Source organism: Neoarius graeffei, chromosome 3 (genome assembly GCF_027579695.1).
Source record: "Neoarius graeffei isolate fNeoGra1 chromosome 3, fNeoGra1.pri, whole genome shotgun sequence".
NCBI classification, from domain to species: domain Eukaryota; kingdom Metazoa; phylum Chordata; class Actinopteri; order Siluriformes; family Ariidae; genus Neoarius; species Neoarius graeffei.
In genome coordinates this window covers 71,297,669-71,369,757 of record NC_083571.1, presented here as the reverse complement: position 1 = coordinate 71,369,757, position 72,089 = coordinate 71,297,669, and the positions used below count along the sequence as shown (strand labels likewise).

Below are 72,089 nucleotides of genomic sequence, written 5' to 3'. Positions count from 1 at the left end.
CTGAAATTTTTTTTTTCCATTCTAAAGACACTGTTAAACAACTACTTATCTAAAAACAATTAAAATTGCACAAATGTTACATGACTAATCTTTCATTCTCACTCAGAAAAATCTCCTCCTGAAAATGTTGACTTTCAAACCCTTTATTTCCTCTATTCTCCTGAATTCTATATAAATAACGTTGGAAATGTCTCATCTCATCTCATTATCTCTAGCCGCTTTATCCTGTTCTACAGGGTCGCAGGCAAGCTGGAGCCTATCCCAGCTGACTACGGGCAAAAGGCGGGGTACACCCTGGACAAGTTGCCAGGTCATCACAGGGCTGACACATAGACACAGACAACCATTCACACTCACATTCACACCTACGGTCAATTTAGAGTCACCAGTTAACCTAACCTGCATGTCTTTGGACTGTGGGGGAAACCGGAGCACCCGGAGGAAACCCATGCGGACACGGGGAGAACATGCAAACTCCGCAGGGCTCGACATTAACAGTAGTCCGATTGCCCGGGGCAACCATTCAATAGATTCGGACAACCAGACTCTCACAAATGCTTGCCCAATCGGGCAACTACCCAAATATGTCAACTTACGTGAAAAACGATGTTTATTCATTCATATTATGATGAAATTCCATCATGATTTGCGATTGCCTGACTCGGAAAGACCGCGTCCATGTTATCATTACGGAATGTTCAACAACTAGTGGAATTCACATTTGCACATCGTGGGCTCGCAATGCAGTTTCCCATTGCTAATAATTATCGCATAGTGCATATTCAGTGTTCTATTGGTATGTCCTTCACTATACATGACTAATTACCGCATTACTCGCACGGGGCGCTAGTGTCAATGCTTGTTGATACAGACAGCGTCTGAGAAGGTTGAATAATAAATACAAAAATAAACATTAAAGTCACAAACTTTGGCATTATGTCTGGTTTGGAGAAATTTGGTTTTAAAATAAACAAAGACAAGGAAGAGAAGAAAAAGAAAACTCAAGCAAGCTCATCAGTGGATTCAAAGAAACTGTATGAGGTGAAAAGGCAAAGAACTGTTATTCCCAGCTGGTATTCAGAGTTTCCTGGATTGAAGTTGGTCAAACCTGAGAATGAACCTGGGCCACCCAGCAAACTCTCCAAAGATGATCCCAATTTGGATGTTGAATCAGATGAGCCCAGAGCTAGTACCAGCCATTCAACTGATACTGATCATGCTGATAGGAATAATAATAATGACACTGCTGACCAAGGGAAACTGATTTGCTCCATATGCCTGAAGTACCCTGCCCTGGCTGATAGGCTCATCCCTAGTGAAAGGCTGTTCCACATTTAGGAAGGATTCCTTAAAGAAACACTGGCAATCAGTTACACATACCAGGTACAAAAAATAAATAAATAAATAAATAAATAGAATAAGAAATAAAATAAAATGATGATGATTAGATGGTTTCATGTCAAGTGCCTGAAATCATGTGTGTTATATAGGTGTTACAACAGTTAGTTACAACAGTTACAACAGAACATGTCATTTGATCAGAAGAACTGAATTTCATGATATGTAAGATGACTTTTTTTGTGGTTGAAAACAACAGTTACAACAATTACAACAGAACATGCCATTTGATCAGAAAAAAACTGCATTTCATGATATGTATGATGACTTTTTTGTGGTTGAAACATGATCTGAATAAAGGTATAAAATTTCCAGACATACACTACTGTTCAAAAGTTTGGGGTCACCCAGACAATTTTGTGTTTTCCATGAAAAGTCACACTTTTATTTACCACCATAAGTTGTAAAATGAATAGAAAATATAGTCAAGACATTTTTCTGGCCATTTTGAGCATTTAATCGACCCCACAAATGTGATGCTCCAGAAACTCAATCTGCTCAAAGGAAGGTCAGTTTTATAGCTTCTCTAAAGAGCTCAACTGTTTTCAGCTGTGCTAACATGATTGTACAAGGGTTTTCTAATCATCCATTAGCCTTCTGAGGCAATGAGCAAACACATTGTACCATTAGAACACTGGAGTGAGAGTTGCTGGAAATGGGCCTCTATACACCTATGGAGATATTGCACCAAAAACCAGACATTTGCAGCTAGAATAGTCATTTACCACATTAGCAATGTATAGAGTGTATTTCTGATTAGTTTAAAGTGATCTTCATTGAAAAGAACAATGCTTTTCTTTCAAAAATAAGGACATTTCAAAGTGACCCCAAACTTTTGAACAGTAGTGTAATATAATTCATAAATCAATTCATGAAAATTCCAACAGGTCCAGATGATGTCCGTTTTGATCTTTTGTGCATTGATATCATATATTATCATACCTTCCCTCCCTTTCAGTTGGTACTATTTTCATCAGACTTTTTGTGCCCTCACCTTTAATGACTTGGGACAGGCATGAATGTGCAAATTTGAAACCAATTCTTTTGTTCAAATGGTGTAGAAATGAAAACTTAATGGTACCATCACCAGAGAGCAAATTGTAATTGTGTAATTTTAGAATTATGAGCACACAAAAGAAGAACACAATGCACATTCATGGTGGTTTACACAAAAAGTGGTTAGACACGATATAACTGAACCCAGAAACCAAGGGAACACAAAGAAGGATAAGAAAATCAACAAAAGCTTTTAAGAGGCATTAGTAGAGCATGTGAGTGAACATTGTGTTGTAAGCATATGTGTTTGTGGCATATTCAAAGGAATTATGTAATATTAGGGCAACCATGTTCTGAGTTCAGGCAACCAGATTTCTACAACCATGTCTCAAAGTTAACGTAGAGCCCTGCTCTGCACAGAAAGGCCCTCGCCAGCCATGGGGCTCGAACCCAGACCTTCTTGCTGTGAGGCGACAGCGCTAACCACTACACCACCGTGCTGCCCTGTTGGAAATGTCTTGTTAAAAAAAAAGGCTGTTCCTTCATCTATGAAACTAATACATAGCTGAATTTACTGCATCATGTTCACATTGTTGAAAGATTTAAACTGCGTTATTTACACTTCTCTGGATGTTGTAATTCAGAAACATAGAAGTTTACATTGCCCTGTGATGACCTGGTGACTTGTCCAGGGTGTACCCCGCCTTTCGCCCGTAGTCAGCTGGGATAGGCTCCAGCTTGCCTGCGACTCTGTAGAACAGGATAAAGCAGCTAGAGATAATGAGATGAGATGAGAAGTTTAAATCATCACACTCAATTACAATTACACAACAATAACTAGCCTACAGTTAGAGACTATTTAATCATTTTTCTGTTGCTGATGTCTCTTACCTTTCCTTTTCTGCTTTGAACGGTAGGTCTGTTTGCAGCTGCAATGAGTTTTTAATCTTGTTATTTATCCAATTGTCATATGATTATGCGTTTCCTGAAGAGTGACACGTCTAAAGTCAGATCGAACTTTTTATTCGCATATTCATATGCTCAAGTTTTATTTTAGTGTCTCACTGTAGTCAAGGTTTACTTTGGAAACATCAGTTGAATAATACTTTAACGTGCTGTATCCCCTCAGCCTCGGGGAGCCAAGGAGGGAGAGCTGAAACTGGAGGTTGTGCCCATATATGTACAGTGAAATAAAAATGGGACATTTGATTTTAATCCTGCCACAATTCTTTATGGGTGGCACGGTGGTGTAGTGGTTAGCGCTGTCGCCTCACAGCAAGAAGGTCTGAGTTCGAGCCCCGTGGCTGGCGAGGGCCTTTCTGTGCGGAGTTTGCATGTTCTCCCCGTGTCCGCGTGGGTTTCCTCCGGGTGCTCCGGTTTCCCCCACAGTCCAAAGACATGCAGGTTAGGTTAACTAGTGACTCTAAATTGACCGTAGGTGTGAATGTGAGTGTGAATGGTTGTCTGTGTCTATGTGTCAGCCCTGTGATGACCTGGCGACTTGTCCAGGGTGTACCCCGCCTTTCGCCCGTAGTCAGCTGGGATAGGCTCCAGCTTGCCTGCGACCCTGTAGAACAGGATAAAGCGGCTACAGATAATGAGATGAGACAATTCTTTATAACTCTGTGTTGTCGGTTAAGTAAAGAAGCTGTGTGGATGGCATTAAACTTGCAGCACATGTGTGTTTTACATTTGCACAGATTCAGCTATAATTGTAAGGACCAGCCCAGCCATTCAACAGAAACGGTCAAGCAGGCCACTTAAATGATCGACTTTATTTATACCTACCGTTCAAATAACATTAAGCATTAAGGCCTTGGCAATGTGACCATCTCTACTTAAAATGAGGCAGGATACACCATGAAAAAATTGCCAGCAATACTGGCGCTAGCCACAGGCTGACCGAAGGTTTGGTCGGGTCTAGCTAACGTTACAGATTTGGTGCTAGTAAATTGTTAGCTTATAAGTCATGTAACTTAATTCCTTAGGCTCTTAACACACTACGGTAACTTCAGTTAACACGAAAAGCGTCTGATTAATTATGGTTTTCGACACCAATAAGAAAAAAAAAAACCAAAAAACAAACAAAAAAAACCCCGTTATTCTTACCTTACTGACATTTAACGTTAAGTGTCGAAGGCGCTCAGCTCAGACCTGGTCCAGACTTCTTGCTGCAAAATGTTCCCACAATGCGCTTGGGGTGCATAAACCTCATAGTGTTTGGTGTTGAATGGAAAAGAGTAAAGATAACAAGGTTTGTTGAGATTGTGAATGTAAGAAGATTGGCTTGCATTACTTAATTATTCTTGTTGAGAAAAAAAATCTCTTTTGTTTCTAACAAACACATTGATTCAAAACTAGATATATTTGTGTAAACATACAAACTTGAATTTTTTTTATTATTAAGATCACAAATTCAAATTTTGTTAAATTTACTTCTCTTCAGATTTATTTTTTTCAGTGTAGGATAAAGCTTACCCAGAGGGGTTCTGGTAGCTTGGGCTCTTGGAGGTCCTCATAGAAGTCACACTGAAGGTTGAATCCCATAGGGTGACATTCCGTATAGGGTGCCGGGGGACTCCAGTCAGACTTCAGCCGGAAATATGAGGCGAGGGGCTGAGACAGGGAAACCCGGAAGCAGCATGGAATCGCATGCTGCAAAAATTCTGCTGCATCCATTGTATGGCGAAGTATTCTGTCAGATACGTGAGGGAGGCGGATGTCAGTGCAGATGTAAGAGATGACTTGACTTAAGGAGGATCTGTGATCATTACACTCTGCTGCACGTCCAGCATTACCATTGTGGAGAAAGTTGAGAACTCCAAGCCCTCAGTGTTCACATCACACAGAACCATAACTGGGCCTTTAACTATAATCACTTCATTGCCAGTATTAAACAAACAGAAGTGGAATTTTTAAGAAACACATGGAAACACTGACTTCACATCAGAACTGAATGTTCTTCCCCAGTGCATTTAATTTCATTTTCATTAGTGCAGTGCAATCATGCAACACTAAAATGCAATCACTGTTCAATCACAGAAACATCTCTATTCTTAATCCCACTGCCAATCAAAAAGACGACCAGCACCTCACCTTCGTTTTCTGAAGATGCTTAGCACACTTTCATTCATCCACCATCATTACATTCTAAAGGAGAACCCACTGTGAGAGCACTCTGGTAACAGTTCCACAACATCCTGGAACATAATAACCTACAATATATGAGAACCCCAAATCCATAAAATAGATGAGAACCTTATCAGAGTCTTTCTCCCCTCAAGCAAGGCCACTTACCATCAACTGTGCCTCTCAGAAGGCCAACAGCGATGTGGATGGCTCCACACAGTCCTCTCACCGACCCTTTACTCCTTACCATCTGGCAGGATTTACAAGAGTCTTGTTCAACAAGAAGAACATTCTTCTCACCACTGTACTGTACATCATGGAAAAACAATGACGGCGAAAGGTGAACTTTAAAGGTGTTAAAATTGTTGGCCATCTTACCAACCAAAGGATTAATCTGTTAATATTGTGATCGATTGCTATTTGCTACTGCATTATATAGCAGCTTTAATACTGACCTGATAATGTAGATTTGTCATTGAGTCTATACAATGTTGAACTAATTGGACACAAACCTCCAAAACTGAGTCTTTTACCTATAACAAGTGCACAAGCACCAAACTGCCTCATAAATACTGACAACTCTTCGTTGTTTGCAATGCACACTACTGAAATGACATTACTTGTAGTTATAGAGGTTTGTGGTTGGGTCAAGCTTGCAGCCTGCTGTCTCACAAATATGGTAAAGGGGACGTGTTGAGAGCATCAATTCTTTATTTTTTTTTTTTACACAGGGCCTGCAAGGTCTTGAAAGGACCACAGAAGTGATTACTGTGTTCAATCTAAACTAAAGGTTAATTTTTACAGAATAAAAGTGCATGTAAAATGTTTCATGTAAGGATGAAGCATAATCACATGTCACAGGCACGGAATGTAACATCTCCCTGAGGGTGTACAAACTTATGCTAAAATCTAGACGGGAGTCCAGTCCAGTGTTTTATTTCCTAGAGGATTAATATAATAATGACTGAAAGTACACTAAAATCAGTGGTGTGTGCAAAATAACAACTTTAAAATCTAAAAACTGAGTTGATGTTTACTTCTCACTTGTGATATGTGAACTAAAAAGAAAAATCTTAAAGTTACTTTAATCTTTTAATCTGTGCGGTTTGTTTTATTGGGGTCAGGATGTGTGAGATGTCTTTCTACACGTCGAGGTATTCATGACACAAAAGCGGTTCAGGAAACACATTCGCAAGGTTAAAAAGAAATCTAAGCACAGACATTTAACTTTATTATGCTTTCTGTACGCTATTATTTTTATAATCTGGTCTATCGGTACAATCATGAGGATGTTTTTTAATACAGAGTTTAAAACACTTCTGAGACGAAGAACAGTGTGTGTTCTTCATCTCAGGTTACTACACAAGGTTAACTTGAGGTAATAAGGCAAGTTTTCTGTTCAGTAGCATGTTTCACTGTGTTTGTCCTGTGAGCTTGTTGTTATCATGTGCTGCTCTCCGACTGGTGGCTTTTAGATGAATGTTGTTGTAGCACACACACTGTGACATTTTAATAAAAATAGGTACCTTATGGGTACATGTGGCTACTGCTTAGAAATAAAATTGTTTTCTGATACCATGTCCATACAGTAAATATAGCATGTATATATATTTACTCTATGAGGCAGTAGCCACAAAAATGAAGCATAGTCCAAAAACGAACCATTTAAAAATCACAGAAGTGATTAAACAGTTTATAATGGATGTTACATTAAACTCACAGGAACAGCATTTTACTTTTCACAACTCAAACTTAAAAGCATTTGGTGACATCAGAAAGATTTTACTATGGTGAACTTTTCTGGAAGGAGACATTTATGTCCTTGTGGTTTTTCTGATCTCATCTCATTATCTCTAGCTGCTTTATCCTGTTCTACAGGGTCGCAGGCAAGCCGGAGCCTATCCCAGCTGACTACGGGCGAAAGGCGGGGTACACCCTGGACAAGTCACCAGGTCATCACAGGGCTGACACATAGACACAGACAACCATTCACACTCACGGTCAATTTAGAGTCACCAGTTAACCTAACCTGCATGTCTTTGGGGGAAACCAGAGCACCCAGAGGAAACCCACGCAGACACGGGGAGAACATGAAAACTCCACACGGAAAGGCCCTCGCCGGCCACGGGGCTCGAACCCGGACCTTCTTGCTGTGAGGCGACAGCGCTAACCACTACACCACCATGCCGCCCGGTTTTTCTGGTGATTGGAGGAAAATAATCAACTTGAGGCAGTGACACTAAACAAGTTGTTTCAACATATTTTAACACTCTTTTATCATTCGTGCAATAACTTGTGGTATGGAAGTGTTGTTTTCGACTGGTTATCCTGTCTATCTTCTTTGCAATTAGGTCATGCTCCTGGAGAAGTTGTGCAAACTGAAAGCATGCAATCGATTGCCTTAACTTCAATTCCTTGGTTAGCTAATACCCCTGAAGATATTGTGTGATGGGTTTTGAAAATGTTTTCTTCCCAGTTTGATCACGTGCCAATTCCCAAACACCAGTCAGCTCTCATCATACAACAGCTGCAAACCAGGAGGGTGAAGGCTAACGCTTGCTTCCTCAAGCACATCCTTTAAAACTGCTGCTCCTGCTGCATCATAGTGCTGCATAACACACTCGGAGGAAAGTCAAGTGCCATCTGCTCTCTTCCACAAACATGAGCTCACAGACAGCCATGATTTTCCATTGTCTCTGTGATAGATGGGCGAGAGAGCTTAAGCCCCTCCCACTCAGAGCACAGCCATGTTTGCTGTCATGTCTCAAGGATGTCTGGGACATCATCAGGATTTATACTGGCTCCACTCAGGAGCTCTGTTCTATCCCCTCCCCCACCTAATCAAACAGACTGATGTACATTAGGACAGGAGTCAGTATACCTGGAGTTCTCTGTGTAGGCAGATATAAAGCTGAAGGTTCTGTTTTACATTAATACTCTTGTTAAAGCAATCTTCTGCTTTCAGCTTGTTCCAACTTGTTCTTCCTGAAACTGTGGTTTATGATGTTAAGTCTGAATGCCATCCACCTTACAGCGCAGGAGATGAGATAAACTGATATTCTGGCTCTGAAACAGAACCTTCACAGATCCATTATGGAGTCTGAAGCTTGTCCATGTGATTTTGCAGCATAAATCAATAACAAAGCAACTTTGAATGTAAGAAGAGCTCATCAGAAGAGGCTCAGCATGATGTGTACAGGAAGTTCAGGAGAAAGTTGGGTAACTTCAGATTATATAAAATTCCAGTGTATTTTTTTTATAAACAAGAAACTTTGTCATCTTTTTAGAACTTGTTTTATCGTTTCTGAAAATGTCTGCTGTGGTCCTTCCTCATTTCTGTTACACGGTTATTCCTTGCAGATAAAATGTTGTGTCTGTAAACAGCTCTTCACACCCACATAAGATAAGATAAGACTCATCTCATTATCTCTGGCTGCTTTATCCTGTTCTGCAGGGTCGCAGGCAAGCTGGAGCCTATCCCAGCTGACTGCGGGTGAAAGGCGGGGTACACCCTGGACAAGTCGCCAGGTCATCACAGGGCTGACACATAGACAGACAATCATTCACACTCACACCTACGGTCAATTTAGAGTCGCCAGTTAACCTAACCTGCATGTCTTTGGACTGTGGGGGAAACCGGAGCACCCGGAGAACATGCAAACTCCACACAGAAAGGCCCTCGCCGGCCACAGGGCTTGAACCCGGACCTTCTTGCTGTGAGGCGACAGCGCTAACCACTACACCACCGTGCTGCCAAGATAAGACTATTTAAATAGTCTGCTTTTGAGAATGAGCAGACTATTTAAATATTTCTTGTTTGCACATACAAATGAGGATTAGAATCGTGTTCAACTGTTGGCTATTTGGGGAAGCAGTGACCGACAAGAAAACCACATCACTACCCTCATTCAACTGCAAAAACTGGTCAGATGTGCTTGCTGAATCATTAGAGGGTGGGCCCACTTAGCACGAAAAGATTTTGTGTCGGAGTTTGTTTGAAGTGATTAGTCCCGTTTTATACAAGGCTCATTATATCCATCCATCCATCATCTGTAGCTGCTTATCCTGTACACGGTCGCAGGCAAGCTGGAGCCTATCCCAGCTGACTATGGGTGAGAGGTAGGGTACACCCTGGACAAGTCACCAGGTCATCACAGGGCCGACACATAGACACAGACAACCATTCACACTCACATTCACACCTACGGTCAATTTAGAGCCACCAATTAGCCAAATATGCATGCCTTTGGGCTGTGGGGGAAACCGGAGCACCCGGAGGAAATCCACGCAGACACGGGGAGAACATGCAAACTCCACACAGAAAGGCCCTCATCAGCCACCGGGCTCAAACCCAGGGCCTTCTTGCTGTGAGGTGACAGTGCTAACCACTACACCACCATACTGCCAGGCTCATTATAATCTTTGGGTAAGTTCTTTGGTCATGTAACTCATTTCTTAACTTCTAATATGAAAGCAACATGCCCAGACACAAAAACAGAAAATATGGAACTGATGGTGGGAAACAGTCTCTCAACACATTCCAGCTGGCTGTTTGGGAAAACAGGAAGCAGGTTAAAAGCGTCAGTTATTATTTGTAACTGACTCATTCATCATTATCCACAAACACCTGCTGGGGATTTCTGTTTCTCGATCATTTTCAGACATGATAACCTGACAGAGGTAGAGATAAACCTGTGATTGCTTTTTCGGTGTATTAAATAAATTTTCAGGGTCTCATACTGCTGCATGAAAAGAGAGAATGTTACAGGGTGTGGTCATGCAGGAGTGTGTTATCACTAACAGTTGACTGTTTTCAGTTGAAGTTAAACGCTTGCTGAAACATGTGCGCTCGATCTCTCTCTCTCTCTCTGAGATCTTATCTTCTGTCTAGAACCTAAACCATGTGGTGATGTGGCTGGATTTAAAAAAAAAAATTGGTTCCTTTTTGAAATTCATTAAAAATGAAAGACAAACCACAAAAAACAGAGAAGTGAAATTTGTGCTGGAAAAAGAAACTAGGAAAAAAAAACAATGCAAGTTTTGGTCTTTGAAGGGAAGATGGATAAATGTAGAACAAATATCATTAAAGCACTGAATCATCAGGATACAGATTCAGGGCCTGAGTCACTAAAAGACTTCCTTCAATCCTACACCCTCCATACAATTCTCTCTCCATTACATTACAAGCATTTAGCAGATACTCTTATCCAGAGTAACATACAATGAGCACACACACACGCACTCTGCCTGGGGAGCAGTTGGAGGTTAGGTGCCTTGCTCAAGGGCATTCAGCTATGGATTTTTCTTGCCGATCCAGGGAATTGAACCAGCGATCGTTTGGGCCCACGGCTCCATCTCTAACCTTTATCCCATGACTTCCCCAGCTAAATTTGCCCTCTAGTTTTGCTAACTAGTTTCCTTGGTTGGGCGGCACGGTGGTGTAGTGGTTAGTGCTGTCGCCTCACAGCAAGAAGGTCCTGGGTTCGAGCCCCGGGGCCAGCGAGGGCCTTTCTGTGTAGAGTTTGCATGTTGTCCGCGTGGGTTTTCTCTGGGTGCTCTGGTTTCCCCCAAAGATGTGCAGGTTAGGTTAACTTGTGACTCTAAATTGACCATAGGTGTGAATGGTTGTCTATGTGTCAGCCCTGTGATGACCTGGTGACTTGTCCAGGGTGTACCCTGCCTTTTGCCCATAGTCAGCTGGGATAGGCTCCAGCTTGCCTGCGACCCTGTAGAAGGATAAAGCGGCTAGAGATAATGAGATGAGATGAGTTTTCTTGGTAATATTTACCAACTATAGTTTTGTGTTCCGCGGCACGGTGGTGTAGTGGTTAATGCTGTCACCTCACAGCAAGAAGGTCCAGGTTTGAACCCCGTGGCCGGCGAGGGCCTTTCTGTGCGGAGTTTGCATGTTCTCCGCGTGGGTTTTCTCCGGGTGCTCCGGTTTCCCCCAAAGACATGCAGGTTAGGTTAACTGGTGACTCTAAATTGACCATAGGTGTGAGTGTGAATGGTTGTCTGTGTCTATGTGTCAGCCCTGTGATGACCTGGCGACTTGTCCAGGGTGTACCCTGCCTTTCGCCCATAGTCAGCTGGGATAGGCTCCAGTTTGCCTGCGACCCTGTAGAACAGGATAAAGTGGCTAGAGATAATGAGATGAGATGTGAGTTTTGTGTTCCCCCGGCTATTCTGGTGCATGGTGGGTTTTTATTGCTTCCAGTCACACAGGGTTTTTAGATCCTAAAAGCATCTGATATGGTCATTGTATTGATTTGTGGATAACGGGATGTAAAATCTGAGCAGGTGGGTGGAGCACAGAAGCACGGCAGGCCAGAACTGAATTCTTATAAAACTCTTTATTTTCTCTCTTTTCAGCGTTCCACATTCACTCTCCCAGCCACACACGCACGCACACCAGTGTTCGGGTTGGCGGAGAGCTCCCTTTGTCTGCTCTCCCTCTCCTCTTATAGGGCACGTTCACTGGGGAAGACACACAAACACAGGTTAATTCCCATCAGCTGCAGTGATTCTACCACTTACCTTCCCTGACTCCGCCCTCCATTCACAGACCGACGCTTAACCACACCCCCACTGCCACATACCCCCAATGCCACATACCCCCACCGCCCGACTCAGGCCAGGGAGCCATCCAGCCTGCAGCCAACTCCCCCCCTTGGCGGGAGAGGAAATCCGCCACGACCATCTGCGCCCCCGGCCTGTGGACCACCTCGAACTTAAACGGCTGGAGTGCCAGATACCAATGGGTGATCTGCGCGTTGGCATCCTTCATGTGGTGGAGCCACTGCAGTGGTGCGTGGTCTGAACAGAGGGTGAAAGGGTGCCCCAGCAGGTAGTAGCGGAGGGTGAGGACCGCCCACTTGATGGTGAGGCATTCCTTTTCTATCGTGCTGTACCTGCCCTCGCGCACCGACAGCTTCCGGCTGATGTACAGCACTGGACGTTCCTCCCCCTCCACCTCCTGAGACAGAACTGCCCCCAGCCCTCTGTCCAATGCGTCCGTCTGCAAAATAAAGGGGAGAGAAAAGTCAAGGGAGTGTAACAGTGGTCCCCCACACAGTGCAGCCTTTACCTCCGAGAAAGCCCACTAGCATTGCTCCGTCCACTCCGTCCTTTTTAGTGAGATCAGTCAGTGGGCTGGTGAAGTCCGAATAATTAGGTATAAACCTACGATAGTAGCCAGCCAGCCCCAGGAACTGTCTCACCCCCTTTTTGGTCTTGGGCCTTGGGCAGGCCGCAATCACTGCTGTCTTATTAATTTGGGGACGCACCTGCCCATTGCCCAAGTGGAAACCCAGATACCGTACTTCCAACCACCCAATTGCACACTTCTTTGGGTGCAGCAAATAGCAGCATGGTGAGCTTTAGATGACTCTTGAGGTCGGTCGTATTCTTGCCACGTACTTTATAGCCACAGCATGTACCTCTGTCTCCCACTACAAGGCATTCCATTTTATTTTCTGCTGGATTATACAGTGGGGCAAAAAAGTATTTAGTCAGTCACCAATTGTGCAAGTTCTCCCACTTAAAAAGATGAGAGAGGCCTGTAATTTTCATCATAGGTATACCTCAACTATGAGAGACAAAATGAGAAAAAAAAATCCAGAAAATCACATTGTCTCATTACTAGCTATGTGGTTCACACCATGACACCACATGGTGTACATTCTAGAAATGCTAAAGTGATTGTTTATATGTACATTTTAATTTAAAATGTTTAACTTTTTAAAACATGATATTATGGTAACGCATTTTGACACACTATGACCGTCCCCTTCAGTCAAACTAAACACAACTCAATAAAAACTAATTAAAAGTGAGGAACACTTACTTCTCTGTTTGTCAGCTTCCTGATAAAAGGCAGATGATGTCACATCCTGAAAATTATGTCACTTCTGGGATAGTGCATTGTCCCTGGGGGCGTTTATCCAAAGTAATGCATTTGACGTAACACATAGGGACAGTACTAAAATGTTATTTTCTTCAATATTCCAAAAAGGTCAAGAATAAAAAAGGGTCATATGTTAACTAACAATTGAGGCTTTTCATACATGAAAGTTTTTTTTCAGATAATTTGATTTTATCCTCTCTAAAAGCCTGTTGCAATATAAGAAATGTTACCAAGGGATAGCCATTTTTACCATATTTAACAGATATACAATACAAAATCTTTAAAATAAAAAAAATGTATGAATATTTAATGAGGGTGGCATGGTGGTGTAGTGGTTAGCGCTGTCACAGCAAGAAGGTCTGGGTTTGAGCCCCGTGGCCGGCGAGGGCCTTTCTGTGTGGAGTTTGCATGTTGTCCGCGTGGGTTTCCTCCGGGTGCTCTGGTTTCCCCCACAGTTCAAAGACTTGCAGGTTAGGTTAACTGGCGACTCTAAATTGACCGTAGGTGTGAATGTGAGTGTGAATGGTTGTCTGTGTCTATGTGTCAGCCCTGTGATGACCTGGTGACTTGTCCAGGGTGTACCCTGCCTTTTGCCCGTAGTCAGCTGGGATAGGCTCTGGTTTGCCTGCGACCCTGTAGAACAGGATAAAGCGGCTAGAGATAATGAGATGAGATGAGAGATATTTAATGAATATTTAAAATGAAGATTATTTGTTTACCATATCATACCAACTACGTTTTTAAATATTTTGTTGTTAATACAGCTTATATGGGTAGATTTTGTGTGAGGGACACAAAATGGCACGTTTTCATAGACTGACCCTGAAGATTAAGATGTAAAATGAATTCATTAGTGATGGTCTGTGAGTCTGGTTGGTGAAAGAAATTCACTAGTCCACCTGAGCTGCACACATGAAACAGACACAGAAGACAGAATCAATGTTTAACATAATTAACAATGCACGTTTTACGGAGACGTTTTAATGTTATTCTTTATTTTTTATGCAGTTGAATATTTAGCATACAAATTTATTTTCAGCTCTTAAAAATGACCGAGGTCAGGGCCTCGGGGGCCTCGTAGCTGGCTACGGCCATGATCAAATTATATATTTTTAAAACTAATCATATGTAGTAAGGGCGGGCGGGAGATTTTTATTTTGTCAGCGGGAGGTCAGGAGGATTTTCTAAATGTTCCCTAAAGCGGGAGATCTCCCGCCCATGGCGGGAGAGTTGGAGTCTCTGCGATACCTGAATACATGATGTGATGTTTTTGTCATATTGCCCAGCCATATCGTCTTATGTCTGTATCATATCGAGAAAATAATTTATATAATTGAATATATCATTAGCTTCACAGAACAAACTGATCGTTCCCGTTCACTGCTTCCTGTCCTGATATCTGCTGGACTTCTGGGGTTATTAATCATAATATTAGCATTTGTGTGGATTTGGCTGAAAAATAAAAAGCAAAAAGGTAAGTAACGCATCTTTCTGTTCATGTGTTCAGTTTTTACATTAGCTGTGTTTCATACAATTTAAATCACATTTGTGTCTTTAGTGTCTGAAACTGAGGAACTGACTTACGCTGATGTGAAAATTTCAGCTCACAGTGCAGAGAGTTAAAGAGGTAAATATCTAAATAAAACTTCTGAAATTGATCATGATGTGGAATACTTTAGAGGATTTGGTTTAAAAATAAAAATAGTCACATTAGTTCCACAGGAGTGATGACGTCTCACCCTGATTCCGATACTGAAATATACTGTTGTGTCTCTACAGGAAGAAAACTCGAGAATAACGCCTGTTGAAGCAGAGCCTGACTCAGTGGTGTATTCACATGTGAAGCGTAACATATAATTCATCACATCAATTATTTTCACGAGTTGTGCTGAGAAATCCTGTACGGTTGGGACATGTCTTCAGGCATCAGTGTTTAATAGTCTATTAGTGTAATATTTGCATGCTGTCATTATATAATCATGACCAGCTAAAAGGCAAGCTCATCAGAAAATGTTTCAGGGTATTTATAAGCGGAAGAGACCGAAGCTGCAGAGAGCTTGTATTATCAGTCAGAGAGAATGCAGTGTTTGCAGTTTCTCCTGCAATAAAAATGGAAACATGTAAATTCCTGCTTTTGTGATTTTTTTTCTATTTTTTTAATGGCCTTTTAAAAGGTTTTGCTTCTGCCCAGTTTGGGATTGAATAATTAAATTAAACATCCGGTTAGAAACCTGATGATCATTCTTGAACAGTGGAGTAATTAGTCCATGCTTAAGGTTTGATAGAAATTCTCCTTGTTGTAGTGACGTATTAATAGTTTTAGTAATGGCGACAACTTGCTAATACATTTCTTTAGGAGTGTAGACGGTAGTGGGTCCAAAGAACAAGACTTAGATGGCGATCCCATGATAATATTTGTGACAGCATTAATGGATACAGATACAAACTAGGTTCAGTATTAAACACAAAAAGGTCATACATCAGCACTGTGTACATGAGATCAGTAACACATTGCCGACAAAGCACATGATACGTGAATTCGACAAAAAATAAAAGAAACTAAATGTAGAGTAATTTAAGGACCACTAGATGTCAGTGTTTATTACTGATAGACTGTCAGCTTTTCATTGTGTGAATCATTGGGAGTTTCCACAGCTTTACCTCAGAGCTAAATACATTTGTTTCTGGAATTAATAAGCAGCATTTGACTTTTTCTTCAGTTATACATATTATTTCAAATATCCTCCTGTAGCTCTGGGACTGAGTTCTCTGTTGTGTTCGCGCTCAGCACGATTCTGTAGTTCCCAGCATGCTTTTCACCATCATGCCTTTGGGCAGTTTTGTGATTATTTGTGGTCTGTGTATCGTGAGAATCATCAGTTCTACAGTATGAAGTTTCTCTTCAGTCAGAAGATTTGTTTTTGGTGAAGTTTTTTTTTTTAACACTGTGTGTTGCGAGTCTCTTCAAGTTATCACTTTTTAAGATAGCATGAAGTTTTGACCATTTGAGGATATTAGTGTATAATCTACAGTCATTTATCTGAACCTGTTTTGAAAAGTTGACAAATTATAACTCAACATGTTGTGCTTTATAATTAGGTTCAAATGTAATTGTTAGTGACCAACAGTAATCCTGTGTTGCATGGTGATTATAGTAATTATGCTATTTTAATGACGCACTTCTGACCACTGAAAAAAACAACTCACTGTGTTATTGTTATAGCACAATGTGTAACAAGGAAATGGGACATACAAATGATCATGGAAACAGCTTCATGCTTTTTAACTGAAAAATCTATGCTGAGTTGTAATTTTATGATTCAAGTTCACACTTGTATGATGTCATTGATAATTACTGCTGAGTTCTGATGGAAAGTCTCAAGGTATGTGATGCTTACACATACCTCACCTGGTGGCCTTAGGGTCATGCTGGTCTGCTGTGAACAGTCAAATTGACCAGTGATAAATTAATATAGTGTGATGGCAAGCTCAACGCAGTGTTGGACTCTGACAGCTACCTCCTGCACAGGGTGGATGACCTGGTTGACAGGCTAAGGAGGGCCCACTTCATTTCAACCCTTGACCTCACCAAGGGCTACTGGCAGGTGGCCCAGATACCCCGGGCCCATCCAAAGACTACTTTCACCACCACATTAGGTGACTGGCAGTATCGGGTCCTCCCCTTCGGCTGCCATGGGGCGCCTGCAACATTCCAGCTTCTCATGAACATTGTCCTGTGCCCACAACGTGACTTCACCACTGCCTATCTGGATGATGTCATCATCCATTGTTCCACCTGGACTTACCACCTGCACCATCTCAAATCCATCCTGGGGGAGTGTAACAGTTTCTGATGTGGGTGGAGCACAAAATTACGGCAGGCAAGAGTTGATGTTTACACACCCACACTTTATTGAGCTTTCTTTCGTTCTCTGCTCTCTCTCCTTTTATGCTCCATCCCTGTAACACACACACACACAATAATTGACAGCAGGTGGAATGACTTAGCCACTTAACTTCCCCGATCCCACCCTCCATTCACAGACTGCTGCTTGGCCATGCCCCTGCTGCCACAGGGAGCTACAAGAGGCTGGGCTCACTGCAACCCCCTGAATGTGCCATCTGGGACTGACCAAAGATAGAGGTCATGCAGAAGTACCCCCAGCCCACCTCCAAGGACCAGCTACATTCCTTCTTAGGGTTAGCTGGTTATTTTCAGAGATTCATGCCTCACTTCTCCTCTCTAGCCTCTCCTCAGACCTGACCAAGAAAGGGGAATCGGACAGGATAAGATGGACTAAACAAAGAGAGCAGGCATTGTGTGCCCTGAAGAAGGCCCTCATCACTGCCCCCCTTCTCCAAAACCTAGACTTTGACCTCCTCTTCATCATCCATATGGATGCCTCGGAGACATGCCTGGTTGCCATGCTCTCACACATCATAGAGGGCAAAGAACATGTTGTGCTGTACATCAGCCATAAGCTACTCCCCACTGAGAAGAACTGTGCAGCTGTGGAAAGAGCAGCCTTGGCCCTCAAAAGGGCCGTGCCCAAGCTAAGGAACTATTTGTCTGGTTGTCCTTTCACCCTGGTCACCGTCCATACCCCACTCCAGTGGATGGCAGCTGCTAAAGACACAAATGCTTGTGTTACTCACTAGTTCTTGCCTCCCCAGGACTTCTCTTTTCAGGTCCAACACAGAGCCAGGACCCAACACGGAAACGCTGGTGGCCTTTCGTCATCACCTCTCAGCGATGCACAAAGTGACCGTCTACCTGTTTCTGTAACTGATAATATTTTGCACAAGTTACCTGGTGAGATGGACAGTTGGAAGAAAAGGAAGGGCAAAGCAGAAATTGAGAGAATAAAGAAGAGAGAGGCTCTTGCTACAGACACAGCTAAATGCTAAAAAAATAAGCTAAATTTCCACCAGTAAGGGACCAGGCCACACAACATACCTTGCATGGCAACCTAAGTAGCTAATAACAGTGTGACAGCAGCCCACAGGCTACACAGTTTGCACATCTTGCGTCTCCAAGAATGCATAGCAAAGAGTGTGGCTAGAGATCATATGACATCAAAAGCAATATGTTTCAATGAGTTAAAAAAAAAAAAAGTAAACTTAGATGATGGATTTGCCAGAACTCTGTCATGCCACAAAAGGTCGAGAAAGTTCACACACTGAACAGCAAAACAGACGACAATAGCATAAGTATAATCCATCCATGAATGTAGTGCAGTAACCTGTGTGACAAGCAATGACAAAGCTAATTAGCACCATCTGTCTGTACACTATAAAATAAGTTAAAACAATAATGTATTAAGGTAGCCTACTGTTACACTACCTATTTATAGTATGAAGATGGAGTCATTTCACCTCTTTCCTGATCTTTATATTTGGCTTACATTGCATTTTCTTGTTGTATTGATACTGTGATTTTTACATTTTTTTTTTTATTGTTGTTTTTGTATGGACTTGAAAACTAGTGACCACTTTGTGGAAGCTAAGGAGATCCAAAGAAGAATAAAGACTAAAGAAGGAATGGCTGAAGTTTTAAGAAAACATTTTGCACAATATTAAAATCTGGCAAATTAGCATGATCATAACATGTAAAATGTTGTTTCTCAGAAATAGCTATTGCACACCTTGAAAACCTTGATATTTTCTCTCTGCAGAGTTCTGCATCTGCTGGCCATGACTTGACAGAAATATATACCATTTATTTATGTATTTAATCATGTTTTAGTTTTAAAGCCCTACACAGTCCCAGTAACCTGTGAAATTGGGTGCATTTGTATTCAGGTTACGTTCACGATAACAAGAGAGGCAGACATTGCAATAGGCCAGTGACGGGTAGGATCATGTAAAGTCCCATCTGTATCCCAGCACTTTTTAAACCAAAACGATGCCCATGGTTAGCCTACAAAATTAGAGGTTTGTGTGAGCAGTGTGGCCTGGGATGGAGTCAAATTCCCAGTCAGAATCATTGTTCCAGTTCGCCTCGGTGACCCTACCAAAGTTTACTCCTATTAATGAACTTTCCATCACCTTTTATTCTATCATTAATCTTTGCAGCTAAGATATTTTTACTTCTTGAGCTTGCGGTTTATCTGGTTTTCCAGTGTGGAAGCGGCTTTCAGGTAAATCACACCAGATCACAAACCTCTTTTCAAGTAGTATTTCTGTCACAGCTCTAAAGGAAGTGGTGAGCAGCAAGTGGCCAAATGTGTGAAAGAAATAAAAAGGTGTAAAAAGATGCTGACAAGGTTCACATTCACGTGTTTTCATTTGTTGGAGATTGTGATGTAGAATGCTGTGTGTGAGGTGTAGATGGAGCTTCACCTCCGTGTGATGTAGTGCTACAGAGACTAAAGTCAAACAGGAAATGTTTTGGAATCATTTGTAATAAATAAGGTTTGACACAAATGAACGTGCCATTACTTTTGCATGCATGTTCTCAAAAGAAAACCTCTGTGTGCACAGGGTCTCATGCATCTCTGTCTCACTGCAACTCATAATAGAACCTGTGGCTAGCTGTATGTAGGGCAGTCTACTGGTGTGTGAATGCGGTTTGTGCTGTTTGGCTGAACACACGAACAAGGTTTGTGTGTGAAAGTGTGTATGGTGTGTGGACTGCTTCTTCCCACACGCATCAAACTATCACTTTACAAGTAGAACACACCACTGAGGTGAAGACACACAGAAATAAAACTGTCTGCTGCATGTTAGCATAAAAAAGCATAACCACCACACAGAGCATTTCTAACCTCCAGAAAACAATTCAAATTATGTTTCCTATCGTGTTGCTGAGTAACGTGTTGCCATAACAGCCGTCCCCATGCATCAGTTAAAATGCTTTAGATTAAATATTTAATGCATTCTGATCTCCAGATGAACATACAGGCACAACTAACAAAGGAAGGCCTGAGAACAAACACACCGAGTCGTTCACGAACAAAAGGCAGTTATGTGATCAGTAATTACAGACCAGCTGCTGTTCAGTTCAGACATCTGGTTTGTGGGGCATCTGGGCTTCATCCTGCATTAAACATGTTCTAGAAGCTCAAAGGAGTCTGAGTTTAAAAAGGTTAGATAGAGCAGTGATCTGGAAAGGATGTGTGACGTACAGGCAGATAAATTACAATCATTTATTTATTTATTTATTTAAGGTCACAGATCAGCAGACCACAATAAAAAATAAACTGCAACATGATCCTTTATTTAACTGGACAGCTCTTATAACAAATTTTTGAAGTTGTCAAATTGAGAAGTCGAAAAAATTAATTCCAGTGTAATAATAATACATCATAAAGCAAAACACACTGCACACATTCAGGGTCTTACTCACGTGATTGTTCAACAGGAAACGAGACGAAGAGTTTACAAAGAGGGTCTTACAGTCAGAGAGACAGGAAATGGAAAAAACCACAACCCAAAATATCAAACAAGTCATGCACGAAGTCACATTTTTACGTGAGATTCTGATTATAAAAGATGAAAACATTCTTCAAGAAAAAATGGAAATATGAAACACTCAGAGATATAAATATGAATCTTAATTCTGAAACAGAATCATAATTCTGTATAAAATATGTACAAGGCTTGAGGAAATAAGAGACATTAGCCCTTGTGCATAGTTGTTGAAATAAAAGTATATATATCTGTGAATTTTCAGTTATATCACTGCAATCGGTCACTTCCTTTAGACTTCTCTCACACACACACACACACATATATATATATATATATATATATATATATATATATATATATATATATATATATATATAGCGTGTATACACGAGCTGACCATCGAAACTTCCTGTTTACTCTGAAGTTCTGCACATGTGCCACTGAAACATCCCCAAAGGCTGCGTTAAACCATGGCTAAGTCGTGTTTGTCAGCTGCAGCTTCATGTGAAAGATGAGGTGCAAAACTGTTTTAAAAACGTACATGTAATTTTTAGGAACTGAATTTTATCTCGAGCTGATCGTATATAATGGACGTTACATTAAACTCACAGGAACAGCATTTTACTTTTTTACAACTCAGACTTTAAAGCATTTGGTGACATCAGAAAGATTTTAATATGGTGAACTTTTCTGGAAGGAGACATTTATGTCCTTGTGGTTTTTCAGTAGCTTGGAGGAAAAGAATCAACTTGAGGCAGTGACACTTTAAAAAAGTTGTTTCAACATATTTGAACTGTTTTTTTTTCCATTCATGCAATAACTTATGGTATGGAAGTGTTGTTTTCGACTGGTTATCCGGTATATCTTCTCTGTAATTAGGTCATGTTCCTGGAGAAGTTGTGCAAACTGAAAGCATGCAATCGATTGCCTTAACTTCAATTCCTTGGTTAGCTAATACCCCTGAAGATATTGTGTGTTGGGTTTTGAAAATGTTTTCTTCCCAGTTTGATCACATGCCAATTCCCACCCACCAGTCAGCTCTCTTGAATACAACAGCTACAAACCAGGAGGGTGAAGGCTAACGCATGCTTCAAGACACATGAAGCTAACCAAGCACATCCTTTCAAATTGCTACTTCTGCTGCATCACGGTGCTGCATAACATATTTAGAGGAAAGTGCCATCTGCTCTCTTCCACAAACATGAGCTCACAGACAGCCATGATTTTCCACTGTCTCTGTAATAGACGGGTGAGAGAGCTTAAGCCCCTCCCACTCAGAGCACAGCCATGTTTGCTGTCGTTTCTCAAGGATGTCTGTGACATCATCAGGATTTATACTGGCTCCAGGGAACTCTGTTCCCTCCCGTCCCCCACCTAATCAAACAGACTGATGTACATTAGGACAGGAGTCAGTATACCTGGAGTTCTCTGTGTAGGCAGATATAAAGCTGAAGGTTCTGTTTTACATTAATACTCTTGTTAAAGCAATCTTCTGCTTTCAGCTTGTTCTGACTTGTTCTTCCTGACACTCTGTGGTTTATAATGTTAAGTCTGAATGCCATCCACATTACAGTGCAGGAGATGAGATAAACTGATATTCTGGCTCTGAAACAGAACCTTCACAGATCCATTATGGAGTCTGAAGCTTGTCCATGTGATTTTGCACCATAAATCAATAACAAAGCAACTTTGTATGTAAGAAGCTCTCATCACAAGAGGCTCAGCATGATGTGTACAGGAAGTTCAGGAGGGAATTGGGTAACTTCAGATTATATAAAATTTCAGTGTATTTTTTCTAAACAAGAAACTTTGTCATCTTTTTAGAACTTGTTTTATTGTTTCTGAAGACGTCTGCTGTGGTCCTTTCTCATTTCTGTTACACGGTTATTCCCTGCAGCTAAAATGTTGTGTCTGTAAACAGCTCTTCACACCCACATGGAAAACTAGTTTAGCGAGTGTTCTCTTTCTCTCGCCTTTTTTTTTTTTAATAACGACATGAAAATTCTGTAAAATCCAGTCTTTATCATGAAGAGGGTTTTCAGCTCCTGATCATGCTTCCTGTTACTGTATAATTATATGAGAGAATGTGAAACAGACCATTGTTATAGTTTTTAATGGTGCTTTTGAGAATGAGCAGACTATTTAAATATTTCTTGTTTGCAAATACAAATGAGGATTAGAATCGTGTTCAACTGTTGGCCATTTGGGGAAGCAGTGACAGACAAGAAAACCACATCACTACCCTCATTCAACTGCAAAAACTGGTCAGATGTGTTTGCTGAATCATTAGAGGGTGGTATCACTCGGCACGAAAAGATTTTGCGTCGGAGTTTGTTTGAAGCGATTATTCCCGTTTTAAACAAGGCTCATTATGTCCATCCATCCGTTATCTGTAGCCGCTTATCCCGTAGAGGGTCGCAGGCAAGCTGGAGCCTATCCCAGCTGACTATGGGTGAGAGGTGGGGTACACCCTGGACAAGTCACCAGGTCATCACAGGGCTGACACACATACTACGTTTACATGCACATCCAAATCGAGCTACTGTCAGTAATTGAGCAAAGGGTCCCAGCGGGGATGCCAGAGAAATCCAATTCTACATGCACGTTTAAATCGAGCTATTGTTATGAGGTGCATTGTGCACCCGAGCCACAGGTGGCGCTAAGTGGCACTAATAAAGTGGGCGGCTAAGGTGAAGTGTCATGCCGACCGAAGCTGTTTTTTTTTTTTTCGATCGAGGCTGTTGTGTTTCCCGCTTGTGGTCTCGTCACTTGTCACTTCCCGAAGGGGCAGTGCTGAAGTAAGTAGATCGAATACGTAGCCCGATAGGGTTTACATGCACTAAGTAGCTCGGCAAAAATCGCATAATCTAGGTCGCGTAGCTCGATTGCGAGAACTCAAGTTCGGTTCAATTTCAGCTTAGCTAAGGTGTTTACATGCCATTTAGAACTTCGATTTCAGACAAGCTACGGCAGAAATTCGATTTTCTCTATGTGCATGTAAACGCAGTGACGGAGACAAACAACCATTCACACTCACATTCACACCTACGGTCAATTTAGAGCCATCAATTAGCCTAACCTGCATGCCTTTGGGCTGTGGGGGAAACCGGAGCACCCAGAGGAAACTCTTGCAGACACGGGGAGAACATGCAAACTCCACACAGAAAGGCCCTCATTGGCCACCGGGCTCAAACCCAGGATCTTCTTGCTGTGAGGTGACAGTGCTAACCACTACACCACCGTGCCGCCAGGCTCATTATAATCTTTGGGTAAGTTGTTTGGTCATGTAACTCATTAACTTCTAATATGAAAGCAACAAGGGGCGGCACGGCGGTGTAGTGGTTAGCGCTGTTGCCTCACAGCAAGAAGGTCCGGGTTCGAGCCCCGGGGCCGGCGAGGGCCTTTCTGTGCGGAGTTTGCATGTTCTCCCCGTGTCCGCGTGGGTTTCCTCCAGGTGCTCCGGTTTCCCCCACAGTCCAAAGACATGCAGGTTAGGTTAACTGGTGACTCTAAATTGACCGTAGGTGTGAATGTGAGTGTGAATGGTTGTCTGTGTCTATGTGTCAGCCCTGTGATGACCTGGCGACTTGTCCAGGGTGTACCCCGCCTTTCGCCCGTAGTCAGCTGGGATAGGCTCCCGCTTGCCTGCGACCCTGTAGAAGGATAAAGCGGCTAGAGATAATGAGATGAGATGAAAGCAACAAGCCCAGACACAAAAACCGAAAGTATGGAACTGATGGTGGGAAACAATCTCTCAACATGTTCCAGCTGGCTGTTTGGGAAAACAGGAAGCAGGTGAAAAGCATCAGTTATTATTTGTAACTGACTCATTCATCATTATCCCCAAACATCTGCTGGGGATTTCTGTTTCTGGATCATTTTCAGACATGATAACCTGACAGAGGTAGAGATAAACCTGTGATTGCTTTCTCGGTGGTATTAAATAAATTTTCAGGGTCTCGCACTCCTGCATGAAGAGAGAGCATGTTACAGGGCATGGTCATGCAGGAGTGTGTTATCACAAACGGTGTAGTGTTTTTAACTGAAGTTAAATGCTTGCTCAGACATGCTCTCTCTCTCTCTCTGAGATCTTCTGTCTAGAACCTAAACCATGTGGTGATGTTGCTGGATTTAAAAAAAAAAAAAAAAAGGTTCTTTTTTGAAATTCATTAAAAACGAAAGATAAGCCGGCGGCACGGTGGTGTAGTGGTTAACACTGTCGCCTCACAGCAAGAAGGTCCGGGTTCGAGCCCCGTGACTGGCAAGGGCCTTTCTGTGTGGAGTTTGCATGTTCTCCCCGTGTCCCCGTGGGTTTCCTCCAGGTGCTCCGGTTTCCTCCACAGTCCAAAGACATGCAGGTTAAGTTAACCGGTAACTCTAAATTGACCATAGGTGTGAATGTGAGTGTGAATGGTTGTCTGTGTCTATGTGTCAGCCCTGTGATGACCTGGCGACTTGTCCAGGGTGTACCCCGCCTTTCACCCGTAGTCAGCTGGGATAGGCTCCAGCTTGCCTGCGACCCTGTAGAACAGGATAAAGTGGCTGGAGATAATGAGATGAGATGAAAGATAAACCACAAAAAACAGAGAAGTGAAATTTGTGCTGGAAAAAGAAACTCGGGGAAAAAAACAATGCAAGTTTTGGTCTTTGAAGGGAAGACGGATAAATGTAGAACAAATATCATTAAAGCACTGAATCATCAGGATACAGATTCAGGGCCTGAGTCACTAAAAGACTCCCTTTAGTCCTTCACCGTCCATACAATTCTCTCTCCATTACATTAGAGGCATTTAGCAGACACTCTTATCCAGAGTAACATACAATGAGCGTATGCGCGCGCACAACCTGGGGAGCAGTTGGGGGTTAAGTGCCTTGCTCAAGGGCATTCAGCCATGGATTTTTCTTGCCGATCCAGGGAATTGAACCAGCGACCCTTTGGGCTCATGTTGCCATCTCTAACCTTTATGCCATGGCTTCCCCAGCTAAATCTGCCCTCTAGTTTTGCTAACTAGTTTTCTCTGTAATATTCACCAACTATAGTATTGTGTTCCCCCGGCTATTCTGGTGCATGGTGGGTTTTTATTGCTTCCAGTCACACAGGCTTTTTAGATCTTAAAAGCATTTGATATGGTCATTATATTGATTTGTGGATAATGGGAAATGGAGGGATGGTGCATTAGGTTCTCCAGCACAATACAGGACTCACAGAGGAAATTAAAACTGCCTGCGAAGTCTCAAATACTCTCTGCATCTGATGTTGTTTTCACTGTTTCTCTGTTCTTACTGACCAAAGCATCAAAGTATTTATAATCTTCTCATCTGTACAACATCCAAATACCAATAATTATCCATTTCTATAAAAATTCTATCAAATACCAGCTTTAATACTGATGTCATAATGTACGCATCATTTGACTTGGACACTGTTGAATTAATTCACCTGATTCTTAGCTGATGAGAGACAAATCTACAGAACTGAGGTGTGATTTTACCTTTAACAAGCATCAGGTACTACAACGTTTAACATAAATACTGACAACTCTTCAGTGGCCCCATCTTTATAACACACAACCTCCAAAATCATTCAACTAAAAGAAAGGAAATAACAGAACAGTGACATTTGTCATGGTTGTTGCAGAAGTTTGTGGTTGGTTCTCAGTGTTCTTCTCTCTGTCTCACGCACACAGTAAAAGGGAAGTGGTGATGGACGACCAGACAGCAAAAATCATCAACTTTACATTTGTTTTTCCCTGTGAAGTTCTGGAAGTACCTCTGAAGTGATTGTGCTCATTCTACACCAAGTGTTAATGTGTTTATTGAGAACCAGTCGAATCATTGAGTATTTTTTTTGTCTAGAATCTCAGTACACTCGTTTTAAAACATCACATATAAAAATGACACATCATTCAGTCCATAAAGTTTTTTATTCAATATTTACAAGCATGATATTTCTGGTTATAAATACAGAGTGAAGTGAAATTGGCGTGTTACCCACATGTGATGTAACGTTTAGCTGAGGATGGACAAACGTCAGGATCGAGACAGGAGTCCAGTCCAGTGTTGAACTTCCTACAACAGGATTGATACAATAATTACTGACAATAATTAATGACAGTCAAATCAGAAAAAATACCATATGTTTATTAAAAATACAAATTTAAAAGTATATAATACACATCGTCACATGCTGTTTCACATAAAAACAGCAGCATGGTGGGTGGTGTCGTCATTACCACTTTTGCTTCACAGCAGGAAGGTTCTGGGTTTGAACCTCATGGCCGACAGGGGCCTTTCTGTGTGGAGTTTGCATGTTCTCCATGTATCTGTGTGGGTGTGCGCCGGTTTCCCCATGGTTTAAAGACATGCAGATTAGGTAAAAATACCCAGCCACTGGGCTTGCACAAGCTAGTGCATACTTAGTGCCGGTCCCAAGCCCAGAAAGACTGGGGGGGAGTTGCATCTGGAAGGGCATCCAGTGTAAAAAAAAATCTACGCCAAAGCAAAGGGGTTGAAAATCAACTGGGGCCTTGCCCTGTCACAAACTATGTGATCTATGTGACAAATTAAATTAAAAACAAAAATAAAACCAAAAAACCTTCTGTTTGCTCAGTGCTTTATGAACAAGTTCAAACGATCTCAGTTATTAATGATCTGTTATTGCTGATTGATTTGATAAAGGATTCTCACATTGTTTAAATGAACTATACAGGAAAACCTCAAACATGCTTATTTTAATCTTTTCATCTCTGTGGTATGTTTTATCTGGGTCAGAGCTCTTGTGGATTCTTTTTATTTAGAGGTCTTCATGACAACAGTTTAGTCCAGGAAATACAGTCGGCAGGATAAAAACAGACATTTAGGTGACACTTCACTGGTGGTCTTATTTTTCTCATCAGTGTTTGATCTAACACACACACACACACACACCTGGAATAATCAGAATTCTTCCCAGTTTTCCATTCAAACACAGGAAACTCATAACTGCCCATTCATAATGGAGATGTGTATATCCATTATCTGTAGCCACTTATCCTGTACAGGGTCACAGGCAAGCTGGAGCCTATCCCAGCTGACTACGGGCGAGAGGCGGGGTACACCCTGGACAAGTCACCAGGTCATTGCAGGGCTGACACAGAGACAAACAACCATTCACACTCACATTCACACCTACGGTCAATTTAGAGCCACCAATTAGCCTAACCTGCATGCCTTTGGACTGTGGGGGAAACCAGAGCAGACACAGGGAGAACATGCAAACCACACAAAAAGGCCCTCGTCGGCTGCTGGGCTCGAACCCAGGACCTTCTTGCTGTGAAGCAACAGTGCTAACCACTACACCACCATGCCTAACTCATAACCAGTGTATTTTAAATGCAAATGATTTCTCACAAGATTTTGTTTAAAGATGCAAGTTGGAGTTTGATGCACAGCCTGATGTCTAGCTATCAGTCACAGAAAGCCCTGAACACTTACCTTCTTAAATCCACATTTACAGAATCCCTTCATTCCAGTATAAGTTTATCTGGACTTATCCTCAGCATCTGAAAATATCCATTAATTACACCTCAAAGTGACAACCAAAAACATCTCATCTCATTTCATTATCTCTAGCCGCTTTATCCTGTTCTACAGGGTCGCAGGCAAGCTGGAGCCTATCCCAGCTGACTACGGGCGAAAGGCGGGGTACACCCTGGACAAGTCGCCAGGTCATCACAGGGCTGACACATAGACACAGACAACCATTCACACTCACATTCACACCTATGGTCAATTTAGAGTCACCAGTTAACCTAACCTGCATGTCTTTGGACTGTGGGGGAAACCGGAGCACCCGGAGGAAACCCACGCGGACACGGGGAGAACATGCAAACTCCACACAGAAAGGCCCTTGCCAGCCCCGGGGCTCGAACCCAGGACCTTCTTGCTGTGAGGCGACAGCGCTAACCACTACACCACCGTGCCGCCCTAGACCAGTCATATAAATAAAAATTTATGGTGAAAGTAAGTGTAGGACTTTGAGCGGGTGGGCGGAGCACAGAAGTACGGCAGGCCAGAACTGAGTTTCAAAAAAACTCTTTATTTTCAGCTTTTTCACTCTTCCCAGTCACACAGACACGCACACACACATCAGTCGTCTGGATGGGGAGAGAGCTCCCTTCCTCTGCTCTCTCTCTCGTTATATAGGGCACAGTCACTGGGGAAGACACACAAACACAGGTTAACTGACATCATGTGCAGTGATTCTGCCACTTACCTTCCCTGACTCCGCCCTCTGGTCACAGACCAACACTTGACCACGCCCCTGCTGCCACATACCCCCACTGCCCGACTCAGGCTGTGGAGCCGTCCGGCCTGCAGCCGACTCCCCCCCCCTTGACGGGAGAGGAAGTCCGCCACGACCATCTGCACCCCCGGCCTGTGGCTCACCTTGAAGTTAAAGGGCTGGAGTGCCAGATACCAACGGGTGAGCCGCACATTAATAATAATAATAATAAATAATAATAACTTAGTTTTGTATAGCGCCTTTCAAGGTACCCAAGGTCGCTTTACAGGAGGAAATGGGGAGGGGGGGGGTCAGTTAGAGACCAAAGGCCTCAGTAAACATGTGTTTTTGAAAGACATCAGTGTGGGGGCATGGCGTATGTGGAGTGGTAGACTGTTCCAGAGAGTGGGGGCAGCTACACAAAAGGCTGTCCCCTATGGTCCGCAGCCTGGTACGGGGGATGGAGAGCTGGTCCTTGGTAGAGGACCGCAGGGACCTAGACTGGGAGTGGGGTTGGAGAAGGTCAGAGAGGTACTGTGGGGCAAGTGCATGGAGGGATTTGTAGGTGAGGAGCAGAATTTTGTATGAGATACATGATTTGACTGGGAGCCATGGTTCTGCATATATGCTTTAAATTGATGAATTATTTCTTCAGTTACAATGTTTAAGACCATTTTGACCTTTTTGGCCTTCCATAACACACCCATCAGCTCCCCCTCCCCCAACACATGCCGACTCTCTTCCAGCACTGAATTCTTCACAAACTGAAGTGAAGGACAGACAGCAGGAAAAATGGTGGACTGAAAAACCCAAATTATGGCTGAAAATGAAATTGTGGTGAATATTTTCCCAGGAAAAACTATTCTCTGGACTCTTCTTTTCCTGTTTTGCTGTAAGTCTCAGTCTTTTCTTCACAACAGTAGGAACTCTCTGTAAATAAACAGTCTGAGGAAGTAAGTTAGTCATGAAGAAGGTGAAAATGGATATTTAATAACCCTAGCACCCCTTAGCTCTGTAACAGAAGCTTGATTCTAAGATTCATATCCTTGGTGTGTTGAATATATTTTCTTGAACTTGAGCAAGGCACCAAACTCCTCACTGCTCCTCAGGGTAAGCTGTAAGTCTCTCTGGATAGGAACATCTGCTAAAGGTCTAATGTACTGGAACTGCATGTGAACTGTGATACTCCAGTGATGGTGTGGAATCATTCCACTGAAAAACAGCTTTCATGCTATTTTACAGGACTGCAGTGTGCTTTTTTTTCTGTTAGGAAAGAGGACAAAATGATTTTTTCTCCCTTGTCACTGGGCTGATTCTCTCCAAAACTCTCCACAGCTTAATATACCCTAAATTAATCTCTTACAATCTATTGCACATTTAGCTTGTATTTATTTCCATGGTAACCTGAATGCAGTTTACCTTTAAAAATGATTTTAGGAACACAATTACCTTCAGGAATACTGCTGTACCTTAACTAATCATTTAAAGTTACATAATAAAGGTACAATAGCCTCACCCTACATTAGATTCTCAGAATATTTACAATAAAATTTGAATGAAGAAAAATTATGACTGAATAAACTCCTTTTTAAAATTTCTGAATCATAAACAATGCAAAGCAATTTACATTTTCGTGTGTCTAAAACAAAAGTCAAAATTTGCTACAGAGGATTAATGTGGTAAATAGAATGTATTGCAGTTTCACAATATCTTTAAATTAATTTAGAAACTCTAAGAGAATTGGCTGAATAAGCCATTGATATATAATATAACCCCATGCTATCCAGTCCTTGGAAAAAAAAAAAAATCTCCCAGCCTTACTTGCCCAGTTGGCAAGCAGCACCCAAAACATACTTGCCCAGAGCTTTATTTTATTTTGGAGAGGACCGAATGCAGTTGATTTGTAAATTTTTTGTAATATTTATTTATTTTTTATACAGGCGAGATATTTTTTATCTCGCCTCACAGCAAGAAGGTCCGGGTTCGAGCCCCGTGGCCAGCGAGGGCCTTTCTGTGCGGAGTTTGCATGTTCTCCCCATGTCCGCGTGGGTTTCCTCCGGGTGCTCCGGTTTCCCCCACAGTCCAAAGACATGCAGGTTAGGTTAACTGGTGACTCTAAATTGACCGTAGGTGTGAATGTGAGTGTGAATGGTTGTCTGTGTCTATGTGTCAGCCCTGTGATGACCTGGTGACTTGTCCAGGGTGTACCCCGCCTTTCGCCCGTAGTCAGCTGGGATAGGCTCCAGCTTGCCTGCGACCCTGTAGAACAGGATAAAGCGGCTACAGATAATGAGATGAGATTTTTTTATACAGTACCAGTCAAAAGTTTGGAAACACCTTCAAATTTGATGTTTTTTCTTTATTTTAATTAACTAAAATCAAATCAAGTTTATTTGTATAGCACTTTTAACAATAAACATTGTCGCAAAGCAGCTTTACAGAATTTGAGCGACTTAAAACATGAGCTAATTTTATCCCTAATCTATTCTCAATGAGCAAGCCTGTGGTGATGGTGGCAAGGAAAAACTCCCTCAGATGACATGAGGAAGAAACCTCGAGAGGAACCAGACTCAGAAGGGAACCCATCCTCATTTGGGCCCTCATTTGGGCAACAACAGACAGCCTGACTATAATATTAACAGTTTTAACAGGTATATCCCTCAACTGTCCTCATGGGGCCGTCCTTCACAGGAGCTGTGCGATAAAACTCCAACCAGACACAGGGCACCAGGATGGATCAAGCAGGTCCGAGGGGCAGAAGAGGCCAAAAAGACACTTCGTGTCTTAAAGTAATGACTGACTTATTTCTCTTTACTTTTTTGAGTGGTTCTTGACATAATATGGATTACTACAGTTGTCGAACAGGGCTATTTACTGTATTTTTATTATTTACTCTTTACTGGTTGATGGTGTCAAATGCATTAAGAAGGCAAGAAATTCCATTTTTGACAGACACACCTGTTAATTGAGAAGCATTCCAGGTGACGACCTCATGAAGCTGGTTCAGATAATGCCAAGAGTGTGCAAAGCTGTTCTCAAGGTAAATAGTGACGACTTTGAAGAATCTAAAAGATGAAACATGTTTTTTTAACACTTTTTTTGTTTACCATAAAATTCCATATGTTATTTCATAGTTTTGATGAGTTCATTATTGTTCTACAATGTAGGAAAAAAAATTAAAAACATCGAATTTGAAGGTGTTTCCAAACTTTTGACTGGTACTGTAGGTGAAGCAGCACAATTATGAATCCACAAAACCATAACACCAATATATGCAGACACATTCAGAAAGAAAGAAGTTCTCGTAGCAGAGGAATTAATAATTTAGGGTATATTAAGCTGTGGAGAGTTTTGAATGAGTATTATTATAATAATAATAATAATAATAATAATAATAATAGTAGTAGTACTGGAGCTTTGTTTCTGTTATCAAAGGAACTCAGTCCTGTGCAAAATGTCACCATGGAACCAGAGTGTAGAAATGAACCTACAGTTCGAGAGAGTTCTACACAAACACACTGAACTTTACAACAGCTGCACACACGTGAAATGGAAATAAATCGACTCGGGCAGGAAAAACTATTTTGGAAAAAATTGTTATTGTCTGTTACACACTGATCAACCTGTGTGACTCAGCTGTGCCTTTGAATCGAGAATTAATGAAAAGGGAACTGAACATTAACTGTTTATTGAAATTATTATTACAAGGGTGATTATAGTTACTATATGACTACAGCTACAACTGGAATGTGCTGACCCTGTTAGTGTTTGTAATTATTGTACCATCCACTATTAGATAAAATTAAAATAAAATCCTACAATATTGTTTGAAACTCTAGAGCAAGACATTTTGTTATTTTACAAATAACACTTCAGATATTGTTTTAACAATAATAAGCATCACTGTATAAATTACAGAGTGCAGATAGCTGTGTAACTACATGCCATTGGGGTTGATGAGACATGGAGGGGTGGGGATACCATCGAGCCCACAGTTTAGGTCCGAGCCCTTTGAGAGTAAATGCTTTGGCTTTTGCAACAATCTGTTCCCAAAAGCTGATGTTGGGAAAAAGTCTTTACACAAAGAAGGTTTTCTTGCTTCTGTAGTTTTTTTTTTTTTTTTAAACTGTTCTTCTGTGTCGGGACTTTTCGGGAAAAAGAAGGTATATTCCAACATGTAGCTAATGCTCATGCTAGGCCACAAATCTGCACCGTCACTCCAGTTGTTTTGAGGAATTTTGTACGGCTCATAACCGCTAATAAACTCTAATTTCCGTGTATATCTATCCTGCGCTTCTTTCTGACTAAGATTGTCCAAGTAATCCGGCAGTAGAGCCTTTTTAGCTGTAGTTTTCTTCGGACAACAGCAACAGACGCCGGACATCGCCGCTTGGCTTCAGTATGTGAACTGCCAATCAGCACGTCCCGTATGTGTTTACGATTTTTATGCCACGATTTACAACCAATGGGAGACACCCTTTGTCAGCTGTTCATCAATCACAGACTCCCGTGCCACAATGGCTGTATGTTGATCAATATTTAGAAAATAAAAATATCATTATGAAGTATATGAAACCATCAAAAGCAATAAAAAAAGCGTTATATATACACAGTACCAGTCAAAGTTTGGAAACACCTTCAAATTCGATGTTTTTTAAATTTTTTTTCCTACATTGTAGAACAATACTGAACTCATCAATACTATGAAATAACATATGGAATTTTATGGTAAACAAAAGTGTAAAACATGTTTCATCTTTTAGATTCTTCAAAGTCGTCACTATTTACCTTGAGAACAGCTTTGCACACTCTTGGCATTATCTGAACCAGCTTCATGAGGTCGTCGCCTGGAATGCTTCTCAATTAACAGGTGTGTCTGTCAAAAATGGAATTTCTTGCCTTCTTAATGCATTTGACACCATCAACCAGTAAAGAGTAAATAATAAAAATACAGTAAATAGCCCTGTTCGACAACTGTAGTAATCCATATTATGTCAAGAATCACTCAACTAAGTAAAGAGAAATAACAGTCAGTCATTACTTTAAGACATGAAGTGTCTTTTAGTTAATTAAAATAAAGATAAAACATCGAATTTGAAGGTGTTTCCAAACTTTTGACTGGTACTGTATAACACACACACACACACACACACACACACACACACACACACACAAGGGTACTGTAAGTCAAAAAGTTAAGACAAATTGAAAAAAAAAATCTTTATTTCTAAAAATAACAAACCTATTTCTCTACATATCCTCCATTTAAGTCTAAACACTTCTGCAAGCGGTGTTTCCATCAGAGAATTCCTTCTTTGTAGAATTCTGGGGGATGTCTTTCACACCTTTTTTGAAATTATAACATCTGTCTTCGAACTTTTTGACTTAGCCTCGTATATACTGGTTAGAGGTAAGGAACGTTATTCAGTGATATCGTTTATTAACGTGATACAAAACTTCCAAATTTGAGACCTGCCTGTTTCAACCGCGCTGCTGGCACACGATGTCCTTGACCCTCGTCACCCTTGGCCAATAATTATGTCATTATGTGGACCCCTCTGAGCCTCTTTTCCAGTACACTCGAACGTGCATACTTCAACAAATTACAATCAAAACCAAGGAAATTTGAATGGTTTCCTCAAAATATTTTTTGTACTTTTATATATTGTCGTGTTGATGAATAAAACTTTTTATTGCATTTCCTGTGAAACGAGACGAGCTACTTTAGACTGGTTCCCTGCTCGCTTAGCGCAGAGTGAACATACAGTCAGTCAATGTCTCTGACGCTCGGTAGGATTAATTTTATACGGGAACCAGTCCAGGAAAACAAAATTTTCGATAGACACAAGTGAACTTTGTTTTGAGGAACAGTCAGCTGTCACGATGCGTGATTCAGTTTGCTGAATATTATTTATTATTATTATTATTATTATTATTAAGTTAATAATAAATAACAAATAATAATTCAACATGTTCTTCCTCTCAGTATTTTTATTGCAAACTCCAGTGCTCGTTTGCTTCCAGTGAATTTTCAGTCAAAATTAATTCAGTTCAGTCTGAAGGAAAGGAGTGAAAATGCAGACTAAGTAGCGTTCTGAGGAAGCTAAAGATCAGGCAAGAGAATTTCATAACTTAGGAATAAAGGTGTAAAATTATATCTAAAAGGTTGGGCATCCCAGTCAGATCAGTGTTGAGGAAGTGGAAGCTGCATCACACCACACAAGCACGAACTAGACAAGGCTTTCCCTCAAAACAGAGAGGAGTGAGAGAAGCCACAGTCAGTGCGTTTACATGCACATAGAGAGAATCGAATTTCTGCCGTTGCTCGACTGAAATCGAAGTTCAAAATGCCATGTATACACCTTAATTCAGCTGAAATTGAACCGAACTTGATTTCTTGGAATCGAGCTACACGACCTAGATTATGCGATTTCTGACGAGCTACTTAGTGCATGTAAACCCTATCGAGCTAGTAGTCGAGCTACTTACTACCCCTTCCAGAAGTGACGAGTGACGAGACCACAAGCGGGAAACACAACAGCCTCGGTCGGCATGACAACGGCATGAATCTTTTCTTTTTGTGGCATTGTTTGCACTGTTAAAATTTAGCTCACTTACTGTATCACCAAATACATCTGTACAGCTGTTGCATAGCTGTGAATTGTGTACATAAACAAGTCATTGTATTTGTGTGTGTGTATATATGTGTGTATGTCCAACATCTGAAGAATGTCAATAAAAACAATTGAACTTTGTGTGTTTATTAAGACATAAGTTAAATTGTAAGCAAAAAATGGACTTTAGAAAAATATACAATTGTGCAAAATAAGTTGTCTTACAAAACAGTGGTCTGCGCCGGACAGTTTGTAGCCATACAGTCTGTTAGAGCAAGCCTAACAGCTTGAACACGGAACTGCCAGTGTTGCCAGATTTTAAGTGCATTTTGGCAGATTTGAACATGTTTTGGGCTGGAAAATGTCAGCAGTATCTGGCAACACTATAGCTCTTCTTCATGACGACAACCGGAAGTGTACCAACACGATGGGGCATGTAGCGCCACCTGTGGCTCGGGTGCACAAGGCACCTCACACAATAGCTCGATTTCACAGTTGCATGTAGGATTGGATTTCTCTGGCACCCCTGCTGGGACCCTTTGCTCAATTACCGACAGTAGCTCGATTTGGATGCGCATGTAAACGTACTGAGTGAGGCCAACAGTCACCCTGAAGGAGTTACAGAGTCCAGTGGCTAAGAGTGGAGTGAAGGTGCACCACACAACCATTTCAGGAGCTCTGTGTAACTGAGGACTTTATGGGACGCGTGGCTACAAAGAAATCATTGCACAAGATCAACCCAGTGAAAGTGTGGTTCTTTTTTTTTTTTGGTGTGATGAGACCAAGATCTAGATACTGTATTTCATAGCGCGACACAATCCCTACAGCGAAGTCTGGTGGTGGCAGCATCATGCTCAAGGGACACTTTTGATCTACTGAACCTGAGCTTCTTTTCAAAATTGAAGAAAGAATGGCTATTTAAAGAGAACAGTCTGCTTAAAAACAAACAAAATAAAACAACAAAAAAAAACCCACCTAAAAGCTTAGATTAAACTTTTTCCAGCAGGACAACAGTCCCAAACACAAGACCAAAGCAATGCAGGAGTGGTTCAAAACAAAAAGATGAATTTTCTCCAGTGGCAAAGTCAACGTCCAGATCTGAATCAGTGAGAATCTCTGGGGTGGGTTTCCCGAAAGCCTCTTAAGGCCAAGAGTGTCTTTAATTACCTCCTGAGATCCATCTCAAAGCTAACGTGGTTTTCCCGAACAACATTGTATCCCAAGTAGTCCTTTAGGTGGGGTTTACATTAGACCATATCAGCGGATCATCAGATTAACGTTTTTAAAACGATTCGCGTGCACACAGCAACGCCAATACATGGATACGCTCGGCTCCGCAGGCATCCTGCGCTCCAAATCACTCCGCCCTGAACAGCGAGTGCCCTCTGGAGGGTGCGCACTCCGACCCTGCGCAGCTCACAGAGCGCGCGAGTGAAGCGCACGAGCAGTAATTCGGGACTGAGCCGCTGTGTGTGTGATCTCAGCGCATATCGGGTATGCGCGTCACTTACCACTTGCAAGTGGAAGGATGGCAAGCCTAAAGACAATCATAACTACACAATGGGCAGTATTTGTATCAGTATTTGCAGTATTTTCATACTTTTATACTCTTTTTAATGAAAGGTGATACAAGGCGGAAGTCCGCGCCGTTTTTCAGCAGTCGCGTCACATGACCAACGCCAGCGAATCAGGAAGGTGGATGTCACAGTGACGTTGTCCAATGACGACGCTCAGCACAGCGTATCCGCGTATTCTCAATGTTTACACAGCACCGGACCAGACACGATCTAGATTGAATACGTGGACCCTGGCGGATTCCCTTTTCCCGGCGTTTCCAGGCGTTTTAATGTAAACGGACAGTGCATCTGCAAAGAAAACGAGACAGATACGGTCTAATGTAAACTTGGCCTTAGTTTGCTCTGAATTTACGAGAGACCCGGACCACTCTTTCAAAACAAAGAGCGACACAATCACAGCCAAATACACAGAATTCGCAGGCACTTCCGAGGGAATCTCCGTCAACAGGGGAGACTGGTGTTGAATCTGCTGCCAGTGTTAAATTACTCTTCTTGTACATTTAATATTTAACTCAGTGTACTTGTAAATAAATATCTGCAAAACATGATGAATATATTTTGATATGTTATGGAATTACGTATGGATATCGTAATGTCACACTGATATCACCACATTTTCATCAAATTTAACTCCATTAGGTGAGTGATTCTCTCATTTAGTGTCATAAATGAGAAATTTCTGAACCTCTAAAATTCTGTGTGTGCACGAGAGTGAGTGTGTTAGGCTTTGATTATGCCTCACGAATATCTGGGAAATTCTGCCTCCAATAGTTACTGAAGCATGCGAAACATATACTTATATATGGAGGTCAATTGAACCTCCTTAGGGACTCATAGATCAAAACCTCTCTCTCTCTCTCTCTCTCTGCGCCTGCACACATAAGGGAGAACATTACCGACTTGACATTGTGGATAACAGTTGAAATAATCATGACTGCCTGATTGGGGTGGTGGTTAACAGTGAAATGAGCAAGCACGGGGAACATTTACTTAATTATTTACCTTATTATTTGCTCATTCTTTCTTGCAAATTTTTGTTCATTTAATTAAGAATGAACTTGGAATAAAAAAAATTGCCCAAACATAAAATAGTTTCAATTATTAATTACCACATTATATATGTAATGCTTAAAATATGTTAAGATGTTGTATCAGCATTAAACACTAATTGTTTTTTGGTTAAAAATGAACGCCATGTGACCTCATCAACTGGATTTAGCAACTACTAACGTCTATATCAAGTACTCGCACTGTAAAGACGCTCTCGGTAATGTTGCTCTCAAGACTCCTTCTTACGAGTGAGTTCGGGAAAACCATGTACAGAGACAACGTTTGTTGCTTAAGAGAGTCTCTCAGCTCTCTCTTTAGCCCTAAAGGGCAACGTTATCGGGAAACACAGCCCTGACCTGCAGTGGTAGGAAATTCACTGACCCCAGCACACTTACAGCTGTTACTGCAGCAAAGGGGTGTTCGACCACATACTAATCTGAAGGGGGTGAATACTTGTGCAAGCAGCATTTTTCACTTTTTAATTTTGTTAAAGATCTATTGACAAATAATTTTTACTTTGAAATGTACTTAAAGAACGTACGGGTTTGCAATAAACATACTGGCTGGAGCAGTGTGTGTGTGTGTGTGTGTGTGTGTTTATAATCCAGACAAATCCCATGACATTTAAGGGGGTTGAATACTTTTGCAAAGTACTGTATGTAGTTTAGCTGTATTGTAACATATCGAGTAATAGATCTACTGCTGCAATATATTATAATATATTTGCAGAATAGATCAGATTTCCAGCAGTGTAATATTGTCACATTTCTGAGTTAAAAACAGCATCATCTGAAATTACAAATCTGAACCACAGTAAAGTTTTAATGGACTGTATGTGATCATATCTGGGAGTGTAATGCTGACTCTGAATCTGTGATGCAGGTTTACTGTGTGCAGCTGGAGACGAGACGGTCACACTGCAGGAAGTGGAAGGAACCACTATAACTCTCCATACTGGGATAACTGGAATTCAGAGTGATGCTCAGATTCAGTGGTTTTATGGACCTGAGAAAGCAGAGGAAAAGATACTGATCAGTCAAGTGTTTAAAGGAGAAACCGTTACAGAAATCAGTGAGAGATTTAAAGAGCGACTGCAGCTGGACAGAATCAGTGGAGCTTTAACCATCAGGAACATCAGCAGAAACCTTTCTGGAGTTTATTTATTACACGTCATCACTGATCGTCTCTCATCCAGGACTTTCAGTGTCAGTGTTTATGGTGAGTAAAAGAGTTTCATGTCTCCTTCCTGTCCATGTTCAGACTCCTCACTTCATCAACATGAAATCACAACTAAGGGTGTATTCAGACCAGGATAGTTCGATAGTTCACTTGCTTTGGTCCGAACCAAATGTTTTTATTTTTTCATTTTGGTGTGGTTCGCTTTCACACTGTACATTTTAGTAAGCGGACCAAAATCTGTCAACAAAGCCACGCGCCCTGAGGTCGTTCAGCTATTGGTCAGAGACGACACGCGCACAAAGCGTTAAGTTCAAAAGTAGTCATGGAGGCTTTCCGTGCTGTTATTCTTTTTAATGTCAAAGCTATATGTTTTTTCCAGTTTTTACTGTTTTCACAATTGTGCGATTACTATGCTGTTGTACAAATAATTTATCAACGACGACTTCAAAGGGCAAGGTGGCTACGGAGGATAGCGCTGATGAGTGCACATCATGTTGTGACAGTTCTGGCTCTTCACGCAAGACGGAGGAGGTATGTGTCAGGATATTCGCCTTATCCATCGTAATAGATGAATTTCTTTTTTGCGTCGCTAGTACCGCCACTTTTTGAAAGAATGTCCCTGATTTTAATGTAGGTCTGACGGAGTTTCTTCACTTTTAACCGACATTGTTCTGGGGAGCGCGTGAACCCCTTCTTCTTCATTTTCTCACTGAATACAGCAAACACGTCGGCATTTTTGTGTGTTCTCTCCAAAAGCTCAGATATGTGGACATCTGCCCATATATCCACAAGGGTGCGCGTTTCTTCCTCGGCCCACGTTTGCCCCCTACTCATTTTTTGTACTCTGTAGTCTAGCCTACCACTGGTCTGAATGACTGAACGACTGTTGTAAGGTTCCCTTGACAACCGAAACAGTGTTTGCACTTTGCGGTGGAGTGTCAAGACTCTGTTTCCCATAATGCTCGACAAACGATGGAAGCTCCCGAGGTACAAAAAAGCAAAACTGTCGGATTAGGTCCGGTCTGCTTTCACACCTCCAAAAGGTCCGCACCAGGGTTCCTTTGGTCCGGACCGAGTCTGACCTTGCAGCTCGGTCTCGGTCCGCTTGTTTGGTCCGGACCAGAGTTCGGTGGTTTGTATTCAGACCAACCCAAAAGGTCCGGACCAAGGGAAATTTGGTTTGTTTGGTCCGGACCAAACAACGTAGGTGTGAATGCGCCCTTAGTCTCGTCACACTGCATCAGGAACATTATTTACACATGGATCTGCCACGAATTTTTTATTTATTTTTTTAAATACACTGACAGATGCAGTTTGTGAGGACAAACATTCATCATGGGCAAACGTTGAATCATCATTTGTGCCAAATCTGGAAAACCTGGAAACTTATTGACTAGTGGTCAAATAATGAAAAACACCTGGGAAAAGAGAGCAGAGATAAAACAGTCTGAAACTATCCACTGAGTCTATCGAAATTATCTTCAGTCATTGTTTTAAACATAACCACTCACTGCTCACAGTGACAAACTGCATGGTTTTGTTTTAATTTCAAGAGAGAAAAAGAGGTTGTTGAGGGAACGTGTAATGTATCGTCAGAGCCAGAATGCAAGCGCTTAAACTCCGTTACCCCATTTCCACTCACACAGAAAACCGTAACTTTCCCGTTATTATGCTGGAATGGTGTCGTGTGAGAATGGGAACAAAACGGCAAAGTCGAAAGTAGGGATGGCGAAAACTAAAAAAAATCTTGACCGACCACCGAGCCTCATTAGCTAGTTAAAGTCGGTTAACCTATGAGTTTAAAATTCTAGAATTGGAATTATTAATAATGCAAACGGCGCGCCTTTTGGCAGATGCCGCCCTCTCCACGGCTGAATCGCGCAGATCCGACCTTCCTTTCCCAAGGGGTGGCATTGGAGCGTCCGACCACAACTTCATCAAAGCAAATTCTGCATATAAGCAAATGCCGCCACAGTCCACGAAACACAGGAAGTACAAGCACGAGAAGAAAACAGCAAATCGGAAAGCCGCACACGCCCGCGCCGAAGCCGCGCAAAATTTAATGTACAGTTTAATAAACTGATTGCTCAGCTTCCGCGCAAACGCGCGCAGCCCCCCGATCCACTGCCCTCCTCCCACACCCCCCACGCCTCATGGACTGCAACGGCACCCGCCTATTTAGTAATTTTAATACAGAATCCACCTTGAAATTACAATCAGACACTCCAACGCCCCCCCCCAAAAAAAAACGGAACTGTGCGATTAAAAAAAAAAAAGTCGGCATCTGTGCCTTTAGTTTGTGTGGAGAGATATGATCTGCAGTAACATGCAATGTTGGCTACAGACCGAAACATACTTTCAGAATGCACTGGCCAAGGCAGGACTAAACTCCATGTGCCTTCTAATAATAATTTTAAAAAAAAACAGAATAGTAATTTGTAAGCTAAAAAGCCTGTGTCTACACTTTTCTTTCACCGAGCGGCAGCTGGGCGGGACATGACTGAATGGGTGTTTCTGATTTGTCAGCTGTCTTTATCTGGGGCGGGACATGACTGAATGGGTGTTTCTGATTTGTCAGCTGTCTTTATCTGGGGCGGGACATGACTGAATGGGTGTTTCTGATTTGTCAGCTGTCTTTAACTGGGGCGGGAGGGCGGGACATTGACTGAATGGGTGTTTCTGATTTGTCAGCTGTCTTTATCTGGGGCGGGACATGACTGAATGGGTGTTTCTGATTTGTCAGCTGTCTTTAACTGGGGCGGGACATGACCGAATGGGTGTTTCTGATTTGTCAGCTGTCTTTAACTGGGGCGGGAGGGCGGGACATGACTGAATGGGTGTTTCTGATTTGCCGGCTGTCTTTAACTGGGGCGGGAGGGCGGGACATGACTGAATGGGTGTTTCTGATTTGTCAGCTGTCGTCCTTACACCGTATGGCATGGCCCAAGTGTTTACAACATGGAATTCCAGGTTCTCCGCTCCAAAATCGGCAGCTTCAAAACGATTGATTTTTTTTTTTTAACCGACAACCAAAAAAAATTAACCAGTTGACGTTGATTCGGTCAACCACCGGTCAAACGGTCATCGGTTAACATCCCTAGTCGAAAGGTTAATCTCCCCTCTGGGTAGAGCCCTGCACTCCCGCGGGAGTCCCGCGGGACCCGCCGCAAAGCAGTGCGGCGCGGGACAAATTTTGAAAGCTCATTGCAGGCGCGGGCGGGACCGGAAGTGCGCATATGCGCGCGCGGGCGGGAGTGCACATATGCGGCGCGGGCGGGAGCGGTGATAAGCTGCAGTCCCGCTAACTAAAAACGTGTTTGAAATAAAATTTATAAATTATTAATTTATGTCTATCATATATAATTTGTGCTGGATATTTTATATGGCATTAATAAAAACATTTTAAGATGCCTAAATTTGCAGAGAGAGTCAGATTGCCAGATTGAGTGAGGAATGGCATCTTAAATTTGCCATTGATCACCCTAACGGGAAATCCTTTGATCACTCTAATGACTCGCCGTTCACACCCAGCCTCCAGTGACCCACACTAACATGATGCCTCAATGACACCTTAGATGAGCTGGTCATCAGAATTCTGATTCTGATCCAGGAGAGGATAAATAACTCGTTCGTTTCTCAATTCTTTTCCTCTTCCGTGTTTGAGATCTCCGATCATGGCAGAAGAGCAGAGCTCCTTTACTGAATCTCACAGTGCTTCAAAAGTAAGTGCTGGTTTAAAAAGAGGTACATTTACCGTTAAAAAGTCAAGAGTCCTGAAATCGGACATTTGGAAGTCGTTCTCACTCGTGTACGACGCGGATGGAAATCAGCTGCCCTTTGCTTGCTGTGATAAGTGCCAAAAGGTTCTGACATACAACGGCCATAAATCAGGTACATCAGACCTGTCATCGCATCTGCGTGTGCGCAACGCCTAGACGCACTGCTGTCACCAAGTCACCTTGTCCCAAATGGAATTGACATGCTGTATAAAGTAGCAACTTTCCTTACTCCAAAGCTGCGTCATCATAGGATGATCAATGCAAATGAAAGACAATACGTGACGGAAGCTGTGAAAGAGATGACCGAGGAGTTGGGGTTTGATGTCCAAACTGATGAAAGCGCGGAGCCACCTCCACCTAAAAAGGTCACTTTTCATGAGTTTGAGGAATGGGAGGATGTCAGTGCTACGGGTGCTGAATCGAAGTCTGTAAACTCCGAGATTGATGATTATCTGAAAGTGAAACTCATTGGATCCGAATCACACCAATCTAAAGAGATCCTGCTGTGGTGGAAAAATCACTGCTATGACTTTCCCACACTTGCCAAACTGGCACGGCATGTACTGGCCATTCCAGGTTCCAGCGCACCATCCGAGCGCGCGTTCAGCATATGTGGTCGCATACTGGAGGAAAGGCGCAGTATGTTGAAGCCCTCAACAGTGAACAATTTGCTGTTTCTCCATAGCTGTTCAAAGAACCCGATATCCTAAGCAATAGGCTTAGTTGTTTCGTTTACCTGCGTTTGATTTTCTCGTTTTTCTTATTCAAACAAGGTCAGCTATGTTATATTGAGTTTAACACTTGCACGGAGGCTCAAGCCCAAATAGTTTTAGAAATGTGCAACCATAGCCCTATAATGTCTACAGTAGCCTATACTGTCGATTTTTTGTTGTTGTAGGCTAGGACTGTGTTTTTGTTATAACATTTATGTATGCTATGCTTATAGGGTATTCTATAGGATATTCTAGTTAGAAATGCTTAACAAATGTAAACTGGGTTAGCCTAATGTTTTGTATGGCTGAACAATAAATAAACCAAATTTCCACTTGGAATTACGTGCTCGCCTGTCTTTTATTATTATTATTATTATTATTATTATTATTATTATTATTATTAGTGCTATAAAAAATGTCGCGTTATTATCGCGTTAACTTGACTCAATTTTAACGGCGATAATTTTTTTTTATCGCGAGATTAACGCTCTGTGACATGATGTAGGTTTTTCATAAGCTTTTGAAACTAATAGAGATGGGATTTATGGCTCTTTGATGGGATCCGCATCTTTGTGATCCGTTCTTTGAGCTGTTCAAAAGACTGGCTCATTTGGCTCTTTTTAAATATTTATTCAGTTTTAAGAAGACAGCGTCTGTAAACTCAATGCTATCCCAGAAATCCTTCCTGTAATATGCAAATCTGGCCGCCTCTGATTGGACAGCGCGACGCATCAACAGGCAGAAAAAGTGTAAAAGTACGAAATGTGTTAAGTGAGCTGAAACAGTAAAGATCAGATTCAATGCAATATTTATCAACGAACAGCTTAAAGTTAATATAATAGTGTATCGTACTTTATATTATAATCAAGCATGTCAAGCCTACCGTCACTGTGTAACCTGTCTCTCTGATTAAAGTTGTAGACTAACTCAAGCAGTAAATCACTTCACTGAGTGAAGTGGAAGAAGAGTGAAGTTCACTCCTCTTGCTAGCTCTGCTTTGCAATAAAAAAAAAAAAAAACACCATTGGTACAAAGCAAGCCCATTCACTTTTTTATGCTGATCAGAGAATTACAATGGTTTCTCATGTGATAAAAATGTGCGATTCGCGATTAAATATTTTAATCGCTTGACAGCACTAATTATTATTATTATTATTAGAGACACTACATGCTGAATTCAGAAACAAGGTAAATAATAACAAATGTGAACGTGAGCTGTAGATATTTATGCTCAAATCTACTCAAAGTAGGGGGCGGGGCATCATCACGCTGTGTCAAGACAAGAACTTTCCTGAGAAATGACTCGAACGTCTGCATCATGCGGGATTTGCGGGCGGGAGCGGGACAAAATATGGCAGGCGCGGGCGGGAGCGGGACTGAAAATCATAATTCTTTGCAGGCGCGGGCGGGAGCGTGACTGAAAAATCCGACCCGCGCAGACCTCTACCTCTGGGGACCTCGTAAAATTTAGAGAAATCTTTTGTTACAGCTCTAGCGGGAATCGGAACCATCAGATTTACATGTGACGGTGGTGACGTTGCTGTTGGAGATGTAAATGATGTCGTGATATTGTGACGGCACTCAGACTGCCTCACTGTAAACCAACCGGCAGCGACTCAAAACAACCAGCAAACATCGGCAGATACAACAGGAGTGGCGTATCCACGGGGGATACGTTCCAAGATCTAAAACAGGAAACGGAAACTGTGGATAGGAGAGAATCATTGTTGTGTGTACATACCTATAATAAAGTTTTTTATGAACTGCACTCAATATCACATCAACTATAGTAACTAATATAACAAAAATTATGAAAATCTATTGTAATAAAGGTTATGTGAATTTTTCTCTCTTTCTTGATTCTGACATTTCTGCTTAATTTTCCCCAAAGCGTTTTAGCGTATCGGGCCCGATACGCTTGCTCTGCCTGCCGATACGCTTAGTTCCTTTAGTTAAAATCCGATACGCTTAGATTTATACCGATACGTTAAAATTTCCTACCCACAAGTGACTAGATACATAGGAGAGCAAATAACAGATCCATTTACATACTGATTGATATTTGTGTTAAACAAGCGCTCTTTTTCCCAATGTTTGTGTTGATTCTGTCAAAGTAATATGTCTGCGTAGTATGATGTAAACAAAGTAATCTGTTGGCTACGTCAAGATCACGCGTTCAAACCGTCCAATAAAAATATCGAAAGAAAACGTCAAACATCCCGGAAGTTTCTGATTCATTATAAGCGATCTCATTGGCTGCCGATCATTATTATTATTATTATTATCATTATTATTCCAAATTATGCTACATTTGACACTTAACACAATCTTTTCATGAATGTTTTTATAAATACATAATCTTTCTGCAAACTTAAATGTATGAATTAAGTTTTCTTTTCCTTTAAATATGTTTTAATCCTAATCTAGTCCATTTAATGAAATGCCAAAATTTAAACTTTATAATATGCAGTTGCCTTACTTTTCTTTTCAGTGTATTAGTTATACATATATTACGGTAATTGCATCAGAAACATTCTAAATCATTAGTTATAGTAATACAGCAACTTATTTTAAGGTGGCAGTTCTTAGGTTCAGATCCCTTTGTGATCAACAGGAGGTCATGATGATCGATTCTCTTCATTGGATTGCATAAGATGGAGCAAAATCACTGTTCATATTTTCATGCACATTTTTGTTACAACACTACTTGATCATAGATAATTAGTGCAAGGGATCCCCGTAGATTTTCAAATCGATCGTATGCCTCAGTAATCTATAACAAAACAGTTTAACTTGCATGTTGAACTTTAAGGTGAAATTTCAAATGTGTATACATTAATACTATTTAAGTCAGAAATAATTGAAGCACTGTTAAAATCTATCCTATAATCATGTATCTAAAACCTCTCAGAGACCCTGAAAATGTACCTCAGAGCATCTATTTTCACAAAATTTTCCGGGGGGGCATGCCCCCGGACCCCCCTAGTTTCGCTTCATGCCGTTGGCGCTCAATTGTCTGTTTTATCATGCCAGAATTTAGGGCTTTAATTTTTTTCTGGGTAAAACACTGATTATATATATTTTATCAGGGTTGGATGGATGCAAGGGCAAAAAACTTTTTATTTACACAGGATAGTCAAAGTAACAACAAACACCGGGCATAAAACACAACAGTATAAGTGAGGAACACGATGAGCAGCGGGATAGAAAATAAAAACAAACAAGACAGACTAACAGAAGGCGGCGTTTAAATAAAGGGAGTAATGAGTGAAAGTGAAAGCAGGTGTTCCTGGTTATGTGGGAACTGGAGTTCGAGGGCTCAGGCTTGTATGATTGAGTGAGTCAGCAGATACGGCAGCCCCAGTGTATCAGCAAAAATATTATAAATCGACTTTGCTTGAACAAAACAAATGTTCAGAAACAGGAAGAGACTCAGAGACATGATGCAACTCGACTTGTGCCGTGTTTTTAATTAGCCAGTGTTTCAGTTTTGGCTTTTCACAACAATGAACTGGCCGCTTTGTCAGTGATTCATCATATCTGGTCTCTAATGGTTTGTGCCAAAGTCCTTCCATAGCATTCTGTTAAATACAGTCAGGTGGGAATCCCTGATATCCATTACGGAAGACTGAGTGGGAATGAAAATTTATCATCTATTCCGTGTTGTTTTCACCCATACAGTAATGGATTTTGTATGTGAAAGGAGATAGCGTGCCCTTATGAAGGGCATTCCAGTATTTTCAGTCAGAAGTGAAAGAACGGGTTCATAAACACGCAGGCAAACTAATCACAGGGAAATCCATATTCCAAAACAATAACACATGCCAGGGTCAGAAAACTGGAATAAGGGGAAGTGGGATAAAGCTAGAACAAGGCTCAGAATTGCATGAGGAGGAAGAGAAACAACAGGGTATAAATAACTTATAACTAATTAAAGTAAGACACAGAACAGGTGAACACATTAGAGGAACAAACCAATGAGATGTCAGAGCCGGAGACCAAAACAAACGACATGGAAAATGTAAGAAGATAAAGCAGCACATGCAGCGCTGTGTGACGGACTGAAGGAGGAGTTTATGACCGAATGACTGTCTACAGCTGTTTCATGGATGTTCGACATTAACAGTAACTCACACCACCCTGTCACTCAGTGTTTTACTGTAAATCTGTTTCTGTTTCTCAGCTCCAGTATCAGCTCCAGTAATAAATCAAAGAGGAAACCGAAGCTTGTCTTCTACAGAGCCGTGTTTCCTCCTGTGCTCTGTGGAGAATGGAGAAGATGTGAAGTTATCCTGGTACAGAGAGAATGAGAGAATCAACATCACCAATAACACAGATCTCAGTGTTCCCCTCAATCTCACACTTCAGATACAACACCCAGAGAATAACAGGAACTCTTATATCTGTGTGTCTGCAAACCCTGTCAGCAATAAAACAACTTCTCTCAACATCGCACAGCTCTGTTATAACTCAGGTACGTCAGAGTCTCGAAACCATCATCACTCTGAACAGAACAGAATCATGAATATTCATGTAGGACTGAGACAGAGGTGACTGAAGATTAAGATGTAAAATAAATTCATTAGTGATGGCCTGTGAGTCTGGTTGGTGAAAAATTCACTAGTTTAAACGTTTCAGTGTGAAAGTCTCAGTGAGCTTTGCTCTGTGAACACATTCAGTGGAGTTAATAACATCGTAAAAAACACACGCGATGGAATATTAATCAAGTGCAGCATCATGTTACAGGTTGCTCATGGAGCTGAGGCAAGAATCAAAATATCATGGGATGAGTTCGAGTCTTATGTAGGGCTGAGTGATCTGATCTAATCCCATTATTGTGATCAGTTATACCACAGTACATTTTTCTGAGACACTGTGAGTTTTATGATCCTCAAACTAAAGATATTATGGCACTGAAATGGTGTGATACATATCACGATACCAGAGGCTCCAACTTGGGAAATTGCAAAGAGGGAGATTCTCTGGGCTCACGCTAGCCGCTCGCACGTCCGCAAATTGCGAAGTTTTATTCCAATTTGCGAAAAGAAAATCATCTGTATTCGCATTTTATGCGAAAGTCATTTAAAGTTTAAGCAAAATCCATCAAACAGTTGCGATTTCTCAAGATGAACAGTACCTTTCGTGTCTATCTTCGATGTTTTGATTTATAACCAATGCCCCTGAGTTTCGAAGATTCTTATTGGTTGACCGCAAATTACGTCTTCCAATAGCGGTGCACAGACTTATAAACATAGACGCCACCTTCTGCGTAGAATCATACGTCATCCTCGCCGCCATATTGGATGGGGCAAAGTGGAGATTCTTCAACCGTCTCTGGTATAGCGTCTAGACAGTAGCCGAGAATAAAGATGCCTCATTCATGTGCTGCGTTTAACTGTACCAACAGGTTTACCGTCCAAACGAGATCACATGGGATTACCTTTCACAGGTGAGACTGGAAAAATACTTTTCAATACTGTTCCTTCTGTCTTCAGTTTCCCAGCTCATCTCCACCGGGTAGGTGTATAGTTATAAGCAGTGAGAATTAGATAATACAGTGCCACACTATGATGAACGTTTTTGAACGCATGATGAATGTTTTTAACCTTTCTGAATGTGAAGCAATCAGTGATTTATTTTGTTTTGGTATGACGTTAGGACCTGGCCGAACTCAGTTTGGCGGTCATTCAGAATATTGACGGGTATTTCGCACACTATTTATAACCATCACATTAAAAGTTATATATGTTGTTTTGATGCCTGTTTGTTTCCCGAATATATACGTGTGTGTCTTAATGGGTGAATAAAAGGCATCGAGTTAAATATTGTAGAAAGGGGCTTTATGAAGTTCAGTCAATTTACTTGCATTGGTTTACGGGGAAGATTTGCCACATCCTATACGGCGGACACTCTGACGTATCCCAGCAACAAGGCCACCAGCTCAATGCGGCGTCTATGTAGCAGCGGACCTTACATATAAAATGATCAATTTCCGAGTTGCGCTGATAATGTCGGCAATTGTCGCTCATTAGTGAACAAGATTATAGCGAGGTTTGTTTAAAATAAATTATCCGACTTTACGTATGACAAACTTATCTAAAAAGTGAGATAACATATTAGAATGTTCTGTTAGCTTTCTCAGTTAGGGATAAAAACACGATATAACCATTCTAAAGACGTATTTTCTACATAATATCAACCCTGACAGAACTTTGGAAGAACTCACAGATGAACCAGGATATATCGACCAAGTGTACCTTGTTTTCAGAGCCTATCCCAGCTGACTACGGGCGAAAGGCGGGGTACACCCTGGACAAGTCGCCAGGTCGTCACAGGGCTGACACATAGACACAGACAACCATTCACACTCACATTCACACCTACGGCCAATTTAGAGCCACCAGTTAACCTAACCTGCATGTCTTTGGACTGTGGGGGAAACCGGAGCACCCGGAGGAAACCCATGCGGACACGGGGAGAACATGCAAACTCCGCACAGAAAGGTCCTAGCCGGCCACGGGGCTCGAACCCGGACCTTCTTGCTGTGAGGCGACAGCGCTAACCACTACACCACCGTGCCACCATGTTAGATATAATTATAATGAAAAATATGGACTCCGTAAACCAGATTAAGCAGGTTAAATTAAACACACAATTTCATTACATATATACAGTTGATGAAATGATCAAAATAAGAGGATTCAAGAATAAATAAGCATGCTATGAACATAAATCAAGAACATGGAAAGACAAAGGCAGGAAACAAGCTTGCAAACACTATTGAAACACCAACAAACTACAATAACAATTCATTTTTCAATATTACAGTCCCCTCCAAAAGTATTGGAACGGCAAGGTCAATTCCTTTGTGTTTTTTTTTTGTACACTGAAGACATTTGGGTTTCAGATCAAAATATGAATATGAGACAAAAGTTCAGAATTCCAGCTTTTATTTCATGGTATTTACATCTAAATGTGTTAAACAACTCAGGACAAAGCACCTTTTCTTTGAACCCACCCACTTTTCAAGTGAGCAAAAGTATTGGAACAGACATTATTAAATTAACTTAAAGTGAATAACATTTAATATTTGGTGGCATAACCCTTACTTGCAATAACTGCATTGAGCCTGCGACCCATTGACTTCACCAGGCTGTTGCATTCTTCATTTGAAATGCTGTTCCAGGCCTTTACTGCAGCCTCTTTCAGTTGTTTGTTTCTGGGGGTTTCTCCCTTCAGTCTCCTCTTCAGGAGGTAAAATGCATGCTCTATTGGGTTAAGGTCCGGTGATTGACTTGGCCAGTCCAAGACCTTCCACTTTTTCCCCCTGATGAAGTCCTTTGTTGTGTTGGCAGTGTGTTTTGGGTCATTGTCTTGTTGCATGATGAAGCTTCTCCCAATTAGTTTGGATGCATTTTTCTGTAAATTGCCAGACAAAATGATTTTGTAGACTTCAGAATTCATTCTGCTGCTACCATCATGAGTTACATCATCAATAAAGACTAGTGAGCCCGTTCCAGAAGCAGCCATGCAAGCCCAAGCCATGACATTACCTCCACCATGCTTCACAGATGAGCTTGTATGTTTTGGATCATAAGCAGATCCTTTCTTTCTCCATACTTTGGCCTTTCCATCACTTTGGTAGAGGTTAATCTTGGTCTTATCAGTCCATAAAACTTTGTCCCAAAACTTTTGTGGCTGATCTCTGTACTTCTTTGCAAAATCCAATCTAGCCTTCTGATTCTTTTTGCTGATGAGTGGTTTGCATCTTGTGGTATGCCTCTATATTTCTTCTCTCGAAGTCTTCTTCGAACAGTGGATTGAGATACCTTCACCCCTGCCCTGTGGAGTTTGGCAGTGATGTCACTGACTGTTGTCTTTGGGTGTTTCTTCACAGCTCTCACAATGTTTCTGTCATCAACTGCTGTTGTTACCCTTGGCCGACCTGTTCGATGTTTGTTGTTCAGTACACCAGTAGTTTCTTTCTTTTTCAGTACATTCCAAATTGTTGTACTAGCTATGCCCAATGTTTGTGCAATAGCTCTGATCGATTTTCCCTCTTCTCTCAGCTTCAAAATGGTTTGCTTTTCTCCCATTGACAGCTCTCTGGTCTTCATGTTCTTAGCAGCAAATACAGTTTTCACAGGTGAAACCCAAAAACAAGAACTATTTAAAGTTTCAGCAATCAATCTAAAAGGCAACACCTGAGCAACTAGAAACACCTATCAGTCACATGTTCCAATACTTCTGCTCACTTGAAAAGTGGGTGGGTTCAAAGAAAAGGTGCTCTGTCCTGAGTTGTTTAACACATCTAGATGTAAATACCATGAAATAAAAGCTGGAATTCTGAACTTTTGTCTCATATTCATCTTTTGATCTGAAACCCAAATGTCTTCAGTGTACAAAAAAAACAAAACAAAGGAATTGACCTTGCCGTTCCAATACTTTTGGAGGGGACTGTATGTCAGTGCAAGAAATATTTAGGAGTATAACATATCTTGCTAAAAAAATTACTTTGCTAAAAAGAAAATTGTTCTTTTAGCATTTCTTGCTAAGCGAAATTGCAAATTGCTAAAGAAAAATTTGAGTCTTTAGCACTTTTCGCTAAAACAATTTGGGTCCTAGAGTGAGCACAGATTCTCCCTCTCTGCGAGTAGCTCGGAGGGAGACAAGTTTGAGCGCTGTCGGTGCGAAGGCGAGTTTCATATATATTTGATTGATTGATTCAATAATGACTATTATTTTAATGTTCTTCTAATAATATTCTTTTTCTAAGTCTAAGTTGGTAAAAGTCAGACAAAAAAAGTCAAACAAGTTGGTTAGAATCTAACATCTGGTCTGGTGATCTAACCCTGTCAGATGTAGGGTCGTCTTGCTGCCGGCCAAAATAGTCCGCCATTCGTCCCTGGCGACCGTCACGACGGGCGATCCCAACTTTATCTTGGTGATTTTCTGATATTTTTTCTTCGTAGTTTGGCTTTCGCCATTTCCACCAACGGAACTTCATTTCATTATCTCATTCAAGAGAACAAAGAGTTAAAGACGAGCAGGCGATAAATGCAGACGCAAAAAAAAAAAAACAAAATGGTTGAGTGTCGTGGATTTTCTCGTTCTCTTGCACGCATCATTAATAGCGCCATCTGTATGCTTTATCGGTAACTGCTAAGACATTGGATGGGCTCAAGTGTGTACCCCGCGGCGTCCCGAATTCCGCTCCATTCATATGCACGCTTGATCTGCGCACGCATGCCTCTGGCATTCACTCCAATCCCCCCCGTTACTCCAATTGGTGTACCGACCGGGGAATCGGCTTATACCGTGGGGTACACACTTGAGTCCATCCATACAATATCAGACACATGAAAAGCGGAGAGTCAGCTATTAATTTTCATAAACATAAACGTATCAAGTTCAGGGCCATAGCCAGCATTTTAAAATCACAGAGGTCCGTGATGCGCAAAGTGCGCTCCGAAAAATGTTTGACACATTTAAATGAGAGGGGTGAATTACACGTCACACAAGAGATCTATTCCTGAAATTACTTTTAATGGTGTTTGAACTGAATATCATCAGTTTTGAAAAAAAAAATCATGTATGTGGCAAGAGGAAGCATAATTTAAGCTTGTTTAATGGTTTGATCTGGCCCAAGCAATGAGGACAAAAGATACCCTAACCATGTAGCCTATGGAACTAAGATACATTAACAATCTGGCATCCGTTACACCTACACAAAAAAAAAAATTCTGGGAAAAAAAATCAGTATACACCACCATGTTTGAATAAAGAGTAGGGGTAACAGCTTCATGAAAGTGCGCTGATGGTTACCATGAAAAAACATGTCTACTGCACTGCGTTCCTCTCCCGAGTTGCGCGCTCATTCGTTTTTGTGTTCTTGGTCTCAGAGCCGCACGCACGAAACAGACACAGAAGACAGAATCAACGTTTAACATAATTAACAATGCACTTTTTACGGAGACGTTTTAATGTTGTTCTTTATTTTTTCATCCAGTTGAATATTTAGCGTACAAATTTATTTTCAGCTCTTAAAAATGACCGAGGTCCGGACCTCGGGGGCCTCATAGCTGGCTATGGCCATAATAAAATTATATATATTTTTTTAACTAATCATGTGTAGTAAGGGCGGGCGGGAGATTTTTATGTTGTCAGCGGGAGGTCGGGAGGATTTTCTAAATGTTCCCTAAAGTGGGAGATCTGCGATACCTGAATACATGATGTGACGTTTTTGTCATATCGCCCAGCCATATCGTCTTATGTCTGTGTCATATTGAGAAAATAATTTATATAATTGCATCTCTCATTCTCTTCACAGAACAAACTGATCGTTCCCGTTCACTGCTTCCTGCCCTGATATCTGTTGGACTTCTGGGGTTATTAATCATAATATTAGCATTTGTGTGGATTTTGCTGAAAAATAAAAAGCAAAAAGGTAAGTAACGCATCTTTCTGTTCATGTGTTTAGTTTTTACATTTGATGTGTTTCATACAATTTAAATCACATTTGTGTCTTTAGTGTCTGAAACTGAGGAACTGACTTACGCTGATGTGAAAATTTCAGCTCACAGTGCAGGGAGAGTTAAAAAGGTAAATATCTAAATAAAACTTCTGAAATTGATCATGATGTGGAATACTTTAGAGGATTTGGTTTAAAAATAAAAATAGTCATATTAGTTCCACAGGAGTGATGACGTCTCACCCTGATTCCGATACTGAAATATACTTTTGTGTCTCTACAGGAAGAAAACTCGAGAATAACGCCTGTTGAAGCAGAGCCTGACTCAGTGGTGTATTCACATGTGAAGCGATCCATATAATTCATCACATCACAATATCCTTTTAATTATTTTAACGAGTTGTGCTGAGAAATCCTGTAGGGTTGGGGCATGTCTTCAGGCATCAGTGTTTAATATTAGTGTAATATTTGCATGCTGTCATTATATAATCATGACCAGCTAAAAACCAAGTGTCAGAAAGGCAAGCTCATCAGAAAATGTTTCAGGGTATTTACTGGAACACATCAGGGTTTTTAAATGAATCATCAGCTTCAGTTTCCCAGCTGCCTTTCAGTGTTTAAGCTTCTCGGGTTACAGCCGTATTGTCCAGATCAGATCAGATACAGAGCTCTGTGTTAGAGGAACCCAGAATTCTCATCAGCTCCATCTCCTCACACTGATATGTTTGTCTCTGTCCACACGTGATATTTTATAGTGATTTTAGTTTGTGGTTTCATTCATTGATCACAGACAGAAACCTGAGCTCAGGATTGAACCAGGCGTCAAAGCTACCTGCTGTACCACTGTCCTGCTCTCTCTACTGGATCTTACCTGTACATTTACAGAGTGAATGCACACTGGTGTCTGTTTTAATGCAATAAAAATATGAGACAGTTTAATGCTCTGACCAGCAAAACCAGTAGAACAGGAATACTGAACACACTGCACAGCATAACACCAGACTGTTAAAGCTCCTGACAGAGAGACGGATCCAGAAGATAGTGTTACAGATATTAGTGGTGTTTATTTGCTCATCAGTTTAACACATGTACTGTTAGTTCCTGAAAAACCTGATGGTCTGATCGTCTTCCTGGATCACTGATTGTTCTGGCTTTATGTTTGTAGCTCAAACAAACAACTTTTATAACCGGAAGAGACTGAAGCTGCAGAGAGCTTGTATTATCAGTCAGAGAGAATGCAGTGTTTGCAGTTTCTACTGCAATATAAATAGAAACATGTAAATTCCTGCTTTTGTGATTTTTTTTTCCCCCTTTATGGCCTTTTAAAAGGTTTTGCTTCTGCCCAGTTTGGGATTGAATCATTAAATTAAACATCCAGTTAGAAACCTGATGATGCTAAAGCAGTCAGGCTGTAAAGTTCTTCTCAGTAAATGACAATAAGTCCATTATTGCTTCTTTCACACACAGCAGGCGTGATCAGGCCCGAGGCTTGCTCATTTTAGCCCACAGAGATCTTTCCTTCTCTGTTTTTAATGGGCGTTGATCTTGAGTTAAATTACAAGTGACGTCATTACGCAACATGTCAACAATCTCAGTAAATAAGAACATAACACTGCCCCCTGCTGTTCATTTGCAGTACTGTGCAAAAGATGTAAACATTTCCTTATTTATAGACACCAATATTCTTAGCTGTTTGTTTGATGTTTTTGGTATTAATTGTGAGTAAAAAGAGAACCACCACATTTCCAAAGTTTCATTTGTCAAAAAACAAATGTTAGAGAAAACAATGAAATGTGTAAGTGGCCAGTAATGGAGCACATTGCAGATAAACCCATAATGGAGGCTGTTCTGGTTTTGGAAACAGCAGCAGAGTGAGAACCACCGTGTCCAGAAGAACTGTGTGAGGTTCTCCAAGATGCAGGAAAAAAATAAAATAAAAACTTCACAGCTGATTTTTGTATAAAACTACAACAGTGAACCTGAGGCTTAAATAGTGATTTAGTTCAGTTGTGTTTAGTGTAAATGAGTTAATTTATTGGTCCATATGTCAAACCTTTTCATTAATTTTGAGGATTTTTGCACAGAACTGTACAAACTATTATTGTAGTATTTCAGTGAAAACTGCCAAAATTAGAAACCACAAGACTGATCATTTCAAACATGGAGTCCATGTTAGTGTCATCTGGAGAAGTGTTTCTTTCATATAAATTATTTTTTTAAAAACAAACTATAAGCCAATAATCATCCAGAGCTTTTAATATTATTTAGTTTACTTTTGACTATTAACTAAAAAGGAGAAGCACAAATAATCATTTAAAAAAAGATATTGTAATATTTACTAGTTTGATGTTCCCATCACAGTCATGTGTTTCCCCCAGTGTATAATTATCTGTAAATTGACATTGTTTGAAACACAAAATAATCTCAGTAAATAATAAACAATTCAGCCAGTAAAAGCAGACTTTGGCTCCATAAAACTCAGGCTCTCTGTCCTGTCTCTCTGTCTCACACTAACTATCATCATCCACAGTGTCTTTACAAATCATGGAGGAATTTTACACTAAACACAGTGTTTACATTATTACTGAAGCCAAAATTATTTTCCCTTGTTATCTATATTGATAAAACTGTAATGTAACATCATGTTAAAACTCAACCTCCACTTTAGCTTTATAATATTGATTATAATCAGGTATTACACATTTATATTAATATCAGTATTTTCCATTTCATCCCTGTGCACTTAAATAAAGCATTAAACATTTTACAGAAGGTGAATAATGTGATTTGCTCTGAGAAGAGAAAGTTGATAAACAGTTTCTCCTACCGTAAAGATCTCAGTAACTCCTCCAGGTCAGACGACGGTCCTTTTAAAAATCTCCATGTGAGGACACTGATGTGAAAATGGTCAACAATTAACATTGTTCTGTAGCAGAAAATCAGGTTCCAGGAATGTTTAAAGTGGTTTATCAGCATGACTTTAATTCTTTTGCTATACTGAGAGAACGCTGTAACCTTCACGAGCCACCGCCTGCGTTCTTTAAAATGGCGGACACGAAAGAAGCGAAGGGCTTTCAGTTCCCACCTCTACACAGGGCGGTGTGAATACCGTGACGAAGACGTGACGCTGACGCTTTCTAGCTCATTTACATGTTGGAGTCCAGATCCTTTCGACATTAACAATGGAGAATCAGAGTCTGACCTGTCTAGAAACTTCCAGCAGGAGAATTAGTTCTCTTTCTGAGGCCTGAGTTTAAAACCAGGAAAATGTTTCATCACGTCAGACAGGAAAAAATCTGGACAAAAACAAATCAATTTAATGGACTTGTTTCAGTTCCTAATATTCTGACTCTAAAGATGGAATTTCACATTAAAAAGTTCCACAGCTGTTTATTTTATTAAAAACAAACAAACTACATGCAGTGTGATGGAGAGCCGTGATCTCAGAACACATGAGGAAAAGGTCGCTGGCCTGCTGATTTTCTTGAAATTTGCTTACTGGATCACGTGATTCAGGATAAAACAATGGACTATTCACTTCTCCTTCCTCACGTTTAACATCTTCATAATGGAGGGAGTTTTGTATGATTTACACAGTCCCCTCAGAAAGTACTGAACAGCGAGGCCAATTCTTTTGTTTTTGCTTTCACTGAAGTGATTTGGATTTGATGTCAAAATATGAAGATGAGCCGAAAGATCAGAATTTCAGTTTTCATTTCCTGATTTTTACATCTAGATGTGTTCAACAACTTAGGAACTTGTTTAATACCAAAAGGTGCCATGTTTGGTGGTTGTTTATTTTGAGGGGTTTCTCCCTTCAGTCTCTTTTTCATGAGCTGAAGTGCTGTTCGATTGGGTGAAAGCCTGGTGATGGACTTGTCCAGTCTAAAACCTTCCACTTATTTCCCCTGATGAAGCCCTGTGTTGTCTTGCAGTGTGTTTTGGGTCATTGATGAGTTCCATCATCAATAATGATTCGTGAGTTCATTCTAGAAGCTGCCATGCAAACCCAAGCCATGACTCTACCTCCACCATGCTTCACCCATGAGCTCCATGTTTTGGATCATGAGCAGATCCTTTCTTTCTCCACAGTTTAGGCTTTACATCACTTTGGTAGAGGTTCATCTTGAACCCAGCCACTGTGGTTGCACAAGTCAGTGCGTTCTTAGTGCTGGTCCCAAGCCCAGATAGATTGGGGAGGGTTGCATCAGGAAGGGCATCCGGTGTAAAAACCTATGCCAAATCAAATATGCAAATCATGATGATCCACTGTGGCGACCCCGAATAGGAGCATCCAAAATAAGAAGTAGAAGAAGAAGATTGAGAATGTTTGTCATTCATTGCTGGTGTTTTCTTTGGCCTGACCTGTTCGATATCTGGTTGTTATTACACCAGTGGTTGGTTTCTTTTTCAGGACATCCCAGATTTGTTGTATTGACTATCTCCAATGCTTGTGTAATGGCTCTGATCGAGTTTCACACTTTTCTCAGCCTCAGTATGGCTTGCTTTCCTCCCATAGACAGCTCTCTGGTCTTCATGTTGGTTTATCCTTTTAAACAACAAACACAGTCATCACAGGTGAAACCCAGGGCTTAAACCAAAAGTATAAATTCAGAGCTTCAGTATTGATTGCATAAACAATCAGTCGAACAGGACACACCTGGTGTCAGGCATATGTTCCAATATTTTTGATCACCTTGAAAATGGGTAGGTTCAAACCAAACATGCTGTTTTCTAAGTTGTTTAATGCATTGTGTTAATCTTATTTAAGTTGTTTAAATCTTTAAACATCTTTCAAATATATTCCTCTTTTATTGCCTGATATCCCAAAAGATATTTTTATCAGTTTATTGACTTCCAAAAATGCAGCAAAGACATTGTTTTTGGAAAAAAAGAAGCAGTGAATACTTCTTTCTTCTGTTTTGAGAATTATTTAAGCTCATTAATTACACAGTGATATTTTATGCTAGATTATGAACTCCACAGAAAAGAGTAAAGAGAGACTGGTGGGGGAACGACTGTTTATAGCTGCAATAACATCAGTGACAACTCGCTTCTAAAAGATTAAATGTGACTGTAAATGGATAAAACGTATGATGTTCTTTAATAAATAAAGATTTGTAATCATTGTTTTGCTGTGGTATAAGAGGAATAAAACACTTGGGGATGTGCTGTTAGACAACTAATGAACTCCTGGGCAGTTACAGGAACTCCACTTCATCACACCATCACGCCACTCAGTATTTTACAATTATGAACTTTTACACTTAGGGTTTATTTTATTACTTAATTAAATTGCTGTTGGTTGGCTGTTGATTTTTAATTTAGTTTGTTTTCATTCAGGAATTTGATATTCATATTCTTGTCCTATGGCTGCGTTACATTTTGGGTTATATTCACTTTTAAAAGGCGTTGTATATATTTCTGCATAGTCCAGAATTGAATTTAACTTTATGCTGAAATCTCCACATCATATGAAAGAGCGCGTTAATATTGTGTGATCTGTAGTGTTCACTTCAGTGTGAGATTCGAGTTCCAGAAACAGTTTGTGTATAAAAGAAAAAAGGTGTGTACACTATCAATGGAATTATCCTTGCTAAAATTATACTTGTTCGTGAATTACATTTTCAAAAATCCAATAAATGCTATGTTATCAATAAAACTCTATGGTGAGCCAGTAAACAGCTACTGCATATATACATTAAGAATTAAATAAATTTAAATACAGAATTAGACAATTTAAAAACACTGAACTGAGAATTAGTGTTAAAGTAGAAATTTAACTTTAAAAGTTGAACCTACTGTATATCCACTGAGGTCCAGACGGCTATGAAATGAAACAAAGACATGCATCATCCAGCCAGAACCAATAAATGACGTCTGCACTGATTGTTCTGAAGCAGAAAATCAGGTCTCAGATTTCTAAAACTGACCTCTGAGCGTTTTTTTCCATTCTTTTCTATACTGAGGTGGAGATTTACAACAATGCTCACATACACAAGTCAAACCAGTGTGGTGTTGATTGTGAGTTAATATGGCTTACTGTACAAACAAAAATAGAAACAGCTGAATTCCATTTGTTTTTATTTTTATATCACAGAAATGTACAAGTTTTGATCAGGCATGGTCACAATGTAGCCTTTATTTTTATCCTTATGAGAAGTACACTTAACATTAACAGCTGAACAATTTTTTTAACTTTTTTTTTGGAAATATATTTTATTGGTTTTCAAAACAATTCACACAGGAGAAGTGTATCAAGACAAGCATACATATATTCACTTTACCCAGCCATCCCCCAAATACAAAAATGCACCATCATCAAAAAACAAATGTCACCCACCTGCCGACCCATAGGGTCACAAGTGAATGTACACATAGATGAAAAAAAGACAATGGTCACAGGCAAACAACCATTAATTTAATCAAATTATGTCAGGAAAAAAATATATATATATAATTAAAAGTAAAAAAAGAAAACACAAATGGGGAGGTGAGGGTTGCTCACTGCTGTAGCCAAATGTTTCACCCTAGTCCTTATCAAGGGGTTCCTGAAGAGAATTATAAAATTATAAAAAGGGCCTCCATATTTTGACAATTGTTTGAGATGACCCTTTGAGTGTATGTCTTATTTTTTCCAGCTTTAAGAAATGCATCACATCCTTGATCCAGTGAGTAAAGGACGGCGGGGTTGTTTTCATTTAGTTAGAATTAATCGTCTTGCAAGGAGTGTGGTAAAAGCTATGAGCACATAGGCTTTGTTTGGTACAAGAGCCCTAGATTCTTCTGATGTCAAACCAAAGAGGGCACAAACTGGGTCAGGGTCAAGTTGGGTTCCAAATGTTTCACTGAAAGCTTTAAAGATACTTAACCAGAAAGTGGTGAGGTTCGGACACAACCATAGCATATGCATCAAGTCTGCTGGCTGGCCTTTGCATCGAGGGCATGACGGGTCAGCAGTCGGATAAATCTTTGCCAGCTTAGCGTTAGCGAGATGGACACTGTGAACCAATTTCAGTTGTACAACGCTATGTTTAGTGGATATATACGAAGTGTTTATCAAGTCTAGGATGGATTTCCATTGATCATCAGTTAAAACTGTTCCCAAATCAGAGTCCCATGCTCTTTTTAAGTTTTCGGTGGGACGAGGACCAAAGTTGTTAATGAGTTCATAAATCTGGGGCATTAATCCTTTACGTTCTGACTGTGGTTCGAGAATGTGATCGATGTGTGATTTAATGGGCGTAACTGGGAATGATTTGAAAGTCTTTTGTACAAAGCTCCTGATTTGCAAATAGCAAAAAAAAAAGTGGTTCTTCAGTAAGTCATAGATTTGAGATAGTTAGGAAAAAGATGCAAATGTACTTTCTATGTATAAATTGTAGATCGTTTTAACTCCTTTGTTAGACCACAAGGTAAATGCAGGGTCTGTACAGGAGGGAGTGAACATATGATTTGATTTGATGGGGGAAAGGATAGATGTTCCTTGTAGCCCAAAATGCCTTCTGAACTGAGCCCAAATTCTGATTGAATGATTGACTACTGTATCTGAACACAGATTACTGTTAAGAAGAGGCAAAGCTGCACAGATTACTGAGCCCAGGTTGTGATGACATGATGAAAACTCTAATTGCACCCAGTCTGCCTTTTGGTGATTGGTTTGTTTTCAAACCAGTGTGTTAATTTCTGAATGTTGCATGCCCTATAATAAAAAAGGAAATTGAGCAGGGCCACACCTCCTGAGCGTTTTGGTCGTTGGAGATAAGTCCTGCCAATTTGACTAGGTTTGTTCCCCCAAATGAAAGAAGTGATATTTTTATCAAGTGTTTAAAAAAAAAGACTTTTTAATTAGAATGGGGATGTTCTGGAAAATATATAAGAACTTTGGTAGTACAATCATTTTAATTAAGTTAACGCATCCTGCCAGTGACAAAGGTAAGGAGGCCCAACAATTCATGTCCTGTTTACATGTATTGAAAAGCGCTGTAAAATTCTTTGTGAAAGTGGTTGCGAAGGAGTGAGTGATCTCAATCTCCAAATATCTAAAACCATCTCTGACCCTTTTGAAGGGGAAAAGGGTTGAGGGAAGTGATTCTGCTTTAGGGTTTAAAGGAAAAAGCTCGCTCTTCTGTAAAGTTAACTTATACCCTGAGATTTTCCCAAACTTATTCAGAATATCTAAAATATCAGAGACATACAGAAGCAGGTAATCTGCGTAGAGTGACACCTTAAACACCTGCCTGCCACGACATATGCCTTGAAATTCCTTACAGCATCGCAACGCCACCACCAAGGGTTCAATGGCCAGTGCAAATAAGAGGGGGAAAGTGGGCACCCTTGTCTTGTCCCCCTGCCTCAGAGGAAATAATCAGATCGAGTATTATTAGAGATTACAGAGGCAAGGGGGGACAAATAGAGTAATTTGATCCAGGCAATAAATTCATCTTTAAAACCAAATTTTTTGAGCGTAAGGAATAAGTATTTCCACTCGACCCGGTCAAATGCCTTCTCAGCATCAAGAGATACGACTGCTTCCAGGCATTTAGACTGGGTCGAGTGGACAACGTTAAATAATTTTCTCAGATTTGAGTAGGAGTGCCGGCCCTGAATAAAACCTGTCTGGTCAGATGAGATAATGATCACATTCTCCAGGCGCTTGGCCAAGACTTTCGACAACACTTTAAAATCAACATTTAGCTAGGAGATAGGGCCGTATGATGAGCATAAAAGTGGGTCTTTATCCTTCTTTGCTAGCAGAGAGATAGAGGCCTGTCTTAAAGTCATACGCAAGGTGATGGAGGAGAGTGCCTCTTTAAACATTACTTGGAGGATTGGTGCTAATTGTGAAGAAAACTTTTTGTAAAATTTAGTCATGAATCCATCAGGACCAGGCGATTTATTATTTTGCATGGATTTAATAGCCATAACAAATTCGGAAATAGAAATGTCTGCTTTCAAATTAGAATTTTATTCTTCTGAGACGGGCGGCACGGTGGTGTAGTGGTTAGTGCTGTCGTCTCACAGCAAGAAGGTCCGGATTCAAGCCCCGTGGCCGGCAAGGGCCTTTCTGTGTGGAGTTTGCATGTTCTCCCCGTGTCCGTGTGGGTTTCTTCCGGGTGCTCCGGTTTCCCCCACAGTCCAAAGACATGCAGGTTAGGTTAACTGGTGACTCTAAATTGACCGTAGGTGTGAATGTGAGTGTGAATGGTTGTCTGTGTCTATGTGTCAGACCTGTGATGACCTGGCGACTTGTCCAGGGTGTACCCCGCCTTTCGCCTGTAGTCAGCTGGGATAGGCTCCAGCTTGCCTGCGACCCTGTAGAACAGGAGAAAGTGGCTTTTAGTAGGAGATTTCCACTGTCAGTTTTGCGATAATTCGCTCTTCCATGCCGGTGAGCAGCTTCTCTGTGTCAGCCAGGGAAACCACCGGTTTGCTGCCCTCGTTGTGTGCGAGGTTGCCGCTAGACATTAGCTTAGATGCTAATTCGTCATCTTGTCCGTCCTCGCTCCCATTTTCGGCTTTTTTTTTTTTAACCTCTATTTCTGCCCATGCTGAACTGGATATGGTGGGTGTCAGTTTTAAGTCAGTTTTGAAAGCGAGCTCACCAGGTTTTAGCGAGTGAATGATGTAGTAAGTCTTAAATAAATGTCAAATGGCTATAGATCCCTCCCGGCTTGCTGCTTACTCCTCCATCCGCCACACCGGAAGTCCCTGAATATTAATATTTGCTGTCAAATTAAATTGTATAGGGGAGAAAATGAAATGATTTTAATTGATGAAAGTTTGCTGTAAAAAGATGGTCATTTGGGCCATAATCAGTGTTCCGTCATTACGACGTGGACGTGAGTAGTCGCAGATCCCATGTGCTCCGGTAAAATATTTATTTTATATATGTAAACCCGTTCGTTTGCTTTTATGAAAAGTCTTAGTCGAGTGATATTAGTGCAAGATAGATGTACGTAGGATCCAAAATGAAGTCGAGTAAACCGAGTTTAAGAGCTAAAGATAAGAAGAGAGTAATGAGCGACGCGCTGGACACAGCCGAGCCAAGGGACAGCGCCCCGAGCCCGGCTGAGCCATGCGACGAGAATGCGCCGAAGCGCTGTGTTTATGACGGCTGCTCCGAGATCAGCACTCTGGGAGCCAAGCAGAGGAAACCATGGATGTGTAAAAAGCACTGCAACAAAATGTACAAGTACAAGAAGAAGAGGGGAAAAACTTCCTGTTTCTACACTGAACACAAAAAATGCCGAAAACCAGTTTCCTAGCTTCGCTTTGTCTTGCATTGTGTGCGTTAACAGTTTTAGCCAGATGTAAAACACCTCTGCAAAATCCTCTAGAAAGACACCATCTACGTCCTGTTTTATTTGGCAGCCCGTCACATGCTGCCTATTTGCCATATGGATCAGAAGCCTACTTCGCTTTGGCTCTCCACCGTCAGTCGGCCATTTTGGATTCACTGTCACTCAATTTAAGATCTCGTGCTCTCAAGTTATTCGCTAGTGGCGTGCTTTTGCTCAGAGGAGACGTGAGCCCCAACCCTGGCCCTTCTAATGCTCCATCTGAGCGTGATTTAAACGCGCTATTTTTAAATGCTAGAAGTGTCAAGGCTCTCATTCCACTCGAAGAGAACCCTTCACGTAAAATATGCAAACTAGCCATTCTGCAAGAATTGGTCTACCAAAATTCATACGACGTGGTTTGCATTAGTGAAACATGGCTGGTTGAATCAGTCTTATCTTCGGAGATTTTTACAGGATACACTATCTTTCGCAAGGATAGAGTAAACAAAACTGGCGGGGGCGTACTTATTGCAGTTAAGCCCGAAATCAAGACTCGATGCCGGCAAGAACTAGAGAGAGACAATGCTGAGTTCATAGTCGTCGAGCTCTACCGGTTATTCTTTATACATTTTATCATCCTGAACCAGGGCCTGAGGATCTACATGAGTTCAACCTCTCTTTGTAAGAGTCACCCGAGACAGCTTGTTTTATTCTTGTCGGAGACTTCAATCTTCGTTCTGTCATCTGGTCTCCGGACGAATCTACCCCAGCAAACACGGGCGTATCTTCAGTAGATGAGGCGTTTCATACTCTTATGGAGGATAATTTCTTTCGTCAATTCATTCAGGGACCAACTCACATAGCGGGAAACAAATTAGATCTGTTGCTGTGTAACTTTCCGGAGGTTATTGAAGATGTAACAACATACACTCCAGCTGAAAGCGGATTTCCCTCGGATCACTATCTGATAGAGTTCTTCATAAGACTAAAATTTACACGATCCAAAACTGTGCGCCGTAAGACGTACGACTACAGTAAAGCTGATTTTGATGATCTCAGAAGACGTCTGGAACTGGTCTCACTTGACTTATCTCTATTGGACGATGTCGATAATTCCTGGACTCAATGGAAAGATTTGTTTCTAACTGCGGTAGAAGAGTGTGTGCCAGTTAAAATCATACGCGATACAAACACTTTGCCTTGGATTGACGGTGAGGTCAGGTATCTTATGCAGAAGAAATATCAAGTGCTAAAAAACTTTAGGAAAAACAAAACGTCCGAACGTAAACAAAAACTTCGAAATATTAGCAATGATCTCAAGACCCTAGTTAAATGTAAACATCGTGACTATTTGGCTAGGATTGAAGGATCTTTTCGGGACAACCCAAAACTGTTTTGGAGCTATCACAAAGCAATTCTGCACCATCGCTCAAATACAGACGCTGTGATTACTCACAACGGTCAAAGCGCTAGTAAGCCCACAGATAAAGCGGAAATGTTTAACAACTATTTCTGTTCCGTTTTCACATCTCCCAGCTCAGACAAAGTGTTTTGTGGTTATACATGTCCCCTGAGATCAGATGAAAAAATAGCTGAAATAACGCTAACCGTCAACGAAGTGCGTGACTGTCTATCAAATCTAGATGTAACAAAAGCCACTGGTCCTGATGGAATTCCTGCTCGTATTCTAAAGGAGTGTAGCTCACAAATAGCTCCAAGTCTTTGTGATTTATTTAATCGCTCCTTAAAAACTGGGCGCTTTCCTTCAAACTGGAAATGTGCCGACGTCACTCCTGTTCACAAGAAGGACTCAAAGGAGCCTGCTGCAAATTATAGACCTCTCTCTTTGCTTCCAGTTGTAAGTAAAGTTTTGGAGCGCTGTGTTTGCAACAGACTTTATGATCACATCTCACGACTAATAACATCACTCCAGCATGGCTTTGTGTGCAGTCGCTCGTGCATCACACAACTTCTGTCCGTACTTCACAAAATCGGCGAAGCTCTAGACAAAAACAAACAATCGGACATTTTATATCTGGAGTTCGCAAAAGCTTTTGACTGTGCTGACCATACTATCCTGGTCGAAAATCTGAAATGGTACGGTATCGATGGGTGTCCGCTAGAGTGGTTTCGAGATCATCTTGGGGGAAGAACACAAAGAGTGGTAATTGACGGCGCGGTCTCTAAGCCTCTGCCCGTGACCTCTGGTGTGCCTCAGGGCAGCCTGGTTGGTCCTGTGCTTTTCACTATTTTTATCAACGATCTTCCCGAGGTCGTGGATAAAGAAACTGGAGTCGCTCTATATGCAGACGACACAAAACTTTTTCGCACTATCCTGACATCCGAAGACAGCGAGCAATTACAGCGCGATCTAGCCAATGCCGAGGGGTGGAGTTATGAATCAAACATACAGTATAATGCCAACAAGTGCAAAATATTGACCGTCACGCGGAAAAAAACTCCAATCATTCACGACTACCACCTGGGCAGCATGTGCCTTCAACGAGTTAACGAAGAAAAAGACCTGGGAGTGGTTATTTCAAGTAATTTAAAATGGGATTCGCACGTCTGCTCAATAGTCAACAAGGCTAATCAGATGCTTGGCTTTCTAAAAAGATCCTGTCCCTTGCTGATGGAAATTCAAGTGAGGAAGACTTTATATTTGTCGCTCGTCAAGTCACAGCTCTGTTACGCATCTGATGTATGGTCCCCTGCTAGTGTCAACCTTAGAAGCCTGTTAGAGAGAGTCCAACGACGTGCAATGCGCTGGATACTACAACAGCATATTGGGGATGCTACTTACACAGACAGACAGACTCAGAAGCCTGCACTTGCTTCCTCTGACTTATGATCGGGAGATTAGAGACTTAGTCTTTGTATATAAATGCATTAATGGCCAAACAGATTTGAACGTAAACCTCTACGTGTCTTTTGTAACTCATGACCGGTCTAGGGCCCAAAATCCGAAATTAATTTTAAAACCTGCACACTGCAGAACTTCAACTTATCAGGCCTCATTCTTCAATAGGATTGTTAAACCATGGAACTATGTATGTAAATATTTTTCCCCAGATAAATTCCGTAGCCTACCTGTTTTTAAATCATCCCTGTTAGAGCTGTACTTTGAATTACTGACCTCCACCTATAATACGGACTTTTCATGTACTTGGTCTGTGTACCGTGACTGTGGTTGCCACAGATCAATTTAGTCTAATTTTAATTGTATGATTTTTCTCTTTTATACCTTCAGGGAAACGCCTTGCATGGGTCACCCGTTCGCGTTCTCCCCTTTGAGCTGACTTACTTTATTATGTTTATTTTTATGTTTATTTCTTTTTTTATGTTTATTTTGTAACAGTCCAATAAAGTTGGTAAAATAAAAAAATAAAATAAAAATTCCACAATCACAACCTTCTCACATTGATCCAGAACCAGGCCCTGATTTGTTTTGTGCTCTGCTCCCATCTTGTGGTCAAAGTCTGTATTGCACACAACGCATGAAAATGGTGCTGTTTTTTTTAACACTGCAAGGTCTCATCTCATCTCATTATCTCTAGCCGCTTTATCCTGTTCTACAGGGTCGCAGGCAAGCTGGAGCCTATCCCAGCTGACTACGGGCGAAAGGCGGGGTACACCCTGGACAAGTCGCCAGGTCATCACAGGGCCGACACATAGACACAGACAACCATTCACACTCACATTCACACCTACGGTCAATTTAGAGTCACCAGTTAACCTAACCTGCATGTCTTTGGACTGTGGGGGAAACCGGAGCACCCGGAGGAAACCCACGCGGACACGGGGAGAACATGCAAACTCCGCACAGAAAGGCCCTCGCCGGCCATGGGGCTCGAACCCGGACCTTCTTATTGTGAGGCGATAGCGCTAACCACTACACCACCGTGCCGCCCCACACTGCAAGGTGATATTATTAAATTTCCTCAGTAAATTAATTTTCTAATGCTTTAAACGATTATTAGTAAAACCTTTAATGAATACACTGAGTGATCACTATACAGAATGGATGAATTGAACACTGACTGACAAATCTGCAAATATCCTAAAACAAAAAAGACCTTCTGGAACACACAGTAATGTCTGTACTATATGAGGTTAACAATAAATCCAATAATCCATTGATATGAGGTGTAAATCAAGAAAGTTATTAGTACTGATGAAACTGTATGCGTTAAAGAAGTGTGCTAACCTGAGGAAAGCTCACTGCTTATAAGCCCTTTAAAGCAGCAGCATGTAAACACAACAATTACAGCAAAACATCATAATTTCAGCAAGGCACTTTTAAAAATACTCGACTGTTTCACATGATCCTTTTCTACCACATCTGTCACTTTGTGGAATTCGCACTGAAATTTGAGAAACAGATGGAACATTCATAAAAATGTCTCATCTCATCTCATTATCTCTAGCCGCTTAATCCTTCTACAGGGTCGCAGGCAAGCTGGAGCCTATCCCAGCTGACTACGGGCGAAAGGCGGGGTACACCCTGGACAAGTCGCCAGGTCATCACAGGGCTGACACATAGACACAGACAACCATTCACACTCACATTCACACCTATGGTCAATTTAGAGTCACCAGTTAACCTAACCTGCATGTCTTTGGACTGTGGGGGAAACCGGAGCACCCGGAGGAAACCCACGCGGACACGGGGAGAACATGCAAACTCCACACAGAAAGGCCCTCGCCGGCCCCGGGGCTCGAACCCAGGACCTTCTTGCTGTGAGGCGACAGCGCTAACCACTACACCACCGTGCCGCCTCATAAAAATGTAAATTATACAATATATTTTTCCACGATCACTTATTACTTTTCATCATATGGTATACTGGTCTCGTAAAGCTAGAGAAAAATAAACAAATAAAGGCTTTAAATCAATAAAAAGGAACAAAAGCTCCAAATTCAGGATTATTTCACTGAACTGCAAAAACAGAAAACAAAATTCTGTAAAACACTGGTGTCACTCAGTAGATCAGTCTGCCATCAAAAGACTTGCATTAAATAATAATAATAATAAGCGGGTGGCACGGTGGTGTAGTGGTTAGCGCTGTCGCCTCACAGCAAGGAGGTCCGGGTTCGAGCCCCGTGGCCGGCAAGGACCTTTCTGTGCGGAGTTTGCATGTTGTCTGCGTGGGTTTCCTCCAGGTGCTCTGGTTTCCCCCACAGTCCAAAGACATGCAGGTTATGTTAACTGGTGACTCTAAATTGACCGTGAACGGTTGTCTGTGTCTGTCAGCCCTGTGATGACCTGGCGACTTGTCCAGGGTGTACCCCGCCTTTTGCCCATAGTCAGCTGGGATAGGCTCCAGCTTGCCTGCGACCCTGTAGAACAGGATAAAGCGGCTAGAGATAATGAAATGAGATGAATAATAATAAGCAGGTAAAGGGTTATCAGTGATTTTCTCATTGCTCTCTGTAACTGACTAACTCCTCATCCTTTACACCTGAGCGGAGTTTATTCATTATTCTACACTCCATACAGAGGATACAGGAGCTAAACCTCTTTCCTGGGGTGATATAGATGACTTGGAACCACGTGATCAAAATGTGCTACGTCATGAGCGTCCACCATGATGGTGGATATACAAAGCAACTAGTATGGCAGCCACTGAAAGCGTGTCTGTAAACAATGCTGAATTTTCTCAGTATTACCACGATTTGAACGATCGAGTGAAGATTTGATACAAGGAGAAGACAGATGTGTGGTTTTGACCCATATTATTTTAAAAAGTCAGACTTTTCTAAGATTAAGACACTTCTACTGACAATCGAGTACCTAGATATTGCGTTCTATCTGGTTTGGCCTCCGAAGAATCAAGTCTGACCTTGGACGAAACATAGCTCATTTCCTGGGTGGGTGCCCAGTCTGGATTGTTTCTATCATATAATTTTGCTGGCGCTCCTAGAAGCGAAATGGTAATACACGTGTTAAAATCATAACAATGACCGAGTGAACCACGACAAGAGAACGCTCCTTCTGTCGCAAAATTCTAGCAACATGATATAAAATTCTTCCAGGATATTATTGAGAGAGCTTTTGAATCTCACCTGAGATAAAATAATTACTGCAAACATGAGCTGTTTTGGTTTTAGACTCTGTTAGATCAGCCCTGCCAATGTTGTTCAGCTGTGCTCATTTCCTCTCCGTGCCAAACCTCAGAGTTTCCTCGCCCTCTTTCTGAATCATGGACGGAATTCTAAAAAATCAGAACATGTCATGGTCACGAGTACTGTTGTGACCAGAACCATATACAGCACAAAGATATGGCAAAGCTAAAAGAACGCTTAAAGCAGTGGAAAAACAAAGAGAGTTGCGCACGCGTTACTATGTTTTCAAGATTCAAGATGTTTATTTGTCATATACACAGTAACAGACACAGCGGTTTATTATTGGGTAATGAAATTCTTATTTTGCAACTGCCCGACCAAACTATGCTTACCAATATAAAAATATATATATATATATATATATATATATATATATATATATATATATATATATATATATATATATATAATATGAAATATAAAGTGCATACGGAATGCAAAATATAAAAGTAGAATGAAAAATGAAAACATAAAAAAAGAGGCAATCAAACAAACAATGTGCAAACATAAAGGTAGATATACTGTGCAATGTCTTGTGCAAAATTGCTAATATAGAGGTACAGTAGATGGTGATTATAGTCCGTGGTTCAAAAGCCTGATGGAAATATAGAGGTAGATGGTGATTATAATCCGTGGTTCAAAAGCCTTATGGCCTGGGGGTAAAAACTGTTTGTCAGTCTAGTAGCCCTTGCTTTCACACTCCTGTAGCGTCTGCCAGATGGTAGGAGTGTGAATAGTCTGTGTTGTGGGTGTGTTTGGTCTCTGATGATGCTCTGTGCCCTTTTTGTGACCCGGGTGTTGTAAATGTACTGTAGTGGGCCTTCTTGATGGTCTGCTGTGTGTTGTGTGTCCAGGTGAGATCCTCACTGATGTGAGTTCTGAGGAATTTAAATGTTTTCACCCTCTCCACCTGTGTCCCGTTGATGTGCAGCGAGGCGTGCTGGTCTCTCCTCCTCTTCCTCGGGTCAATAATCATCTCCTTGGTCTTCTCAGCATTCAAGGAGAGGTTATTTTCCCGGCACCAGGAGACCAGTTGAGCCACCTCCTCCCTGTAGGCTCTCTCATCTCTGCCGGTGATCAGCCCAATGACAGTGGTGTCGTCAGCAAACTTGATGATGGAAGTGTTACTCTGGGTGGGGGTGCAGTCGTAGGTGAAGAGGGTGTACAGGAGTGGACTGAGCACACAGCCTTG

General features: G+C 41.2%; 1 protein-coding gene across 3 annotated transcripts; it reads left to right on the top strand.

Annotated features, from left to right (window-relative positions):
* The first annotated feature begins 29,807 nt into the window (after window positions 1–29,807).
* On the top strand, window positions 29,808–55,946 carry LOC132883506 (signaling lymphocytic activation molecule-like). Of its 3 annotated transcripts, XM_060917215.1 has the most exons (7): window positions 29,810–29,997; window positions 39,229–39,564; window positions 48,201–48,491; window positions 49,425–49,466; window positions 54,348–54,464; window positions 54,549–54,619; window positions 54,772–55,946. In XM_060917215.1, exons 1-7 carry the CDS (start codon window positions 29,922–29,924, stop codon window positions 54,847–54,849), a joined length of 1,011 nt encoding a protein of 336 aa, XP_060773198.1. In that variant the 5' UTR covers window positions 29,810–29,921; the 3' UTR covers window positions 54,850–55,946. The 3 variants fall into 3 exon arrangements, 2 of the variants coding, with proteins under 2 accessions (XP_060773198.1, XP_060773199.1); XR_009654339.1 differs by lacking the exon at window positions 54,772–55,946 and having other exon boundaries at window positions 29,808–29,997; window positions 49,425–49,534; window positions 54,549–54,605; XM_060917216.1 differs by lacking the exon at window positions 49,425–49,466 and having other exon boundaries at window positions 29,811–29,997.
* Window positions 55,947–72,089: the final 16,143 nt, after the last annotated feature.

Excerpts from the sequence above, each read along its gene's own strand:
- LOC132883506 (XM_060917215.1), top strand. The coding sequence starts at position 29,922 with ATGGCTGAAAATGAAATTGTGGTGAATATTTTCCCAGGAAAAACTATT. Across the intron at positions 48,492-49,424 it reads ACAGCTCTGTTATAACTCAG|GTTTACCGTCCAAACGAGAT; the intron begins GTACGTCAGAGT and ends CTGTACCAACAG. Across the intron at positions 54,465-54,548 it reads GAAAAATAAAAAGCAAAAAG|TGTCTGAAACTGAGGAACTG; the intron begins GTAAGTAACGCA and ends TTGTGTCTTTAG.